Source organism: Melanotaenia boesemani, chromosome 23 (genome assembly GCF_017639745.1).
Source record: "Melanotaenia boesemani isolate fMelBoe1 chromosome 23, fMelBoe1.pri, whole genome shotgun sequence".
NCBI lineage: Eukaryota > Metazoa > Chordata > Actinopteri > Atheriniformes > Melanotaeniidae > Melanotaenia > Melanotaenia boesemani.
The window spans coordinates 16,871,236-16,943,324 of record NC_055704.1 but is presented as its reverse complement, the minus strand read 5'-3'; the positions used below and the strand labels follow the sequence as shown (position 1 = coordinate 16,943,324).

Genomic DNA, 72,089 nt, shown 5'->3' with positions numbered 1-72,089 from the left:
AAGTAAATAAATAAATGATTCAGATTATCAAGAGGAGCCTTACCCATAGGCATCCCCTTGGCAGAGCAAATTTGTTCAGCACGATACAGCAACCAGATTATCATTTTGCTTGCTATGATGCTGGACAGGACAAGTCAAAAAAAAAAGGGGGAATGCATGAAAAATAAATTCTTTACAATGAATGTTCATTCGTGAGATTGCTGTTTTGCTACAGTAACCTATTCTGAGCTGTCAAGAGAAATTGTATGGCCATAAAAAGATAAGCAATAGTTGATTTAAGATAGTAATAGCATTGTTTTATACAGGCTAGGTTTTTGGTGAACCATGGAACCACTGAAAATTGGAATTCTCCTCGATAACGGAGATGGCGAGCCACCCTTGAGCTACTACGTCTTACACAGAGGAGAGGAAGCAAGTTGACCCACCTCTTCCAGAGGAGGAAATTCCACAGCTCTGGTCCATCTGGTGGTAGGATGGACCTACATTCCACAACTTGACCTTGACTTGACATTTATATACTGACTGAATTATTGAATTGACTTTTGATGGATCACACTTGGATTTAACGGATACAATCCTGAGCCTGCTGGAACAATTTGACAAACTCAAAAGGGACAAACACCCAGTACTTCCTAAATACTCCAGGGACATTTATAGACATTTTAAACATAGCAGAGTTTGGTATTTTGTTTTTCTTTTGGTTTATTCTTGGGTTGTTTAAACTGTATGGCCATCTCTTTAATTTGTGTGAACATATTGTTCTAACCTCTTCACATTTGACATATGAAAGTTGAGTTTTGGGGCACTATATTCATTTGAAATTTGAAATGTCACGATCAACGGATACGTGACCTTACTTGCTTGCTGAGACAGAAAGACAGTCGACGACCTATTTAAAATTAAATGCAACATTTCATAAAGATACTGGCATGTCCACCGTGGTGTTTGAAGGACGGAGATTTAACGTTTGTGGACCCTGACCACTGCTGGTTGGGACGTTGCGGGACGACAGAATGTTGCTTCGTTCTCGTCTCTCCTGGACTGACAGAGCCCAATAAGCCTGCAAGCTGCTTTCACAACGATGCGCCGTCACAGACGTGATCTGCAGCCCGGCGAGTTTCTGTTGCCACAGTTACTAACTAGCGTTAAAACAACAATTTACAACAATAAGGCGATTTGACCGGAACTTCTTTTATAGGTGTCCATATGGACACCCTACAGCCAAATAAGAATCGAGTATTCACCCAGACCATTCATGTTTTAATCACACAAAACAATTAAATGATGTCCCAAATACAAAACGGACTTAATCTTCCAAGGTTGCGCCCTCCTCTGGCATATGAAGGTCGCAGAAAGAAGTACAATGAAGGGGCTTGATCTTCAGCCTACATGATGGTTATTGCATTGATTATTTAATATCAAAATGGAACAGATCTGGAAAGTTATTATATATATATATACACACACACACATACACATATATATGTAGTATATTTTATGTGTTAACAATAAACGTGTCATTATTTTTTTTTTTTTTATCAATAAGCGATATTACTAAAATGTTTCCAAACCAATGCAAAAAAGAGCTGGCCCGTTATAGCTTACATGGTGTATGTACGTCACTTGAGGTGCAGATTAATCTGTGCAAACCTATGCATATTTTTCTTGTATTAGGAGTTACCACTAATGTGAAAAGTCTGCAACCAGCCCACAGTGGCAAACCGCTGAGACCGTTGAGGAAACGGTAACTACCGCTACAGAAACGGCAAGTGCCATTGCAGGAACAGTAACTGCCGTTGTAGCGAGTGGCTGGCCTGGATCTTAGCGTTTCTCCATTTCTCTCTCTCTCCCCGCCGCCACCCTCCCCTCGCCCTCCCTCTGCTTGTAGCTGTTGAGAACAACTGCACAAAACTGACGTTACTCCATCTGCGATCGACTAGTTTTGCCTCACGTCAGGTCCCGGATGTGTGGCACAAAAGTTTGAATTTCAGATCTGAATTTGAATTTCAGATCTGAATTTGTATTTCAGATCTGAATTTGTATTTCAGATCTGAATTTGAATTTCAGATCTGAATTTGTATTTCAGATCTGAATTTGAATTTCAGATCGGAATTTTTCAAATACAAAAGTTTCAACTTTACCACAATACACATTAAAAAAACCAAAGATTCAATATCAAATATGGTCATTTGGATTCAGTTTTTTAAAGCAATTATTCAAACAGGCATATTCAGGTTCAAATTGAATGATTCAAATTCAAATATAAAGAATTCAGATTCGCTCCCCAGTGGCACAAAGCTTATCCCATAGAGGGGTTAGTTATAAAAACAATTGGCAAATACTGAAGAACTGGAGCCATAAGGTACTTTAAAACAACTATATTAAAAAGGTTTCTGTCGAATGAATATAGTGCCCCAAAACTCAACTTTCATATATCAAATGTGAAGAGGTTAGAACAATATGTTCACACAAATTAAAGAGATGGCCATACAGTTTAAACAACCCAAGAATAAACCAAAAGAAAAACAAAATACCAAACTCTGCTATGTTTAAAATGTCTATAAATGTCCCTGGAGTATTTAGGAAGTACTGGGTGTTTGTCCCTTTTGAGTTTGTCAAATTGTTCCAGCAGGCTCAGGATTGTATCCGTTAAATCCAAGTGTGATCCGTCAAAAGTCAATTCAATAATTCAGTCAGTATAAATGTCAAGTCAAGGTCAAGTTGTGTAATGTAGGTCCATCCTACCACCAGATGGACCAGAGCTGTGGAATTTCCTCCTCTGGAAGAGGTGGGTCAACTTGCTTCCTCTCCTCTGTGTAAGACGTAGTAGCTCAAGGGTGGCTCGCCATCTCCGTTATCGAGGAGAATTCCAATTTTCAGTGGTTCCATGGGTCACCAAAAACCTAGCCTGTATATAACAATGCTATTACTATCTTAAATCAACTATTGCATATCTTTTTATGGCCATACAATTTCTCTTGACAGCTCAGAATAGGTTACTGTAGCAAAACAGCAATCTCACGAATAAACATTCATTGTAAAGAATTTATTTTTCATGCATTCCCCCTTTTTTTTTTGACTTGTCCTGTCCAGCATCATAGCAAGCAAAATGATAATCTGGTTGCTGTATCGTGCTGAACAAATTTGCTCTGCCAAGGGGAGGCCTATGGGTGAGGCTCCTCTTGATAATCTGAATCATTTATTTATTTACTTTGAATCACAGTATCTATGTAATCTTGCTGGACCTGACCGGAGGGGACAGAAAAGGATGGAAAATAGCAAAAAGATGCAAAAGGGAAAGAAAAAAGGTGACAAAAACATCACAGACAGAAGGAAACGACCCTTCAATCCACACCATCACCAGACAACAAAGTGTTAAAAAACAAAAAACAGAAACAAACACACAAAACAAACAAACAAAAAGAAACAGAGCTGCTAGTCATTAAGAGTTTTTAAATAATAACCAAATCAAAAAGACATATCATGAAAGTAGCATAAAAGCGACCAGATACTAACTCACAGGAAAAATAAAAAAAAAGAATTTTCACTTAGTATATAAACCCACTGGACAACTCAGTGACTGTGTCAGCATGCAGGGCATGAGGAATAAGGAGTGATCAGTGATGAAGAGTAGTGAGTGAGATCATGCAAATGCGACCACGCCTCTACGGAGGTCAGCGGCAGACCAGGGCAGTCCAATCCTCTGTTTTACCAGTGATGTTTGCCTGGGAAAGTGTGGGGGACAGGTCGGTGTCATTATGAATCTGAGGAGGACATATCCCACCCATCCCTAGTGCCATCTGCGCCAATGGCTCTGCCTCTCCCTGTGAAAATTCTGTTGTGTCTGTTGCATTTAAAATATGTTCAGTTCTCATTCACATTGCTGTGTGGCACCACGAAAAAGACAATTAAGATGACAGCTACTTTACAAAGTCGTTTGCATAAGGTCTGTACTTAAGTGGTCTGTACTTATTTACCACTTTAATCAAAAGCGCTTTACATGTACATTACATTCACCCATTCACACACTGATGGTGGAAGCTGCCATGCAAGGCGCTCAACCACGACCCATCAGGAGCAATTAGTGGTTCGGTGTCATGCGCAGGGACACCTCGATATGAGCTCTCTGGGCCGGGATCAAACCCTTGAGCTACAGGACGACCACTCTACCCACTGAGCCATGCTGCCCCTAAGGTGTCACACATCTTCTCCACCTTTCTTCTATTCCAGCCCATGATATGGACAGTCAGCATGTCTGTTGCATGTCAATTGCTTTCACAGCCCAACATGACGGCGAATGAGAAACAAAGCTTCAAAGTACGTTTTTCGTTTACTTAGAAATGTGACAACATTATCTATTAAAAATGTTAAGTTATGTATTGCAAATATATATGGTCCAAATGTTGATGATCCCTCCTTTTTTCACTCCCTCTTCGCCTCACTCTATGGTCACTCGGATAACACACTAATTATGGGAGGTGATTTTAACATTATACTGGACAAACATAGTACCACAGGAGCTCATCGAGTCTGGAAATCCTCAGAAACTGTTAAACAGTACATGAAGGATTTTGGTCTCTGTGATGCTTGGCGCTCTCACCATCCCACACTAAGAGAATACACCTTCTTCTATTCAGTTCACCATTCCTATTCTAGATTAGATTATTTCTTAACTAGCAGCTCGCTGATGAATGACATGTCAGAAATCAGAATCCATCCTATTAGCATTAGTGATCACGCACCAGTATCATTCAAATAATTCAGTATTTGCTGACTGTTTTATAACTAACCCCTCCCACTGAACCTAGAGACTAACTGGTCCAATATTATGAAACCTTTGTTAACCGTAACTTGGATTACATTTTCTTAAAAAAAAATGTAACTACACTTTAGTAGAGATGTTACAAAACCAAGTAGATTAAAAGCATGTTTAATAAATGGTGACATTAATATTCAGTAATATTTGATATTCGTGGATTTTTAAGGGGTTAATGACGTATGTACTGGCTGGAAACCAACCACGTATTCTTCTTTTGTTTGTTTGTTTTTTCTTTTTTTTTTGTGTTTTGTTGTTGTTGTTTTTTTTTCTTTCTTTTCTTTACTGTTGATGTTACTGGTCGGTGTTAACGTCCTCTGAAGTGTCCTATGAGTAATTTCAGAGGTTTAAGTGATTCAACGTCCTGTGTTGTTGCTATGAGAAATTCTTGTTGGCTAGATAGGCTGTCCTATTTCACAAACATTAAGCGGACTTCAAAGTGTGTAGACTATGGATGACACCCTGTAGCCTACCTAGTCTGCACACTTCGAAGATTGGAACACACCTTCTCATTCTCCAGGGTCCTAAATAGAGTTCAATCTGCGCGTGTGCCTGTCGTGGCCATTGTATTCTACTATGATAGAGCGGGGATTTCACATCAGTCATAAAATGCAAAAACAAAAAAGAATCACATTATTATTTTTTTGTTTGTTTGTTTGTTTTTAAAACAAACAATGTATGTAGGCTATCCTGTTGACTTTCCCAGATGTAGGCTCTAGTCTCTGTAATCTCGGGTAGCCTAGCTGGTCTGACATTTTAAAAAAACGACATTAGCTCTCACCTAAAGGCGGCTAAATGTAAAATAAAAGCCTTTTTAGGCTGTAGGTGATTAGCTTTAAAGTTTTTTTTATGTATAATGTTAATTAAATAAGCAACTGTTAAGTGAAAATTAATTTGAGAACTACAGAGCGCAGCATGATGACATGGTACCTATTTGCTGAGGAATGCTTGGAAAATTAAATCTTAAATGTTCTTTTCTTTATCATTTTAATGAAGTTACAAAATGAGCAGTCTTGGATAAGAAAAGGACTATGAAGTTTGTATTATTTATTATTCAATTTATTTGTGAGTTTAAAAATGCAGCTATATTCTGAAAATAAAAAAGCATTTCTGTTTATCCATTTTAATTTGAATTGAGGTACAGAATCCCTTCCATACCTATGCCTTTGCATGAATTCTGCATGGTAACGTTTTAACTTATCTTGCTTTTAATCATTTTAATGTAATTTATGATTTTATTGTGATTCTTGCTATTTGATGCTGCCTTTTACTATTACTTTTACTATTACTTTTACTATTCCTTCATATCTGTAAAGCTTTTGTTTTTATGTAAAGCACCTTAAATTGCCCTGTACATGAACTGTGCTATAAAAATAAACTGTCTTGCCTTACCTTCGGCATGAAAAGCACTTTATAAAGTTTTATCTGATTTCGGAATGATTTGGGAATTCTCTATCTTCTCCTGCAAGCTCCACATGTTTCTTCTCTGTTGCACTGAATGGTTTTTCTCTTTGATGACTTGAATGGCTTCTGGATAGTAGCTTACCTCAGATTTTTTAATGATCTGCTTCATCAGGGCCTGGATGAGCAGGCTAATGGGTGCTCTGCAGCCATCCTCCTCTACACCTCCACATCCGTCTTTGTCCCCACATCTGTGGGCATCTCCTGAGCCGATCACATGAGGCACAGCATCCTCCGGAGATTGCTGATGATGCTCCAAATCTTCTGCCTGTGTGATTTCTGCTGATTTCTCCTCAGGAACCAATACATTCGTGGTTCCTGGTTCGTCCCCAAATTTTATTTTAATTTTAATTTTCCCAAATAGTTTATCTCATCTGGTTCGTCCTCAGGATTAAATTTCTCCACATAGGTACGTCCTCAGGATTAAATTCCTCCACATAGGTTACTTATTCATCCTCTTTGGTATCAGAGGTCTCTGTGATAGCTTCTAACTGAAATGGCATCACTTTGAACCTATTTTTCTTAAAAAAATTCTTGATCCTTCTCCATGGTCCTTTGCTCTTAGATTTTTTGGTTCCTGGAGCAGCTCTCTCTTCCAGGTTCCTTATGTAAGGGTGTCCATTTTGCAGAGATGTGACATATTTCTGTTGGTCAACTTCTGTTTTTTTAACATGTCCTTGACATCTTCGGGGTCTGTCACCCAATTGTTTTTAAACTTAAGGTGGCCTTCAAACTGTACATTTCCTTTATCACTGCAGGTAAACCCAGCTGTTTGTTCGATCTTCTCTTGAACTTTCTTGTTCGTCTTCTCTATAAGTTCATTGATCAGTTCAAATAACAGGTCGACCAGTTTATCTGTGTTTTTGTTATTATACATGACCTCCAAAATGACACTTTTTAAAAATTACCAGAGCCAGTCAATAAGTCTTTTTCTAAGTTAAATGATTTAGAGACTAAATGTTTCATCAACAATTATCATGGATGTTCTCTGAGACCCCGATGGCCCCTCAAAAAGGTGCAAAATGGTTAAGTACACACATGCGCGGTTGATTACAGAAAAAAACTTTATCTCAGTAGCCAAAAACTATCTCATTAGAATATTATCTGGACACAGTGGTGGACCTCTTCCAAGGCGTCCATGTCCTGTAATCCTGCCCTCTCAGACCCTTCTCCTCCAGGGGAAGGGTCTGAGAAGTGGCAGTTGGCTTGGGGAGTCAATGCCAGCCCGGCGTGGTGAGCACCAAGGCAGCCGTCGCATTTCCTGTGGAGCTTGGCGTTGAGAACAGGTCTGGCAGACCAGGCACTGGCAGACACTGACGTCTCCTGGTGCGGGTCTTAAGCTCACATGCTAGCACTGATTCTGAAGAAAAATAGGAGCCGATTGTCCGGTCTCATCCTAATTTATACTCAAGGCCGAGGTGGCCAAGGTCCCTCATCTGCTAGGGGCTGGCTCCAAAACAGAGTCAATCCCCGTAGAATCCCATGTTAAAAAGACCAACTTCACAGCAGAAATAAACATGTTTAAAGCCTGGTACAAAAAACATTTTAGGATTAATAGGTCAGGTTTACCTTCATGACAACTGTGAGGGGGTGAATTTTTTTCTAACTCATCCATTTGGATGTTATATAATCTTGAAATTCGGCATAATTAGGGGCGTGTTCTTTTGTTTGACAGGTATCCAATATCTGTGGCAAGAAGGGAGAGTGCAGCACAACCAAAGTTTTAGCCGGCTAACAGTGCGCCTTACCTTCAGCCCGCCTACCTACGTTAGCTGGTTAGCTACCATTAGCTTCAGGTTAGCTTGGCTAGCTCTTAGCTACAGGATAGCGACGGTGAGAACCGCCTAATGAGCTTTGGAGTGATCACTGAGCAGAGAGTGGGCTGGTCGGGATACACAGGCAGAAGTGATTGACAGACAGCAGCTCAGCCTACTGGCAAGATGCAAAGCAAGATTCAAAAAGCACCTACGCCACAGAACAGTCTTTGAGGTGGAAGACTTTTCCCCTCCTGAATCTCCTCAGCTACACAAGAACAAGATTCTCCTGAACCATATCAGTCTGAGCTGTCAGCGCTGTTAGGCTGGCCTGTCAGCAGTTCCAGCAGACTCTGGAAAGCTGTGGTGACTCGTGGCAGGTTGTGGCAGCTACAGGAAGTGCCGCTATGAGTTGCCGTTGCCAAAATTTGAGCTGCTGTCTGTCGCCAGATGAGGATCAGCAGGTAAAGAATTAAGTCCAGTTTTACTTTTACACCCCTCAAAAGCACTAATCTGTCCCATTGCAGGAAATTTTCATCAGAAGCTCTTTGAAAGAATAAAAGTCTGAAACTAGCAAATCTACACCATCTAAGTAAACATTCCTTTATATCTGTTGGTGGGTGTGGTTTTGCCCTCAATATACTCAGAGTTGACTCCGTTGACTTTGTTGTAAGAGCGGTCATGTGGGTCATGGAGCCTCCAATAGTTTCAAACAGTCTGCTAGACTCTACTATGGAACAGACAGCAGCGATCGGATTACTGAGGGTGAATACTAAATAAACACATACACGTTTGTCACTAAATGCATTATTATGTTAATGTTGATTTAAGTGATGATCAAGTCATGTTTGACAATAGATTAAATAAGTGTAAAAGCGTCCATTAATTTATGATAATAGACATCTCCTTGGGCAATATCACTTACATAATTATGTGTAAATAAATACATGAAAATATATTATTGGAACATGCTGTGAACTCACCTTTAGAGCAGTTCTATGAACCCTGACCTAAAGCCTATTGAGCATCTTTGGAAGGAGCTGAAACATGCTGTCTGGAAAAGGCACCCCTCAAACCTGAGACAAGGTAAGTAGTTTGCTTATGAGGAGTGGGCCAAAATACCTGCTGAGAGGTGCAGAAGTCTCGTTGACAGTTACAGGAATCGTTTGATTGCAGTGATTGCCTCAAAAGGTTGTGCAACAAATTATTAAGTTAAGGGTACCATAATTTTTGTCCAGGCCTGTTTCATGAGTTGTTTTTAAATAATTCTGTTGATGCATGGTTGAAAAGCAGTGTCTGACTTTCATTGGTTAAATTTCATAGAATTTTTATTTATTATTACTTTTGGCAGATTCAAGTTATTTCTGTGACCATTGTGTGTTTTTCTTTCATTAATTGAAGGGTACCAACAATTTTATCCACGTCTGTAATGTTAGAGAATCAGTGAGCATGCTGTAATGAATCCCTCTGCTGTCCACTAAAACCTGCCTCTTGGCCACTGGTTGGCTCTATTTCTTAAACTCAAAGAACACAAACAGCAACGGTATTGATTAGCTTTTCTGTGCTTCTTTTTTGTTTCTTTCTCCTTGAGACTGATTAAGGATTTGGGGAAATATCGATTTTAGGCATTTACTTACAGGATTTATTACACTTTTTTTTGCCTATAATAAGACAAGTTTCATTTTTATTTATTTTTTATTTATTTTTTTTACATTGATCTTTCACATTTATTGTATTTTTTCATGTTTTTTTTTTGGATAAGAAACAATGAAAGTAAACATTTATTTTCTTCTTCCAAAGTCAGTTGCACAAGGAAACATTAAAAATATTTCTTTTTGACTTCATATGTCATCTTTTTTCTTATACAAAATGTACATCTCACATACACAAACAGCGACTGAGGGTAGCATAATGGTCACTTAAAAACAATCCCCAATCAACCTTCAAATGTCTTCTTTACTACGGATAAAACTTCCAGCTCTACAGGTTTTCCCATATCCAGCTTTGTAATCTATGGTTGAAAAAACCCCAGCAGTGACAAGGTTCACAATACTGAACAAGAAACCAATGTCAGGCTGAAAGGACTAATAAAACGTTCATTTAGCTTTCTATGAGCTATCAAATTAAGGGGAACTAATAAACCATCATGGTGGACTCACTGCCTTAAGAAACATAACAGGTCATTAACTAGACACTAGTTGAACCTGAGTTGATGAGCAGCAGTTGGGTGGCACAATGGGATTAGAAGATAAATCATCTATTAGCAACTTTTCTCACATTCATCTAAGAGAAAAAAAGGCTCAATCACATTACAATGATTCTGAAGCAAAGGTAGAAATACCAACATTCAACACAAATTGATCAGATGTTGCTTTAACATGTTAAAATCATTCCCTTTTGATATAATTAAATAGGGATGCATGCAAAGCAACGCTCAAAGCATCAGAAATATTTCAACACGAAAAGCAAAAACAAATATGAGAAAATACTAAACAGACATGCAAGCAAGTTTGAACAGTGAAAAAAGACAAAATGAAAAAAACATCACTGTTAAATAAAAAAAGTCAAGGAGTGTAACAGAGGAACACTGCCTGGAATGGGCTTTTGGAGACATAAATACCGCTTGAAGAAATATAGCTAATTGTAATTTGCTAAAAGTTCAAACTTATAAGATAAATAGCCAATGCAGCACAATGGCACATTATGTGGCTAAAAGCAAAGGTTTGACATTTTGGTAAATATGCTTACTCATATAAGAATCCAGTGTAAGATGATACCACATTCAAGTCTGTTGAAGCAATATGAAGGTACAGCTAGAAGTTGGTTAGCCCAGTGTTTGCCAGTCCTGATTCTCAGGACCCACTGCCCTGCATGTCTTAGACCTGTTCCTATCCAACACACCTGATTCAGATTAATGAGCTTCCTCATTAAGCTCTTTGCAGCCTGTTAACGATCCATTCATTTAAGTCAGGTGTGTTAAAGTAGGTTTACCGCTAAAACATTTAGGACAGTGAGTCTTGAGGATCAGGAATGGGTAACAACAACTAGTCGGATCTGTAGTCATGCGCTGTAATGTCTCTTGACTCTTAAAAAAAGCAAGTAATTTTTCCACTCTTTAGTTTTGAACAGATTTAGCTAAGATAAGCTAAGCTAAGGTGGCTGCTAGCTGTAACTCCCAGGATCGGACTGAAAGGTACTGGTTTTTTTTTATATATATATTCTTACTGGGAAAAAGTTCTATGAATTTTGGTGACATATTAACATTTCACAGTCCAGCAAAAAAAAGTGAACCTGTAACTCCAAAACTACTTTCACAACAGGAAATGAATGATAAAATATAAATGTTCACTTTCAGTATTCTGCTATTACATGCATTTGCTTAACTGGACACTCTTAATTTTGATCACATATTTAGAGTAGCGCTAATTGAGCATCCTTTTAAATACTGTAATTAATTTAGCTTTTTATTCCAGTTCAACAGCTTCTGCCTGAGACCGTCAACATTAGCTTAACTTCTTTTAAACCCATTTTCTTCTGAATGGCTGGCTTTGCAGAAGCCTTTGCTTGAAAACTACCTGATCCTCTTTCATGCAGAGGTGCCCATTTTTACAAAGAGTTTCAGCAAGTCTTTCCACTTTACTATGCAAATCACACATTTTAACATTATGAATGTGGAAAAGCACAATATGCCCCCTTTAATTTTAAGCTCCCAATCCTTGGTTTGAGCTTGAAATTTATCAAATCAAAAGTGAATTTTATTGCCTGCATGTCAGTTTTAATTACGTAGTTATGTAATAAACTGAAATCTCATACTCATTTTACTTTCTAAATGTCCAGTGAAAAAAAAACTACAAAATAATAAGAAAAAAAAGGTATAAACATCATATGATTTGGTTTTGTACACATCTATTATCACTGATATTTCATTTCATTCCCCTCTTAGTTCTTATGCAAAATGCCATGGGTTATTATAACTTTTAAATAAAAATAAATATATACATGATTTTTTTTTCTCACATTTACAAACAAATAACATTGTCACCAATCGTTTGATACATTACATAAATACAAATCCAGTCCATATAAAACAAACCTCCCTGGCCCACAATAAGTCACTGCATGTTATAAAACGCTACATCCAAACATAGTATTTCACTGCATCTGAAGCTTATGAAACATGCAAAACTGAAGAAAGCTTCCAGGCATTTTAGTTTGGCTTGATTGTATTCCTTATCGTATTCCTTTCCTAATTATTTGATCTTCCCTTCTGCAGGGAGTATTTCCCTCCTTTATCTTTCCAAACATCATGACATTCCAAGTGCAACTACACTATGGTACAAGTCATTTGATTTAATGCTGTGTTTTAATGGTTTGAGAAAAATACTTGTAAATTTTGAATTCCCAAACTTTGCTCTACTCAAAATAGGCTTACAGATTAAATACCTTTTTTAGATATGAAATAATGAGCAACTTTACAGGTTTTTCAGAGCCAGGTTAACCTTTTCTTTCTGCTTAAGCTAAGCTAAGCTAGGCTAGGCTAAGCTAGCTAGAAAGTTTTTACATGGAAAAAAAAACACTATAAAAATAATTTTTTTTTTTAGAAAGCATTTTTAAGTTTGATCAAATGACTTGTACTGTAACAGTGAACTTTCTTCTTTCTATTTCGATGTTTTCAAGATTTTTTTTTAATAAACTTTGTTTAAATACTATATCAAACCATGTCCCACATGGGGTCCATGTGTGTCTTCAAAGAGAAAAATTCTTTCTATGGTGGAAAACTTGTCTTCTGCGCCCATATTGTCACTTCTTTCATTTGTTCAGCAAACTGGAAGCTGGTAATCAGAAAATGAATATTTTCAAAGCCACATTGTGGCAAAACAGAAAAAGCAGCTGACCTGTCAGCTTGGTCCATGTTCACAAGACAAAGGAGGTATTTCTGTTAAACAGACAAGTTGACTGTACAGTATAAGTAAGGGAATAAAAGACGGAAGAAAGAGGGAGAATACAGTACAACAAGCGAGGTAAAGAGAAAGATGGAAAAAGAGAACATTTTCTTCACTTCAAAAGAACATTTCCTTATATTAGTTTTCACATTTCTGCAGGAAAAGTCATGCTCATTAGCTGGGGAACTGCTGTGGGTAACAACATTTTCCTATAACAGAGAAGTGAAGCACCAACAGAACTCAGGTTCTCCAAGACCTCCATCTGAAGAAGCCCCCCCCCAAAAAAAAGAAAAGCTAAAAAGGGCTTTTGAAGTCAAGGACTTAGAAAAAAGCCTGTTAAGTCAAGCCGTGTTCATCAGGGCTGCCGGTTGCCATACATTAAGGGTATGATGAAGACTGAAATGTCATCTCCAGAGCCCAGACGCTCATTGGTAATCCTCCAGCCTCTGTCTCTTAACACACCACGTGCTCGCATCACCAGGTCCTGTGCTGCCATTGTGTACCTGAGTAATGGAAGAAACAAAAATGAAATTCTTGGATTGACACTGTTAAAACGTCTGGCTCAAAATTAAAAAACAGTAGTAGCTTTGTCATAAATTACAACCTGTAACAAGAGCGTTTATACAGTCTGAATAACATAGCACGACATAAGAGAAATTTCATTATCAAACCTTTGATCAAGCAGAACAATAGGAACAAAAGTAAATAGTCCACCTGTGCAAGTCATCAGGATCACAGTTGGCGAGAAAGGTGGTGACAGCTTCGGCTACTTCCTCGTTAGAGAGGACGTCCCACAGGCCATCAGTTCCCATCACCAGAACATCATCTGTCCCGTGCTCATACTGCATCAGATTATACACCTTCACCTGCATGATAAAGCATCTTTGTAAAAAACTTTTTAACAGTTAACCTCAAGGAAGTAATGCTTCTGGAGTTCAGCATCTCCACCTTTTAATTTAATCAGCTTATACTAAATTCAATACTGAAATACAGTAAATAATAATAAAGTAAGAATGTCATTTTAAAGCTGTGACTCAATACGTTTGATCTACTGTATCCATTGATCCACATGTTCAAGATACAGAAATCTATAATGTCCTGCCCTTCACACCACATAATTTTAATATTTCCATAACTTAATAAATTAATTTCCTTTACAAACAGCATCTTGTAAACCACTTGAGACTTTCTGGGGGAGAGTTGTGTTAGTGAGAGGAAAAGAGTAAGGTAGAGTGCTGGAAGAAGTCTTTACATGAACCTGCTATGAACCCTGGCAATAATGAATTAAAGATCAAAAGGAGAGTTCTGGGAGAAAAATAAGACAAACTACATCAGGAGATGAAAGCGCTTTGAAACTAGTGCCAGACTGTGAGACGGGTGAGTCCAAGTTCTCTATCAGCAGTGTAGCTTGTTCAGACAGAAAAGAAGCACAGTGACTGGTGCACATATGACAGGGGTTGAGGTTGGATAAATCAACTTACACTTTCTTTTTGACATGGGAATGTAGAATATTAAATGCATTTTTACGTAGAAAAACATCCTCTAAAAGCAGATGCACTCTCTTAAAAAGAGCCAATAAGCTGACTTTTCAAATCACTAATGAGCCAAACTTTCTTTATTGCATCATCAAGCAAGCAGAAGTGCTTGTTCTTACCTCAGGGCAACAGGACAGGAACGGCTTTATGTAAATGTTGGAATCATGAACTTTGAGGTCATGGTCGCCAAGCCCACGGGTCACACCGATTGTGGCCAGAACCCGTGCCTGAACAACATAAAAGATGTACTTTAGGCATCTAAAATACTTTATATATGCGCTCTCACAGTTAAACAAACTTACCTTTTTTCCCTTCACTGTATATCAGACCAAATATTAGACTGCACCTATTTTATTTCTGTGGAAATTTGTGTGTCCTCACAATACTTCTGCACATGAAAAAACTGGACTTCACACTGAGACGGCTGTCAGTATTAAATGACATGTTTTTTTCACTCAAGATAAGCCAGAAAAAAACAGAAAAAGAAATCCGCATCTGCTGAAATCTCTGCATCCTCTTGTTTTGACGGAACTTCACCTTTGTGTTTAGCAGTTGGGGCCACAGACACTTTAAAAATACAATTTGGCTTAAGATGGTTTTTGCAACTGTTCCCTGAATTTGTGCATTATAATACAACTGTGTTGCTTTGAATTAGAAGTTCAGGTAAAGGCTGTAGTATGTAATACATGCCTTTTCCTTCTTATCTAATACACAGGCGCGCCGTCAGTGGCTGCGGCCTCAGTATGCCTGATCCTGTTTGTGCCTACATGTTGTTGCTGTCTAGTCTTGGACGGGTTGTACTGGAACAATTTTCGTTGTACCTGTGTTCTGCACTGTGTATAATGACAAATAAATCTCTTGAATGGAAAGCTGAGGATGTGTGTATGAAGTGTTGGATAGATAAACTGCCTCCCCTTTACTTTAGCAAGGGTGCATACTGACACAAATACACACATTTTACAACTCGGAGACCAAATTTTGCCTTATTCTCTGAGAGGCTGACTGGTGTACAGCGAATATCGGCATTCGTCAAACTAACAAGTTTAGAACAAGTGATTTTTTTCAGAGCAGTTTTGAATTGCAGGGCAGACATTCAAACACACTCACCTTTTTCCCTTCACCATATATCAGAGGGAACTTAAGATCTTCATCCTCAATTGTCTTATATGCCCTATGTGTGAGAACAAATCAGAGACGACAAGACAGTAAAATTTCCTCATATTTACTTTGGTAAATACAAAGTTTCAGATCAGCTTAAAAATATTCTGGCTCCTCAGCAAATTACACAATGACAGTTACTAAGTACAACCTTTTTTTCCTTTTCCCTTTCTTTTTTTTTAAAAAGCATATTCAAGGGTTAATTTTGTCCAGCAGAGGGCAGCATAGTTGTCGCAGTAACTCTATGCTCCCTGGTTAGTGGGGGAGAGAAGAAAAATATTTTACACACACCTACAGACTGTAGCTGAGGCAGAAAACTATTTAGCATGCCAAGTTGATAGACAAAGACACATTAATGTACAAGGATATTTATGTATTTAAATTAAAAGTTAAACTTAAATAGGCCATAAAACTTTGTTCTACAAGTTTATCCAGTGAGTTATTCCATAAATTTGCTGCAAAGTGCTAGCTACCCTAGCTGAGACTTAGCTGTTTTGACTGGGAATTTTCTTCACACATGAGTGAGGTTTAGCTTTGTTCACAGTCTGACAAATTTGATGCATCGACAGCAACAAACCAGAGTAAAAAAGTAGAGTTAGTATGGATGAATTAATCTAATTTAGAAAGAAAAGAAAAATAGCTGGTCATACAGCTGTTTCATATATTTTGACAGTCTGTCTGTGGCAATATAAAAAAGAAGTGTATCAAAATCATGAAAACATATAAGTTGATATGAAATTTGAGTATTTTGACTGTTGGCTCCAGATCTGCAACTAAATGTTCTAATTGTTTGTGTTCTTCATGAGGTATGAGAAAGAATTGAAGGACAAGGCACTGGTGGCTGGAAAATGTATAAGAAGACACGTCTTTCCACCACTATGTAAAGATAAGTACTAAAATCTCTGCACACTCACATTCATAAAGAGAAAAAACACACACTACCTGGCTAGATGGGCCATAACTTTATTTAATTTGATTTATTTTGCCAGAGCTTAATTTTGTATTTATTTTCCTCAACCCAAGTTTGACTGCAGGTCAAAGTATAAAGAAACTGAACTGAAATGACTGAACCATCCTACATTTTGAGGCTATTGGAGATTTTGTTGTACCAGTTTGAGAATAAATTAGGCTTATATTAATGTGGTTGTTAAACAAATGCTGGCCATTTATTCTGAGTAAGCTGAGCAGGCTTTGTACAGCCTCTACTCTTCAATGAAAGCAACCTAAAGTGGTTACATCTGCATAAATCTCTGAGTTGTAAGGCAGGTGCAATAATTAAATTGGCTAATGTAAACAAACTATGATCAGTGTCATTCCCAGACTTTTAGATTTAAGCATCTTTGACTGTTTTGGTTTTTCTGCCCGATCTTTACAGTTTTGGTTCATTCTTAACCTTGTTTCTAGAGGCAGCAACTGGATTTATGTGTCTAATGTTATTATAAAACTACCTGCATAGATATTAAATCTTGACAGACAAAGCATAGTGGAGCATATCGTGGAGCTAGCAGGAAAAGGTGTCAGGTGGAGTGAAATGACAGCTAATGTTGCTCCATCTGCTACAGGTGTTAAGAGGTAAATCTTAGTTGTTGTAAAGATTGTGGAGGGGTATTGTCTGATAACTGCTGAGCTTTTGGAACTTCAGCTGAAGCCAGAAGACAAAAGTGAAAATCAACGCAGATTCAATAGACTCTTGTTTTTGAGATTCTGTTCTGTCTTCTGCCTCTTTTGCTTTTCCCAGGGACATTGACACAGCCACATCCTTTAGAACAAACTCTGGTCCTCAAAGCCCACTTTCCTGCAGACTTGCAATGTCTCCCTGCTTCAACACACACTAATGGCTCATTAGCAGACTTGTGCAGATCTTGTCAGAGAACCATTTAATTTGAATCAGGTGTGTCGCAACAGGGAGGCATCTAATACCTGCAGGATAGTAGGCCTTTAGGACCAGGTTTGGGGACCTCTGCTTTAGAAAACAACTGGTCTGTCCTACCCAAATAATAAAAGGAAGTTATAAACTTCTAATGCAGATACCTACATATTATTGTGCAGATGTCATAGCATCATATAGCATGCATCCATGTTTACTGCTGTATCTGTAGAGTGCAAGAACAAGTGTTTGTGCTGCTGAAAAATTTATCAAGAAAGCAAGAGGGAAAGACTTTCATAATACGGAGGCACACAAGTGAAGGGGGAAAAAAGGAAAATGTTTCTAGAAATAGAGCTTTGATGTCAGACGGGAAGACTTCATCGCTGACGCTCATGTGCTTAAACTAGTTAGATTAGGCTTGGCATCACCAGTCAGTGGAAAATATCAGTGACTTCAAACAGCTTCAAATCTGACCAGAGTTTACGCTTTCTGTCAGGCCATATCTCTGGCTGCACATTTGTCTATTTTAAAAGCAGGTCTTGAACTTTTTATGACCTAAACACAACACCCTCTTCTAATCATGTCAAGCTTCAGCAGCCAAAAACAAATTCACTACATTTCTTACTTTTCAAAAGTATTTGAAAACCTAAGGCAGTGTTTGATGTTTTAAAATTCAACCCCATCATTTCCGTATATGAATAAAAACTATAAAATTAGCTTTCAAGTAATTTTCTTTTATGGGCATGAAGCAAAATGTAAAGGTTGCCTTATTAGTGTCACATCCTGTCTCAGGACACCCTGTAGGGTGATCTCAGTGTAAAATACAACAATAGAAGAATTAATTTAGCATTCATGCTTGTGTGTGTCATTAAAGCAAAAGTCAGAACTGTCATCCAGTGGAGGAACTGTCAAACAACCAGTGCCTGCACATCCACATTACTGTACACATAGCACACCAGCTCTCCTGAATTGTTCTACTGTTTAGAACGAATGATCAAAGCTAATTTCTCGCATTTTCTTTTACTGACTGGTAAATGTTGGCAGCAGACTCTCCACCTCATCATTTCCTTGATTTTATTCTGGCCCGTTGGTGTCACCGTTTCCCGTTTTTCTAGATTTTGTGCGTACAAAAGTGTCAGAATTGCTGCGGAGGTAGGGACATTTTCCCGTCAAGTTTGGTTTTTATAAATCACAAAACTTGACTATAATTGGTGTACGTCTATTTTTGTTTCTACGCCAGCTTTATAAATGAGGCCCCTGGTCTGGCTGCATCAAACTATTCTCAAACAAGAGGAAAATGCATCTCTTCCTTTTGTTTTTATTACTTTAAACCAGCCACAGTCTGGGTGGTGTGAAGCCCAAGATGCCCAAAAAAGAGAGAAAAAATTAAGAAGATGGGGGAAGATGTACCATCCGTTCATTGTGAAGTCTCTGTAGAGCATCCTCTTCCCCACCTCCTTCCTCTGAACTCTCCGGGGGAATTCCAGGTGCGTGAACTCGTTACCCAACAGGTGCGGCTGCATGTAACCCTGAAAAACAAACGGTACTTCGAAAGTCAGCCAAACAGCTAAAAGTGTGGAAACTTTCAAGACTAAAGACTTCACTTCTTTGGAGCTTTTGCTTAATGTTGCTTTGTCCTGGAGGCCAACAAAAGATTAACACAATTTTAACACAATTACAAATCATAACAACAAATTTTCAGTATGTTAGTGTATTTGCCAAGTTCTGCTTTGAAGGAAAAAAGTAAACTCCAACTTTCCTCAGAAAAGTTTGACAGCCAGGAAAGAAGTGTGAAGAAAGATTTCGCCTTTGACCTTTTCATTTAAATTAGTAGCTGTTTGCCGTCTATAAGCTAGTTGAGTCTTTACATTGCTTTCCAATTTCACTGCTCCAGAGGAAACTTGGGAACTTACATGTTTACAGTATTATTAAATACCTTCAAGTCTTTTTAACTTTGCATTAAAATTCACAAATAATTCCAGAGTTTGTGGTAGTAAATTAAGATTTTATTTAATCAAAACAGTGTCGTAAAGCTACACAAACACACACACAGAGAAGGTTGCATTTAAACTCAGAGCTAAATGTAACTGGAGTTTTGAATGTAGTTTTGATCTTGGTTTTATAAGTCAAACTCATAACATGGTGACGGCTTAATCACAATCAATGAAAGGAACAAAGACAAAGAAGATGTCAACCACTGTCATCCACTGCACTGTCTCTTTTTTTCTGCCTCTCTGAGAATGTACATTATCATTATCTCCTCACCACCATGTTTGTTTCTGAAACTGCTGTTAGAAGTGAACTTTGGACTGCCCTCTAGTGGCTGTATTGGCTAACAACAATTCCAACTTCAAGACGCATTACATAACGCTCCAACCTTAAAACTCCGCGTTCCAGTGTCGTTTGATGGCACAGTGACATCTATTGCTGTTGCTGGCAAGCAACATCCTGAGGTGGAGCAATCGCACTAGACAACTTTTTATTCCTGGGCAATGCGTAACGTTACAGCGGAGATTCGCTTTATGCACCGTGTCACATGCTAGCAAGTAGATTTAAACATACCAACAATTTTGAATGCCATTCAAAATGCCATTGAGACTTTCACTAGCTGGAGAGAGCTCACATTACAGGTAGGATGCAAGATGGATGCTGGATTAGCCATCGATCATCACTGAGAAAATCTGCAAAAGTTCTGTAGTGTGTCTTTAAAGCATGCATGCGGGCAATGACATTCGACACAAACGCATATTTACTTTCACGACTTTCAGCAGAGCTGATGCTAATAAAACCATCTGGCCTCTGATTTGACAATTAGATTTGTGATTGAGTTGCCACCATTCAAACAGTTTAAAGTATAAAAACAGGATTGGAATTAATCATCATTTCAGAGTCTCACTCTGTTTGGGAACTTACACAGTTTTCCACAATTTTCATGAAGTTAATTATCATACATACACATGCAGTAACTTTAATTTCTCTGATTTATTTCACAGGATGATAAAGTTCAACTTTCAACTACAAGTTGATGTGGCTGTAGTTGTTGCTGTGAGGAGTTGTTGTGCAGCAGTGTGGGGAGCAGAGATTTTGTGAAAGAAGGAAATCTTCATCTGCCTATCAGGCAGTGCAGTGCAGAGGAATATAAAATTACCAAATGGCAGGGATGCAGTGATGTACGGGCTGGTTTATATACACATATCTTTCTATATGCTATAGCTGAAGGCATCTTGACTTTGTTGTTAATTCTTGAAGATGTTTTGTCTCATATTCAAAAGGCGCTTAGAAATTTAGGAGCTGTTTGATAAGTTCAGGTTTAAAAGTTGTTGTTTGGACTCATCACAGTCACATGTTTGTCACTGACCCACCTACTCAAATGACCTGGTTGCTCCTTTGTTTGTAGATCAGTCCAGTTTTAGGACATCACCCTCAACACTGGACCTTAATGCTCATTTGCATTAATTAGTAAATCCTGCCCTAAACATTGAGCACTGTAAAGCACATAGAGCTGGGAAAAAGTTGTTTAGAGGTACATATAGAATATAAGCTACAAGCACTGACCTCATGTAGGAATGTTTAGGATTTTGGCTAAAATGAGAAAAATCTTCAGAGTCAGAGTTCATGTTTTTTTTTCCATACCTTCCTAAGTTTTACAGTTTTTTTTTTTTTTTTTTTTTAAGAAAAATGAATGTTTTCTTACCAGGAACTGAAGTCTTTGTCGTTCTGACTCTGGTGTGAACTCTGTTGACATGGAAATGATCTCACTGTTTCTAATAATGATAGCCCTGCAAACAAACACAGAATGTTAGAAGAGTGATGTGCATGTAGTCTCAGATCCAATGGAAACTTTGTTCATGCTTCTGTCTGCCCCAGCATGCCTTTGGGTCCTTTTGGTTTAATAGAGTATAATTATTACCCCCCTCTCAAAGATCCTTTAATTTAATAGCGGAAACATAACAAACATACCTGCTGTCACCTGCATTCCCAACATATAGTTTTCCCAGCAGATAAACCACAGTGAGAGCCGTACATCCGCCGCTGATGTTATAGATTTGCTTCTCTCTCTCTATCTGGGCGTCCTGGGAAACAATACGACATGAGAACAATTTGTCCAACTTTAAGACAGAGGAAAAGTGCTTTAAAAACATCCTACATTCAGGACCCAGAAAAGTTTTTAAGTTAAGACTCAATACTATGAGCAGCCCAAGCCAATAGAGGAGGAGTTTAAATGTAAAGTCTAGGACCTTGGTTACAACTACAATAACCTTCACTAACATGACAGAAAAAGCCAAAAGAGTAAGATGGTAAGAAATAATTAAAGCCAGAAAGTGAGCAAGAGTAAGGTTAAAAAAACAGAATTTCTAATTGATATGTCAAGACAAGAACCTGTACTGGGATGAAGGAGTCTGTGATGTGTGAGTTTTTTTTTTTCCTCTCAACTTGGCTTTATGAGGTTGTAGCGGCTATATGCTGCTTGGCACACACTGGAATTTAGGAGTGCATCCTTAGAGGGAATGGATTGTTTTCTATTAAATAATACAAATTAACTGTATTTGGTCTCTAACTTTGCATATCTAAGGAAAAAAATTATTAATTAAAATTTTATTTGACAGGGTCAGAGCATCTAAAAAAAAATTTAAAAGAACACTTCTAAATATGCCGGATTTACCCAAAGGGCTAATTTTCATCTGTTGTCCCTGGCCGCATCTTACAAAGGCTCCCTGGAATAAGGAATAACATAAAGAAAAAAAAAAAAAATCAACTATCCATCAATCTAAAAGATGAGAGAGAGAAAAAAGACCGGAACAGAGATAATGTTTTTTAAAACTAGAAAAAACACTAAATCACATACAAAAACAACTGCATAAAAAAAATGAAAATTTTAATCAATAAGCTAGAACTAATAAGAAAATGATAAATAAGACACAGCTGATTACACACCACTGAGACAAAGCCACCAAACCACAAAGCAAGACAACCTCAAAAAGTAACTTTTGCAGCACAGGCTACTGTTTTAAATAATGCAGAGATGATCTTCACTTAAGGATGTTAAATTAGGTTTAAAAGAGCTTCTTTACACTGGAGAAAAATTAGCAGGATCTTAAAGTTTTCACTGAAAATTTGTATTTCCATCTGGGTACTGCAGGGTTCGGTTAGAACTACCTTCCACTGCCATCTAGTGGTAAAACCTGAAAACACCTTAGCTTATGAAGATTTCTAACTTGAAAGCAGGTAAAAAACAAACAAAACAAAACCTTGTAACAAAGGGCAAAGAGCAATAACAATAAATCACTTAACTTAAGTGTAAAATTATTTAACTTAAGAACAAATGGACTGCAGTTCAAACCTGATAGATAGATAGATAAATAGATAGATAGATAGATAGATAGGTAGATGTTTCTGTTAATCCGATACAGGCTCACGTGAAAAGAGGCATCATTTTACGCATCATCCTCAGAAAATACATTGATTCCCTTTATTTACAATAACAGCAGGTTGTATGAGTAGACATGTGTGAAGAATAGGAAAATCATTACAGCAAAGAACTTTTTAAATCTTTCACTATGAATTTACTGTCAGGAAAACAATCAGTGATTCAGTCCAAAACTAAGTTACCATGGTGATCTAGCTAGGCTAAGAGAAAGCTACCTCCATTCTGAATTTTTTCTTGCTAAGCCATTAATGTTGCCTCTGATCCCAGTTTTTCTAAAGAAGCTGCAAACAAAGATATTAGAGTTTTGATTTTATTAAGTATACTTTGACGTAGAACTATGCTGCTATATGAGGACAATTCAGTTTAGCATTGTCTTGCTGAAATGAGCAGGACCTTCTGTGAAAAAATCTGGTTAGCAGTGCATGTTGCTGCAATACCAGGACCTCACCGTTTAAAGGTGTATTAACAGTGTTGAAGACGCCTTCACAGACGCTTATGCCAAATTCACCAATACAACAACTTTGGCTGGACTTTTATTTCTGTATGAATGTGTCCATGCATGGCAGGTTTAATTGTGTTTACTGACGGTGGTGTTCTTTGAAAAGCCGTGTAACTTCAACTAAGCGTATGAGCTTGTTGTCTGTCACTCACCATCTCTTTAAAAGCATTCTCAATAGCTCCAATCACCAGGCTTTCATGCTGAATCTTTTTCTCAGTGAAGAAGCGTGGTGGAGGTGGGGTGCTGCACGGGGAATTTGGAGCACCTGCGGCTCCACGCAGAGAGGCAGCGCGGGTCAGGGAACGGTGAGGTCCTGGTGTGTTTCCCTGGAGATAGGGGTTGCTGTCGGGCTCCTCTCCCATCACGGTAGGGGGCAGAGAGTGAAGGTTGCGTAGGATCTCTATGACGGCCTGGAGCTGGCAGGCGATGTGGTGCTGTAGCAGGCGGGAGGCGACAACTGCTGCACCTGAGCCTGCGTGGCCATCGAACAAGGCCCAGTAGTGGAAAACTAGCCCTTCGCTGTCCTGCAACGACATGATAGCAGGTTAAACAACTGGAAATAGGAAAATTTTACATATCGTAAGAATAAAATCTACTGACAGGCAGATCCAAGTTCCCATGGACAAGAGTGTGAGGATCAACAGACAGTGATTTATTTAGTGTTTTTATTAACTAAAGTTAATAATGCTTTGCATTCTCTGTACCACAAAAATGATCAGAGATCAGTTTTACATGGATACAAAACAATTTGTCGAGTATTATTAGTCCAAACTCAAAGCAGATTATATCTAATGTATTTCTCTCTGTAACATGATTCTGGACAGTGATGGTGAAAAGTCCTGGTTATGAATAAGAAACACGCACAAGAGCTCAAATGATGGGAAAAGAAACTGAGAAAAATTAAGTATGTCTTACATTACTATATACAATTTACATAATGAAACAAAGAAATGGAGAAATCACTTGTCATCACTCATTTTATATCAACAATATGAGCTGAAAAAATGAATATTCAATCACTAATGCTGCTGGCTGACTGTGTAGTCCGGGTGAGTCATCGATGAGCAGAGGCCCAGGAGAAAACATGACTCATGCTGTCCAGCTGTGTGGGAGCCAGAGGTCAAACCTCCCTGTCTCTCCAATCCCCTTGTTTGGGAGAAACCCTCGTCATGTCTGCTTGGTGTTTCCTGTCTTTGACATTATAATCAAACAAACTGTTTTTAACTCGACAGTTTTAGCTGATAAGAACTTGCTAGAAGAATTCTTGGGTTTTCGAAACATGAGCATAAAGTTTACTTTGGTGTGGTTTGTTTATGTGGAATCAATACAGCCCAGCAACCAGAAATGTCCAAATATTTATCTCTCTGAATATGGACAAATATGTTTTTGTGGATTTTTTTTTAACACAGACCACAGAGGGTGCATCCTTATTATTTATTTTGTCCAACTCAAAACATTAAGATTTATGTGTTTAATCCCAAATTTTTGTTGAATGAAACCCAATTTGTTGACATGTCACTGTGCACACTGTCAGTGTAAATGATGTATTGCCTATTCTAGATGTTAAAATAAAAAAAAAAACACACAATCAGCTGGGATCTACTTTAACATTTTACACAACAATAAAACTTTCTAAATGTCTTAAATATAAACTATATAAACCAGAAAAGTACATAAAAAGGCACCTACAGCCAGAGACAAAGGTGACCAACAAATATTTTTTCTGACATGTTTATAATTATTTTACATCTCTTGGATTATTTTCCAAAATGTGTGGTTTTAGTCTAACCCTAAGTCCCTTAAACCTTTTAAGTTGTTATAACGCTTTAGATCTTTAACACTAAATTGAATGACTTAAACTAAGCAGAGTTAACAAGTTAATTAGAAAGCTGCTTGTGCTGTTATATATCTCTGGACAGAGCCAGGCTAGCTTCTAGTTAGGATTTTATATTTCATTCTTGGCAAAGGACATTTGGCAAGTTTTTAACAGGTGCAACCCACATACTCAACTCTGCTGCTCATCCCACAAATGTATTTTCCTTACAAATGTGGCACAGTTTAAAAGGAAAACAGACTTTCCAGCAGTATAAGATGTATTGCCCAGAAGCATTGTTACAACAAAGAAATACATTTTTATGTTAAGTTTATATCCAAACTCTCCAGTAGGAGACAGCTACAATGCAACAAGTACAATAAGAACTTCTGTAGTAGCTAATAACCATGATCAGGTCACAGACTTTGTTCTTACACTGTTAGGTTAGGCAGCCCTTTCCCACATGGAACTGTTGCATTCATCTATACTTTCTTCAACCAAAACACAGTAGTAGTTGGTCTACATCTGCCAACTGATATATTTTCTGTGTCACTCATTAGCTTGGTCATCTTTAGAGACCATCCTTCAGTTTACACAGTTTAAGCTTCTGATAATGAGCTGGAATATCTACAATAAACAGCAGCCTCCCAAAAACACACCAAACAAATCTGCACATCATGGGCAGGGTATGACGAATGATAATTGAAGTGTGGGTCCAAAAACTCAAATTGGCCTCACAGTGTAGTCATTTCAGCTAGAAAGACTGACCATTCTCTACATCTAGTAGATGAAGTTTTACGACATATTTATGAACTTAAATATGTGAACAATACAACTGAATAGATCTACCTGTTGGGGCAATGCCCTCTGCATGTGCATTTGAGCAAAAAATGTTTATAGATGTAGCATATTTGTGAAGTCAAAATACTGTCTGCATCTGACTGAAGTCCGCTGACTGTGTATTTATTCTTTAGTTCTTACCTCTCCCATCCTGCTGTGCTCGATTCGGAGGCTCAGACCCTCTCCATTGGGCAAAGAATTACGTCTCTTAGCAGTGGGTGTCCTGCTGGGTGTGGAAGGTGGGCAGTAGCTCATTGGTCTTCTCCTTGCCACTACAACCTCACAGCAAGCCTGGTCCTCATTTAGTGCACTCTTTCCAGCATTTATCACCCTAAAAGAGGGACATAAAATATAAATATATATAAATATATATATATATATATATATATATATATATATATATATATATATATATATATATATATATATATATATATATATATATATATATATAAAAATAAAATTAGGGATGTCAAATGATTAAAATTTTTAATCAGATTAATCACAGCTTACAAATTAATCATGATTAATCACCATTAGCAGCTATTCCTGAAATTTGCCCGTCTTTACTGCATTGTATCAACAGAACGAGCCAATGCTACAAATATTTGCTGTTAACTGACCTTCTCTTAGGTAAAAGTCCAAGGGTCAGTAAATGCAGCATTTAATGTACTTCTATATGTTGTTCTGCATCATCTCTACCATGTTCTAGATCACGATGCAGAATTAATATATCAACTCACCAACCGTCTCAATGGTGATAATATCTCCTAAAACCAGCAAATGTGACGACTGAAGTTAAACAGCCAACATTGATGAAGAAACTGATAAAACTGATGATCTAGATAAAAACACGTTTTGTAAGTGTTTGTGCAGTGATAAAAGTCCTACAGTAGCATCACCCAAAGTAAACACCTGTTGATAAACTATGTCATTGTCTGTTTGTTTTACAAGTTTTTTTTTTATAACTTTTTAACATTACATGATCAATTTAGTTGTAATAATCAGTTCAATAATTAATAAAACTAGACCTAAAAAAGGTCTTATTTGTGCCCCCCTTTTCCTGGTCAGTGCTCCTGCCTGGCCCCCCATCAGAACTTTCCTAGACCCACCCCTGCATATTTTATGTATAAACTCTGGCGACCACCAGCCATCTACTGTGTTTGAGAAGGTCCTGCCAAAAACAATATTTTTGGATAAATATGTGACTGTGTGAACCATGAACTGCTATTTCCTCCTTTTTAGCTGAATAAGAAACAAACGCAACAAGAGAGAAAAGCCAATCAGCTGATCCCTGACAGCTGTTATGATTAACGGATCATGAGAGGAGAGGGAGGAAGCAGCTGCACCGCTCAAACACAGAGACAACCATAGGAGCCACTAGGGCAGTGGTTTCCAACCTGGGGTCCGGGACCCCCAAGAGGGTGAGAATCTCACTTTTGAAAGCCTAAAACGAAGCATGGTTCCAGCACAGGGTGGAGCAGGGGGTCCCTGAGGAAAAAAGTTTGGGAACCACTGCACTAGAGAAGACACGCTGGTGCAAAAAGCAGGATAAGTTTAAAAAAGAATGCGGGAAAAGTGCGGTTGTGGCTTGTCTTTTCCATCTGGATGTATGAATGGGGCTTGTCATGCCACGCATGCATTAATTGCGTTATTTTTGACAGCTCTAATATATATATATATATGAAACTGCAGTTCAGTTTTATTTAGCAGCTTTGTGCTTAAACAATGCAATTACAAAATTACTGTATGAGGACAGTCACACAATAATTGTATGGTGGCCATTAAAAAATGATCACTTGGTTCCTCTTGTGTATAATAGCGACATTATTATAAACAATAACTATGCTCAGATTTTATAAATGCAATATTGAATTTATTATGAATTTATGAATTGCATGAATCTGTGATGGTAAGTGTCCATAAGATCAGTCATTTCATTCTTTCTATTTATATTTTAGTAGCATCCCGCTGCTTTTTAAAAGAAGATTCTTACTCATGAGAAGCACCTTGTTTTAGTTCCTACACCAACCATTTATGATCAAAAATGAAGAGGCAGAGAAAGAGACTAAATGCCAATCATATACTGGCATACCCAAAAAGAGGAGCCTTCTAGACAATATCCTGGTATATCTGCCACCCCACCAATACCAAACTTCTCAAAGTATTTTGTTCTGACACCAAAAAATTACTCCCAGATAAGAAAAAGTTGTTAAACCCAAAGAAAGACAGAAACAGTAAGTCAGTGATTCTTACGTTTACTTTTATTTTACTACACAGTATAAACATTAGTCCTGGTTAGACTACTGCAATTCCCTTTTATCATGGCTTATATAATTCATGTTTTTCACCTGCAACTTGTTCAGAACACAGACTGACGGGAGGCAACGTGATCACATCACCCCTGCACTCCTCACGGGCTTCTCTTTAGTTTTAGGACACAGTTTAAGATTTTATTACTTGGTTTCGCAGCCTCCAATGCTATGACTCCATCAAATATGTTAGCGCTGCTGCACCAACATGTTTTTAGTTAGAGCTTTGGATCTTCTACCCAGCTCCTCCTGGAGCGTCCACATTCCAGGCTCAATCCAGGGGTGACAGAGCTTTTTCACTGGCTGCTCCTGAATTTTCCTGAACAGCCTTCTTTTTCACATCAGACCTGCTCAGACACTTTCTGGTAGCAAGCCCTTGTTTAAGACCCACTTTTTTGAGCTGAGTTTTAATAGTTGAGCTGGACACTTATTTTAACCTTTTTTTAGTGTTATGTTTTTATTGTTTTAATTTTCATTGTACAGTACATAAGAAAACCAGGGATGATATAAATGTGCTATATACATAAACTTGAACTTGAACATAAGAATTTAGTTATATCAATATTTGCATTTCAAGTCTGCAACATATATAAAAAAACTAATAGGCATGGGAGTACTTCGGGATAAGCAATGAGGTAAAATTATTATGTTATTTCAAACAGGAGATGCCAACAGGTGCAACATCCAAAAAGGCCTAGTCTGATGAGATCACCTTGCATCTGTCCATAGCGCCCTGAGAAAAACGAATGTTCCTGAAAAAATTGGAAGAGATTCGCAGATTTCTCCCATTACAGTCAGTTCATAATCTCAACAAACCACTGAAGCAATGTGGAGGTATTTTGATGTGTAAAGGTCATAAACTTAAATTAAACCATCACCTGCCATCTTTGCTCCCTCAGACGCGCTGTATCAAAAACCGTCATTGATAGATAGCCACATGGACGAACTATGTCACTGCCATCCGTGTTGTCAAGCAGCACAATGAATTGTTAATGTGTTTTTATAGCTTATTTTCAAATCTGTGATGGCCCCATTAAAAGCAGGAAAGTACCAGAAGATTTTTTGGGCAACATAAGCTGCCTTAAAGAAGACTTATTTTCAAAAGATTACCTTGTGTTTTTTAACAAGACGATGCAAAACCACATTCTGTGCACATAATGAAGGCATGGAAGGTAAAAAGGAGGGCAAAGGTGCTGGGCTGGCCTGCCTGCAGCTCTAAACTGTCCCCAGTGTAAAATGCGAGGCATTTTGTTTTACTTGAGAATTGACAATGATTGGTTTGCTGTCACAAATGGGATAAAATCACATCTGAAAAGCTCCATCACGCGAAACACCAGAACACCTTAACAACCTAGAGAACAGTATGTACTCTATACCAAGGTAAGCTCTTCAGAAGGGTGTGGAGGGTTACTGTTCACAAAGCTTACATGACCACTCCAAGAATTAAGCTTTAAAGGATCAAAGTAATCCCACATCAATTGCTGGTTTGTCAGAACAGAAGATGGGAGTAACCATAGTGACTGTATAAGAATAGACACTTGGTGGTGGGTTAAGGTTAGCTGTATCAGCTGTATAAACGGATATTCATGGTATTATATGGTATATAAACTGGTATAAACTGATATTCATCTTAGCATCAAATAGAAATTATAGTCATTTTGCTGATGAAACACCAAAATTCTTGCCCGTGGAGCTTTTCCAACTCGTCCAACAGATTGAAATATTTATGTTTTTCCTTCCATTTGCTCCTTCGGCTACCTGCAGCTACCAAAATCATCAAAGAAAGACAAAAAATACTACAGCCGTTAAAAAAAAAATAAGTAAGCTGAGAGTTTCTATAAAAGACCCACAGAACCTTTGATTATAGTGGAAGAAACATGTTTAACCTTAAAAAACTGTATCCAGAGCTCTACTGGTTTTAATAAATAAATAAATGCTGAGATAGTTTAAATCATCTTTTACTGGCCATCTCAAAGGTCACCACACTCGCTGGTAACAGCTAAGAATTGCTAATGGAATTGGCTTAACAATGAAGGTTGAAAAAAGTGAGGCTAACAGACACCTCTGGAGGCTGTTTTTGAGTCCGTGTGTGTAATAATTGGCAGGTTTATTTATAGACACAGACTGTGGGTTGTTCACAGCTTGGCAGGATCCTTGTCTGGGCCTCAGCCACAGATACCCATTATCCTCTGACAGATGACATAAACCAGATCATGGAAATTTGATTTACATGCAGGCATTTATGGTATAGTTTATTTTATCCATATGACATGCTGCAGTTATTTATCACAAGGTTAATTCGTTTTTTGGTTAAAGCCTCAGTAAATTTGTCATCATACAGATTGCCTAAAATATTTTAAAAGGTTAAGAGCTCTGTTTTACTGAATTGTGGAGTTAAGACTGTTAAATAGGTTTTAATGGAATTTCATTCCATGATTTTTAGGGCAGGTCTAAAATCACATAATTGTGATGCAGTGGGATTGGGTATCAGAGAAACAAAAGTGATCTCATCCCTCACACTGGAACAATATACTGTAATGAACAGGCCTACTTCACTGCATTAGGCTCATAGTGGCAACTAGCTTGCTAACTGATCTACCTTCCCAGAAATGAAGCTTCCATGGAGGCAAAAACTTGAAAATATTTTGGCTGTCTACTTAAATAGCAAAAGAATAATGAGAAGAAGATAAAAAATGTTAATTGTGTGTATTTGTGCAACACCAAAGACACCAGCAGAGCCAGTAGCACGTCATGATGGCCAGAGGGAATCATACTAGTGTAATTTTGTGCAGATCTGCATGGTGGAGGGCTTAGAATAACATCTTATTCATGAACTCTTGCTCACCTTATTCTTTTCCAATCTTTTATCAAAGACAACTAGGATTAACTGATACATAAATACACTGCTGCCACCATTAGATTGGGTGTCTGTCCTAACAATTGGAAAACAAAACAAAAAGAAAACAAGGAAAAGAAAAAAGACTGGACTAATAATTCGTAAAAGCAGCTAATGTTGAAATAAGGTCTTCAGAAAGTCCTGAGAACTATTACTCGAGAACAAACTAAAAACTAAACAAAAGCCTGACTCCTTGGATGGAACATGTAAATAAATAGGGGCTGAAACTAGACTATTGCAGAGCACTTCCTAAGTTACTCTGTTTCAGTGTTGACTTTTACTCTTTCATTCATTTGTTCATCTGGAAAAGGGTGGAATGTTTTCTCCGGGTCGGGAATGAGGTCCTGTCCCAAATGGAAGAGTTCTCGTATCCCGGGGTCTTGTTCATGATTAAGGGAAGGATGGAGTGGGAGATCGACAGGCGGATCGGTGCAGCGTCTGCAGTGATGCGGACTCTGCATCGGTCTGTCGTAGTGAGGAAGGAGGTGAGCCAAAAGGCAAAGCTCTCGATTTACCGGTCGATCTACGTTCCTTCCCTCACCTATGGTCACTTTCAGTAGTGACTGAAAGAACAAGATCGCGAATACAAGCGGCCGAAATGAGTTATCTCGCAGGGTAAACTTAGAGGTAGGGTGAGAAGCTCGATGATCCTTAGGGGCTCAGAGTAGACTCACTGCTCCTCCACATCCAGAGAAGCCAGATGAGGTGGCTCAGGCATCTGGTCAGGATGCATCCGATTCCTGGATGCCTCCCTGGTGAGGTGTTCTGGGCATGTCCCACCGGAAAGATGTCCCAGGGAGACCCAGGACACGCTGGACAGACTACATCTCTGGGCTGGTCAGGGAACGCCTCTGGATCTCCACCGGATGAGCTGGTGAATGTGGCCGGGGAGAGGGAAGTCTGGGTTTTCCTGCTTAGGCAGCTGCCCCCGCAACCCAACTCCGGATAAGCGGCAGAAAATGAATGGATGGATAATTTGTTGATATCACAGATAAAATATTGAGCTATTTTTAATGAAACCTTTTTTGTCCTTTTAACACTTTTGTGGACCGTGTTGGACCATTTGAAATAATATTGCAACTTTGAGTTGACAATATTTAATCAAGAAAATAACTGGAGAATAATTATGAGGTTTCTTGGTCACCTTATGTAATTATTTTTAAACAACATTCAAACTATTATTAAATCCCATTGAAACAAAGTTAATTAAACTGCAAAGGTTTTTAACATAATGGAAAAATTATGGCATAAAAAAAAATCACAATCAACCAGTCATAAACCTAAATAATAAATTACTTATTAAGCCAAAAATAATTAGAAGAGGAATTTTACCAACTGGGGTTCTATTGCAATGAGCCATTCATCATAGATGCTGAGTTTAAAAATGATTGTATTTCAGGGGTCTGGACTTTACTCCGGTGGCACAGCTTTGCTCTTAAACCTATAATCACGTGGAAAATCGCCTCTTGAGTTATAATGGTCATAAAACATTGAGCGTGTTTGGGCTTGTTTACACACGCAACCCCAGCAAGCTTTTGTCTACTTCATCTAATCTGCTGCCAACAAACAGTAATTTGGTGACCTGTGTGTGCATATGTGAGTGGGAGTAAGTGAATGTGAAAAAAAAAGTCAAACTCAATTTGCACATTTGAACCCTGAAAGCAAAACAATAATCTTCCTCCAGATACTGCAAACAATTCACTAATTCCACTGTGCTGCATGAAAGCTTCAGCTGGCGCTATCGTGTGCATGTTATCAGAAGTACTCCTCCAACTCATTTGTCCTTATTTTGCCATTTGCAATGACTTCATTTCCCTGCCAATCAAATTTCTTTTTCATATAAAACAATTAGCTTTCATCCCATAAGGAAAATAACATTAAATTTTCCCATCCATTGTGAGGCATCTAATGCCCATTTTGTTTCTCAATCATCAGCATTAATTCTGGTCTAGATAGTGGCCCCCAAGGATGTAATAATTATTTTGTTGAGCACAATGGTTCAGTCCTTTGAGGAGCTTTTCTTAATCTGGCTAAATAAAAGAACAAAAACAGCAAACAACTATTTGTTCAATTGTAAAAAAAAAAAAAGTTATTTCAGAAAGCCTGAATTTATGCTCTCTTGGTCCAGAGTGTACAAACACCTGACTAAAAAACATAAGTACAACAAAATTATATTGTTTTGAACAAATGTACTGCATAGTTTCTATAAAACACGCTGGCTAAATCAGCTGTACAAGCTTGCTAGGAAAGCCAAAACCTGCTCACTGTTAGCTGAAACTGCCTCTGGCTTATTGAATTTACTCCTCCAAACTTGCAAAACAGTGTAATAAAATATTTGGCAACTGCAAATTATATTAGGCAAAAAACATACAAGCATAAGAAAACAGAAACACAGCTAAAACTGTGGCATTTGAGTTGAACAAGGCTGCTTTTAAGTGATGAAATAGACGTAGCTCAGTCCCATATTTATTGACATGTTATAGACTTTCCTAGTAATGCATCAGTGTCAACTCGGGTTTATTTATACAGCACATTAAAAAAAAAGCATTAAAGTTGGTCAAAGTGCTTTACAGTCAGAATAAATCAATAAAAATTATGGTTTAATTTATACTACTGATATACAGCAAGTGAAAATAGTGTCATGACCTTGGCACTGTTCGATCATTTCTGAATAAAGTATCTATCTAGTAATAAGATTGGCATCTCTATTAACAACCTATCTTCTTTATTAGGTATTCAGGTAAGTTAGTTTCAGATAAATTAGCTGTTATAAAGCCTTAGCACAATTATGTAAGAGGTCACAGACCAAATGGACCCCTTTACTCACATGCATACACTGCACTTTCATTTATACAGCAGTTTAGAAGAACCAAATCACTAGAGGCCTCAGTTCTCTAGTAGCTGGTTGCAAAATCTTCCAGTTGGATAGTCATTTTGCACCAATTATTGGAAAAAAAAACCTTCATTTTATTTACTTGTAAGCATTAATGTAATTGCATTTAAGATAAAATAGAAAAATGAATCAGAATCATCTTGGAGCTCGTTTACTCTTAGTTTTTTTGGCACTGGGCAGATAATTATTTTTTTAATGGATCCTTTAGGTCCCTGCAGATTACTTTTCTGTTGTGCAACAGATAATGTACTCAAAGTGCTTCTGCATGGTTCTTCTAAAGACTTGGATTATCGTCAACTCTTCTAGTGAAAGGTCCTCAACTCACTGTAGATGCATTGCTTGTATTGCAGAGATGTGCTCATTCTGGGGCCCTACAATCAATAAAAAAGCCAGTGTTTCAGAGGATCAGATCTCACGACAGGACATTGAAAGAGCAGAAATGACCATTTTACTTTGTTGCTTGCGCTTAATGGATCTCCACCCTTAACAGGAATACTGTGCACATGGAGTGGATATCAAATCACCAGCTCAGTTAAGTAAAGCCGACTTGGATTTTTTTTATTCCAAAATTATAAATCCCACTTGTAGATGAAGTAAAATGGCTGCTGTAATGAGAACATAAAAGGCTTTAATTACAGATGAAAGCTGGAATGAACTGAACTCATTACCCATACTGATCCACTAGAGACACTTCATGGCTGCTCTGAGTGTCACTGTGTGATGAGTGTGTGGTATAGAAGGAAGATGTTACCATGAACCACACTGAGACATTTTTTTCTGTTTATATATAGGCGAAAATTATGCTTACATGCTTTAATTCAATTTAATTATTTAGTTTATTTGATTCCATTATTGAGTAACTTGCCTGTAAAGATATCAGTGGCTTGAGAACTTGGTGTTTCTTCATGCATTAAGTATGCAGACATGTAGATACAGTAGCATGTAGTGGTTTGAAAATGCTTAACATAAAACTCTACAAGCAAATCAGTATGCACGCCCTTTAACAACAAAACACTGAAGTACTTTAACAATCATGTAATTTAAGTGTATTTTTTCCATATAAATAATTGTAGGTAATGATTTGCCTTTATTAATTGCTATGACACTACTATAGTCTAAGCCAGCAGTAAATTAGAAGTTAATTAACATAACCCATACAGGGAAAATCCACTTTTTGATAATAGAGTAAAACATATGAAAAATACAGTTTGCCTTTCAGCCTTTTAAACAAAAATTACACATAGTTATATCAGAAGCAATGAGATGAACATTTATAATAAATGGTTTAAAACTCTGCAAAAATATCTGTTTTATACAGGTGAATGAAAGTGATCACAATTATCTCAAATAACTGATTACATGTTTTTTTTTTGTAAACTGAGACAGGGATATTATGCTGAGTGAAACTGTTGTCATAAAGACATAAACAAGACTGATCCAAAGATTGAATCACAATTATAGACAGTGGTTTAACATGATGAGTTATGCAGAAGCTGTAATAAAACATTAATCCCTTCTTTTTATTCAAGACTTGATCTAAGTTAACTGATGAAGGTTTTGATGTGAAATATTAGCCACGTAATTTGCTGCTTTCCTGTTGGGACTGCAATCTAGGAACCGACTTTTGGTGTCACAAAAGTAAATTCCTGGAAGATTCTTTCACAAAAGCATAAAGTGGATGCTACACGGTGAAGCTGTGTGCTTCACGCATTGTTTTTTACTTATTTTTTCCCAAAAATGCACACACACACCAACAGAATTAGATGTGTAATACACCATATTGGTGAGTTAATGAACTCAAACTCACAAACTGACTTGTGCAAACTTCTACCTCAAACACAGCTAAGGTCATTAGCTACTAATTAGCTACTAATCATTATCAGTATTCCCAGGGTGGATGGGTATTCCTGACAGACAGTGATGATTATTTTTTCAAACAGTTCAAGTTTAAATCAGGAGCTATGTGCTGCTGGGTGGCACCACAGGCTTCCATCCAGCAAAATCCACACTCATTTGTAGGTGTTAGCAGTTGATTCTAACTTGAGTCAAACAGCTTCCTCATGGTAAGTCTTTCCTTCAGACACACATCATTTTCTCATACATGTGATTATAATTCTGGAATTACAGTCATGAACTTGATATGCAAAGAAGGAACTACACAGGCTTTCAACAACACACATCGTCAAGAACTAAGTAGAAATGGTTAAAAATGATGAGTATAAGGTTTTTTAATAGACATATTGAAAAAACTTTGTAATTGTGCATATTTTTTAAAATCACAAAGTTTTTTTTTAAATAAAAGCTTTGTGGAGCTGTGCATTTGCACATGTACAGCTGTTGTGAAAAATGTGACATGATTGCATGAGCACAGATGGTCCTCTCACTGATATAGTGTTGATGATGGCAAAAATAGCAAAGCAGAGCTTCAGCTTCCAGTTTGGTGTGTCAAAGGACAGCAGTTCATAGTTTGGGCAGAAGAACCAGACCGAGTTCACATCTGTATGAACTGCAGTGAGTATCAGTTGCTAATTGACACAGCTACTGTAGGGCACTGTTGTTAATTTCACCTTCATCCTTCTACGTTTGAAAAGCAGCGTGTTTATTTTTGTGATCCTTTGGCTCAGTGCTGTTGTGCATTTGTGAAGGCAATGCCAATCAGGCTAAATTCAAAGTGAGAAGCTGCATGCAAAACTGTGCGGGCGGATCAACCTTCTTGGCGATGGATGTAGGTCACAACAGGTGCAGATTGTCCAAGTTAATTTGATTTACAGTGTATGAGAGCGTGCAGGTTTATGTCAACTTAAGAGGTTGTAAATAATAGCTAAGTGCTGGGGTAGGCACCTCCAAGCTCTGGGGCCTAAACATCACCCTGCGCATTTAGTTTATGCACATTAAAAAGAAAACAAGAGCCGCTTTGAGGTCAGCTGCTGTCGAGTTACTTACTCAGCGTATCCGGTGGCCCACGGTAATCTCCTGGTTTCCTTTAGGATGAGGATGGGCCGAGCTATGTGGTCCGCGGAGCACTCAATCTCATCAGAAGACAGTCCGAGGAACTCAGGTCTCATATATGGGAATTTCAGCGGCGTATCGGAACCGTTATTACCCCCTCCACTAGAACTGCCCCCAGCCATTATTCCACCCATGAACCCGGCCACGGCCGACTTGACCCGGGTGAGCATGTTGGTGCCGCGCCTCGGCGGGGTGTCTGTCGGCCGGTGCGCAGCGCCGCGGCTCCCTTTACCCGGATTGCCCCCCAGCTCGCTGGTCGACAAAAGGCTCGGTGGAAATAAAGAGGAGACGATGGAATGAGGAGCCCTCAGGAGCTTAAGGTTTCATTCATTCAGTCTTAAAAAAAAGAAAAAGAAACGAAAAGAAAAATCATCCGCAGAAGCCAAAGAGGAGGAGGATGGTGGCCACAGCAGTGATGCTGCGGATACACCTCCGGAGTCATTGATAACAGCTCGCCAGACGTGAAAGCGGAAACACACTGAAGATTAACGGGTCATGTGACGCATCCATGGACGCACACTGCAAAAAAAAAAAAAAAAAAAAGATCCACAGTATGGAAAAGCTGCAGGTATTAGTCATCAACGTATGTTTCACAGCATAAAATGAGAACTACGCTGCATAAAATGTGATTAACATTTGTCTGTTTTTAGTCTTTGTTGACATTTTTACTCTCGACGGAATTACAGTGCGGAAATTAAATTTCCTATAGGCAATATATTTTTTCAATTATTTATCTATTTTTCAAGAAAACAGCTTAAAATGCTCGTGCAAATCTATGGGTTTTTACAATATGATTCAAAGCATACAGAAGCTGCTTAGACTACCAGACCATTTCTTACAGTGCGAGGTGATCAGCTTAAATCAGCTGAGAGGAGGTTAAAGGTAAACGGGTCTATCACAGTGAGGAGTGTCACAAACAAAACTGAATGAATGAATGAATTATATATATACATATATAAAAGGCTAAGGATATTAATGTAAAAAATACAAGGTGAATTAATGAAAGAATTAACAAAAGAGGAAAAACATGTGAATAATGATAATAAGTGATTACACTGGAACCAAGGAGAGTGAGGTGTCTTGCCCAAGGACACAACGACAGATTGAATGGCATACACTCGCCCAACTCCTCAATGACCATCCTAAGCAAGCAACTGTTAATAGACTAAAAATATCATTGGCTGTTTTTCTTTTTTTGCTAATTTTGTTTTACATTTTACATTAGATGATTACTTTAGTTGTAATAATCAGTTATTTATTTCCCAAAATTTAGACCATTTATATAAAAAAAGAAGTCTAGTTTACATGTGCCACCCATTTCTGTACAGCACATGACATTTTTCATCATTGTTTAAACGAACAGGTCACTTTAGGTACAACTGGCTAGTACCAGGTTGGATCACCCCTCACCTACAGTGCTACCTTCATTTTTAATGGCACTGATTCAGCAAGGTGCTGGAAAACTTTCCTGAGATTTAAGTCTATATTGACATGATAGCATCACACAGTTGCTGCAGATTTATCAGCTGCACATCCATGATGAGAATCTCTTGTTCCACCACATCTTAAAGGTGCTGTATTGGAGTCCATTGAATACAGTGAACTTCATGTCAGGTTGAAGAAACCAGATTGAGATGTTAGTTTTAAGATATGTTGCATTATCCATCAGAAGATGGGTACATTTGGTCATAAAGGGATGTGGTGCTTAAAAAGTGCTTAGTTGTTTCTAAGGGGCTTAAAGTGTGCCAAGAAAACATCCCCCGCACCATTACACCACCACTCTGAACTGCTGATACAATAAGGATGGATCCATGCTTTCATGCTGTTTATGCCAAATTCTGAGCCTACCAGGTGAATGTTGCAGCTGAAATTGAGACTCATTAGACCAGGCAACATTTTTCCAATTTTCTATTATCCAGTTTTGGTGAGTCTGTGAATTACAGCCTGGGTTTCCTGTTTTTAGCTGACAGGAGTTGCACCTGGTGTGGTCGTCTACTATTGTAGCTCATCTGCTCCAGGTTTGGATGTATTGTGCATTCAGAGATGATGTGGCTGTAACGAGCGGTTATTTGAGTTACTGTTGCCTTTTTATCATCTTAAACCAGTTTGCCATTTTCCTCTGACCTCTTTTCTATAAATCCTAGAGATAGTTTTGCATTAAAAACTAAGTAGATCAGCAGTTTCTGAAATACTCAAACTAGCCTTTCAGTCACCTTTCTTCCCGAATCTGATGTTCAGTCTGAACTTTGGCAAGACATCATTTATTTATTTATTTTTTTGTTAGTTTTATTTTTATTTTAAAGTATTTAGTGGCTGTATGTCTCTCTGTGTTGGCCTTCAATGGCCTGGTAACCTGTTCAGGGTGTACTCGCCTCTCACCTGCTAAATTCTGGGTTAGGGTCCAGCTTCCCCGCAACCCTTAATGGATGAAGCGGTACAGATAATTGAAGGATGGATGGATGGTATTTATTTAATTTTTTACTAAACAAAACAAATAAAATATTAAGTAGGATTGGATTTCCAACAGATGCTTAATATTTTACTCTTCATTTATTATCTACACAATGCCACGGACCAAAACAAATTAATTTTCTTATCAAAGGGTCTTAAACATTTTTTAAACACAGTAACTGATTTAGCCTCTTTAGTTTTGTTATCCAGATTGCTCCATAAACTGACTCTATACACTGAAGCACATTGCTCCAACACTGTTTTATACATATCTCACATCCTTTTAAAATATGACTCTGCCTTTTTCCAAATCTTTTTTTGTATATTACTTTGTAAACCTTTCCTATGAACTTCGTACATTAGCTTCAAAATACTGTAATCAACTAAATTATCAAATTTTAATAATTATAACTTAAATAATGGACTGGATGGATTGCTATATCATCTTTGATGAATGATTATTGCTTGTTTTGTATAACGAAAATTGTAATTACGTATGTTTTACATTAAGTTCCCCAAATTTCAATAAAGTTAGACATGGAACAATGAAAGAATTATATATTAGATACAGCACATTATTGTCCAATTAATCTTTTGCTTTATTTAACGTAGAAAAAGGTTTTGCTATTTTTCTTTTTATATCATTAATATGTGACTATGTGACATGTTTGACAGTTTATATGAGCTGTTTGTGCTGATGTACTGTGGTTGATTTCCACTAAACATGGTGTTGTGCATTATGACCACATATCTTCACTCTGGTCTCATCTGTTGAAAGGATATGTTCCATAAATTTTGTTGTTTGCAAACCTAAACCACTATACCATGTTTTTTCTTGAGAGAAGAGGCTTTCATGGTCCCTGTCATTACTGTCAAAAACCTCAACATTTGGCATCCAAACTGTGGCCAGTAGTGTTCAAGCTCTTGGGGTTTTAGCAATTTATCTCAACATTGACGGTGAACTTGCCAGAATTTTCACTCCTGAATGAATTTGCAGATGTCTTAAATGTTTTCCTTTGTGAGGAACCTTCCTTGCTTTATATTGATGTATTACAGATTTTTTGGAAATAGTCTTGTAACCCCTCCTAGATTGTTGGTCAGCAGCAGTTACTTCTCTAAGATCATTGCTGATTCTTCTTTGGTGTGATGTTAACACATTTGAATGTTATTCTTCATCTGTTTTTTTAATAAATCTTCTAATGCTCCAACTTACACAAATCATCAGTGTTTTTTCCTGGTATCTACGTGTGTTTTGGGTCTTACAACATACACCCTCCGCCAGGTGACTCAACCGACTCTGATCAAGCCTCGGCCTGTGTCCAAGTGACATACTGCTGCTGACCCCACTGGTCTCCCTTCTCAGCCAAAGCCATCTAGACGCCTTCTCTGCCCCCTCAACATTGTGGTTAATGGCACTTCTCCTTCCATCACCAGTTTATTATTGCGATATTTAGGTTTTGCACAATTCTTCCACATGTCCTGCCAGGTGACTTTTTCTGCTCCATTGCCTTCTCTCATTTCATCAAGGCTCCTTGTTGGCACATTGCCACAGTCTTGATAGCATGTCTTTCTCCACTGAGGTGTGTACCTCCATCTGCACCAGTTTCTATTTCTCCTTCCCACTGGCGGTTCCATATTGGATAGGTGTTGAACTGCTGAGTCCAACTTTGCACTGCACCACTGTCCCAGTGACGGCCTTGTGCTGAAGTCGAGCTTCTGCTTGCTGGACAGCCCCACTTGTGCTCCACTTCCTCCCTGTCCTCACAACAATCCCTGCACCAGACACTTTGGTGTTTCTTTATCTGGTGTACTGCAGGTATTGTCATGCCCATGCCACCATGAATTCCTCCTTCCTCCAAGGCTCTTCACTGGTTTTTCTGTGACTGATGGTATCTGGTCTTTAACCAGCCTGAAGTGAAACTTGTCAGTGACCCTCCCATTTTTTAGAATCAAGGACCAGGACTTTGCAGGTTTAAAACTTGTATGTGTCCATGTCATGAGTTTCTACAGTCTCTGGAAGATCTGCATGGCTCCTGGCACTGTAGTCATTGTCACAGTTGGTCATCCATGAAGGCTCTGATGGGTGGTTTCCATACTCCTGACTTGCTTAGAGGCTCTCGGCCCTCGGCCTCTGCTGACTTGATTAGCATGTTCATAGCAAGTAAAAGGGGGTAACAGAGATGGTTCAGCCAGTGATTATCCCTACCTCCAGCCGGTGCCAGTCCAATGTTATTTTGCCAGAAGAGACTCTTAATTGTAATTTCCTGTAGTAGTCTTAAGGATGTATTTAACTAATTTTAAGACTCGGTAAAGGCTATATGATTTTAGATTATAATTATGTCCTGATAGGTAAAATCTTTAAATTAAATGTAACAGTAACTGTATAAAGTTTGTATCTAAATAACCTAACCAATCGCATGGTAAATTAAGCTGCTTGAAACTTACTTTTGTTAAGGGAACTCTGGCTTAGTAAGGGTAACTAGATGTGATCAAGTTTTTGGTGTTAATATCTGGGCCAGAATTTTTATTTAACATTTATTTGATCAGGAAAAACATTAAGAACAAATTATTATTTACAATGTTGACCTGGCAAGTGCCAGAAAGCACTTGTAGGACAGAAAGGAAAAAAAAAAAAGAAAAGAAAAAAGAAACAAAAAAAAGGGCACATTTAGGGCATTTAGGAGAATTATTTGGACAGACAGCACTAATGACCCCACCAATGAATGAGTAAGTTGATGCTGGGTTAGTGCTCAGCTATCTTGGACCATTGTTTTTCCTTCAAGATTTAGTTAATAAACTCATTGTTATGACTTGCAGTGCTGTAGGTTGATAAAGTTTACATACCTGAGTGTTCAACTGCCAAGCTGGGAATGATGCGCCCTCCAGCAGCTCTTCAGGGTTTGTCTTGTGGTAGATAGTTTTTCTATCAAAAGCTGGCGTAGGTACAAAAACCGGCGTATGCCAAATATAGTCAACGTTTGGGATTTATAAAAACCAAACTTGACGGGAAAATGTTTCTACTGCCACGGCAACTCTGACCCAGGTGCACAAAATTTGTGAAAACGGAAAACTGCGACATCAATGGTACAAAATAAAACTGAGGAAATGCTGTGAAATGTGAGACATTTGTGCACAATCCACTATTAGCTTTCCCACCACGTGTTAGATACTAAAGCTGTTTGCAGAAATGAATAAAGACGCACATTCCATATTAATTTTCCTAAGGGCGCACGCTCTGGGAAACAAAACAGGATTTTCAGGAAAAACTGAGATGATATTAATAAGAACCTCAAACACTAAAATATGTTCTGTCGTTGTGAAACAAAACTTACATGTTATAAAATCCATCCAGCCAAATCGGGTGACAGTCTGCTGCCAACATGTACCAGTCAGTAAAGAAAATGTGAAAAGTAGCTTCAGCATTCATTCTAGAGTAGGACGCAGACTGGAAGCTGGAGGTCTAGAAGTGATGCAACGCTAATGAAACACAAGAGGTGGATTTCCTTTTATTTAGTTATTCCTACACAATATTTTTAGTTGTCCCAATTTCTGTCAAGACGGTCTCTATTTCCCGCAACTCCTTGTCCACCTGGATAATAGCGGTGATTGTGTCTCTCTCTGCACCGCCCACCCAGCTGGAGCACCCAGCAACTAGAAAGAAATATTATTTAACACTAAATAAACTGCTACCAATCTCAGATGTCTCTGTACATATTTATTTTATAAATCAAAACAAATGACTTAATTAGCAGCATCCTTTCTGTCATTTAGCAGACACTTTTCTCCAAAGCAATTCACCACTCGAGGAATCGAATTTCGGTCTCCTCAGGATGGCAGTCGGATGCTCTACCCACTGAGATATCCAGCCAAATGGGCTGACTCCTCTGGCATGTCTTGACAATGTGATGACAGGATCAGCCACTTGCTACCATTATCCTGCCTTTCTGACACAAGTAATGCCCACGCTGTGCCCACCAATTAAACATTTTTACCTTTGTCAACATGGTCCATCAGGATCTCAGTCTGACACCCCGAAAAATGCCATTTTTTAACTCTTTTTCCCTCCCGAGCAATCATGCAAAATAATGCAAATAATGTGATGTATGTATCACAGGCGTCTACATGACTATTTATAGCCACCATGTGGGCGTGGGAAGGCGGTCCTTCACATGCTCCCGCTTTAGAGTTGATTCTAATTTATGAACAGAAACAGGTGTAGGACGTGCATGCGCAGGTTTTTATAAATCTGAAAGTGGAAGTGGAAGTGTGCAGCGTTTGCTTTTTGCGCAGCAGATGCCACCTGTAGTTTGCTTTGCTACGCCCAGTTTTATAAATAAGGCCCCTGGTCTGTGGATTCACTCCTCTGCCTTTCCTCTTAACCAAGCCACACCTTGGTTACATGTTTTTTGTTATTTTGGCCTTGGCCCACCCTGAGGTAAATTATTAAATTATCTCCTTCCAGCTCCTTTTATCAATGTTTAGTGTCAATAAAACTTTAAACTTTAAATAAAATGATAAGACATTTTAATGTTGTGTCTTGCCCACCCCACAGGACTATACCCTATAAGTTACAGAACTGTTAGGCCAAACTACATGGATAAAAACAATTATTCCAGTTTTTATATTCCATATTCATAAATCATAATCCAAATTTAACATTGGCTACAAAATAATCTATATTGTCTAAATTGTTGGAAACATAATGCTTCAGTTCAAACAGAAACTCATGAATAATAATTTATTTCTTCATTTTACCTAGCTTAATTATTGTTTTGTAGAACTCTATGAGCTTTAAGATTTAAGGTGATTTAAGCAGACAAGCAGAAAAAACTGGGCCTAATGTAATGTAATACACACTGAACTCCAGTAGATGGAGCTATTACACCAAGGTGGGTGTGCAAATGATATTGTGAAGACACTAAGGGGTATTTTCTGTTTTTTCTAGGACATTTACAGGAAATGCCTGAAGCCTCCTGTAATATTCTGTGAAATAGTGCTGTAAACTGTTAGTACAATGAATAAATTGCAGATGATAGGTCATATAAGCAGACTGCCATGAGAGAGACTGGTATGTTGGTATGTGCTTTGGTGCAGATATGCACACTAGTTATATGCCAGTTATTTGTTTAGGTTTTTCTTAAAAAACCTAAACAATCTGGGATTGTGTGTGGGAACTTATGTCCTTGGCTTAGTTTTTTTTTTTTTTTTTTTTTTTTTATTTACTTTTTTTAAAGCATATCCTTGAGGGAAAATAATTTAGACAGCTACTACTATTATTCTGTTTACATAAAGAAAATACTAATAATAAAGGCTTTGAATCATATGTCTTTTGTTTGGACTGGTGGTAATCAGTTTTATTTCTTCAGATGTTTTCTACATTTTATGATCTTGCACTTTGAAGTCATTGCACAATATGGCTTTTTTAAAAAAAAAAAAAAAAAAAAAAAAGCTGTGGCTTCCTGTAAAAAAAACAAGTGGATCTTCTACTTTGGCAATTACTCATCTTGACCTAAGTGTAGTTGCACTGTGATTAAGTGTAATTTAGATAGCCAACAGCAAGGTGTTAGTACGTCTCCTTCCCAGCATTAGGGCTGTAGGAAGTGCTGTAAATTATTTCTCTTATTTTGTGGTGACTCCTCACTGAAACAGTTCATCCTACTTCTAGTACTACAAGTTGTGACTAAGAAGCCATGTGTAAATCACGAGGGGTGGAAAATGACAATGTCATAATGGGGGAAGAAGATAAGCAATCATTATGTGCCTTTTGTTTTTAAAAATGGATGTCATATAGCTGTGTTACTTGTAGTTCCAAGCCCAACACAGTGGTCTCACTCAGCTTCTATTTTCATTTTCATTTAGCACTAAATCTTGGAAATTTTTTCCTTAGTGAACATTAAAAAAATCTCTTCACATACCTGTTGATGTTGTGCATTCTACATCTGCAAACACAACACTGTATTAAAACATTTTTTTTCATATAAATTTGAAAGGAGGTAATATGCTAAAATGAAATTAGGTGAAAATAACTCCCCGGGGTAATTGTCAGGCTTCCAGACCTTTTTTCCCCCCTTGTAACAGAACACTGTAGTAAAGCATAATCTAGAGGAAACTGACTTCATGCTGTTATTGGGGACTTAAATGTCAGGGAAATATGATTAATAGACTCCAATGAAAGTGTTATGAGATAAGTTTCTGAAAAAGATGCATCATAAGTGCCACTTAAATAAATGGAGGAAAGAGGAGAGGATGTGTGATTTGAATTATTGGAAAATTTCAACCTTATTAGAAAGTCTTCTGTGGAGAAAAAGCAGTGTCACAAAGCCCCGCCTCCCCTTATATATATTTGTTCTATCAGCATGACTCACTCATTCTGTGTCCTCTCTCCATAGAGATCACCATCATCACCATCCCTCCCCCTCTTAGTATCTTAGTCAAACCTCGTCTGGTTTGGTGCTCATCAGAACTGAAAAGCAAAACTAAAAGAAAGAAAAGCTGGAAACCTGAAGCAACAGAAGTTTTTTTTTTTTTTTCCAGCACTGACTTGTTGAAAATGCTTCCTTGGCTTGCCTTGCTGATGTCTCACTTATTCTTGAATGGAGCTGCAGCAGACAGCACAACCCTGGAGAGGATTGAGGATTGTCACACAAGCTGTTCTCAGGTAAAACTTCATTCTCAGCTAAACTAAAATTACTTTAAAAACTGCACTTACTACAGACTTGTTATAATAGACACTGCTTCTAAACACAACTGTTCCTCATAATTAGCTCCTATTATTCACTGATGCTGCTACAAAACATCTGCTACTACTACTAACATTTCTACATCTACTATTGTTTTCACTGTGGCTGTACATGAAGTGATTTGCTTCAGTGATCTTCAAGCTGAGTCTAATAACATGGATAAAAGTTCAGTCTCTGACACTATAACTCACCTGTTTGCTCAGTTACACAATTTCTATAGTCACATGTCCTGCAAAGAATCTTCTGATGAGGTTATGTTATGAGGATTTGTATGTAGTCCTCTTGTACCTGTGTATTTATAGACAAGGAACTGTTTCATAATACTTTAAGAAGGAAAAGTCTGCAGATGTGTTTGTGTAGAGTTGTGCATGCTTCAAAGTGATAACTTTCATTATGTTTGCAAGTTTATTTAAGTATTTAGTGTGCAATATCCTGTGTTATGTAGTAGCTAACAAGACCTTCAAAATAATCAAAAAAATAATACGAGAGGTCCCGGGTTCAGCTCCCGGACGAGCCCCCATTTTGTTACAAACCCTTATTGTAAATAAATTAGATAAAAATAAATAAATAGATTTGTTCATGTGATATGTGATCTTAGTTGTTCAGTCTTTTAAAGAAAAGAAAAACATAAATATAAAACATGGGCAGCTGCATGCATACCATATAACTACCAACTATACAGTAGTAGGTATAGTACAAGCAACTATACCACTACCACAGTGGTAGTGGTATAGTTGCTTGTACTGTTTCACATCATCAGTTGCTGCAGAAGAACTAATGTAAACATCAGAAATACTTTTTGCACAAGAAGGTGGTCTGGATGTGTGCCTATGGAAATGTAATATCAGCAGTGATGCAAAAATCACGTGGTATTTGCGTCTGTTAAAAAACATAAACAAGCTTTGATGGCCTACCTGGTTCTTCTATGGCAGATTGAACATTTTAGTATTAAGCTGACACAGAAAGTTGAGCTATAAGCAAAAATACATACATACAGACTTTGTCTGAAGAAGCAATGAGGATGCAGAAAAATGATTGTCTGGGAATCCCCTGTCCCAGACAGGATGTAGTGTAGCTATCTTTGTTCTCATATTTCTTTATCAATGAAAGTCCTAGTAAAACTGTTCATAAACAAAGTGTTTGAAATAACTGCCTCTTTTTTTTTTTCCTGCAGGGACTGAACTGCAAGACCAAGCCAGATTGTGAGTTTGGACTGTTGTGCACATCTGCAGACATGCATGAAACATACAGTACAATTTTCACACAATAAGTCCCCTGATACCACGTTTTCTTCACAAATACATTTTTATTTCACTGCTATGTAGCCAAGGAAGAGCATTCAGCATGTCGAACTACATTTAGTCGATTATAAGACTCTAGGTTCAGATGTCATGAAGCATGAGTCATTTTTAAGATGTGCACTATATTGCCAGAATATTAGGATGTCTGCCTTTTTAAACACAAATGACAATGAAATAATACCATCACATTCTTCAGCTATAGGTTCTAATGTGGAGTTGACCCACCTTTTGCAGCTATGACAACATCAAATCTTCTGGAAAGGTTTTTCAGATGGTTTAGGAATGTCTTCATAGGACAGGGCAGTCTTTGTACTGATTTTTTTTTTTTTTTTTAACAAACTTAATAGTGTACAGTCATTTAAACCCCTGCATCTGGGTAACTTTACTGGAAGAATGAGTAAAAACATCTGCATGATGCACAGCAAAAATATTTGCAGAACCCACTAGTGTTTTTCCTCCCTTCCTTAAAAGTGTGAAACATATTTTCTTTGTCCTATCTCATGTAGACTGGTTCCACCCTGCATGTCAGGATCCTGTGGAAGGCTTCAACAACACTTCTGTGTTCCATAACATCAGCCTCTCAACAGTTATGAAGTGTGAGCGGAAACAGAAGTGTGCGCTACACCTCCGAATCAAGACATCTCTACAACTTGCTGGTATAAAAAAAATGTGATAGCTTGTAATATGCAGGTGTTTTGTGTTAGGAGAAGCGACACTGCTGAAGAACTAAGGAATACATGAATACCTGTACAAAGTTTAATGAAATTCAAAACTCTTAAAAATATAATCTTTCCACCTTGACTAAAAATCCACTGATTATTTGAATCATTAACAGGTTGACCTTGAACTGAGTCATGAAAACCAGGAAATATCATTGAAATCAGTTTCTGGGATGTAGTTATAAAATGAGATTCTGCCCAGCAACGTGACAATGCTTTGATCAGCTGAGAACTTACTGACTTCCCACTCAAGATGCCAAATGACTAAATGTATCAGTGCATTGTCTGTCTGATGGTGTAAAAGGTCACAGCAGACTAATGATATTAGACAACAGGCAGGCTTTGAGTTCCACTTCCTTCACTTGGTGTCTTTCATGTAAAGTCCTCTAACATGACTTTTGTTGTGAGTTTATACAGTTATGTATAAATAAAATTCAATTAAATCTCAGGGCTAACACAAAAACAGGCAAAAAATGCACGATTTTATCAAAATCTTCCACATCTCCCTGATGCCAAAGACGTGCCTTAGCTTACATTGCTGTAGTCTCTTGCCTTTTAGCAGCTGGATGTGAAATGTAAAGAAGTAAGGAATGATTCAGGGTTTTTAGACAAGATTATAGTATAAAAGCTATAACTCTGGATTCTATTGGATTTCTGCTGGATTCTGCTGGATTTCTCAGTAATCTCTAAAGTGGATGGCATTCTCCTGTAAGGACAGGTATGGAAGTTTCTTCTTAGCTGGCTCAATAATAACATTTAGAAGACTCCCTTCAGGAATCACATAAAAGGAGGGGCATTCAATCTATTGTGTGGCAGCTTGTTAAACTGCAATGTCTTGTTTTTTATTTTCCTCCATGCTCAATAAAGACGTAGGCGTGGTGGGATTGAAACAGTCTTAAAGGCAGTGCTCGCACATTTAATAGGTGATGTTTTGAGAGAAAACCAGTAGTCCTGTAGCAATGCCCGACTTCACTCGTCATCAGAATAACTTAAAAAGTAAATATATTCAAATAAATATAATCTGCATTATGAAAGAACTGTTAACTTCTTTATGTTGTAGGATTAGAGCATGTGTGACTGGACTTTGAAGAGGAAGTTTCAAAAATAATGTTGTGGGTGTTTTTTCAGCAAACATAGACACCAATCTGTTTTTAGAAAGCTGTTACTGATGATGCATTCAAAGGCATTTGTAGATTAACCAGAGAAGGAAGTCATTTATAAAACCAGACACTTTACATGACTGAACTTCTGCTTTTTGCATTTTAGACGTGCCTGTTGACATTTCACTTTTATGATTCTGCAGATATAATAAGATGAAGGCTAATATAATAATATTAAGATAAAAATGGTATGTTTGCAGACAGCCTTATTTCCATATCAGCGATGACTTCATGTTCCTTACTCTTTGGGTTGGAAAGGGGGAAGTCCCTTTTATCCTGACTGAGCCTGTAGTCCACTCATTCAGCATGTTATTATAGACTGTTCTTCCTGTAAAACGCCCAGCTGACTGCCAACTCCCACTAAAGCCCAATAACATTATTTAAATAGTTAACTATCTGGTGAACAGTTACTGTTTGACAACCACACTCTTTGATTTGAAGCCATTTGCTTTGCCTCTGACTTGGATGCATTTTATTTAATTAATTAATTCATTAAATTTTCTTTTTTGCAGAGCCCATCCATGGCGTGTCTTTTTGCACCAGCACTGCAGGGATGATAACAAATTGTCGAAACTTACACTTCACCAAAGCATCAAGAAGTAAAATGTCAGGAAAGCTGGTAATTGCATAACAAAAACTATTTTCATCTGTGAACTAGAACAGTGACTAATGTGACACCAAAAGTTTCACAGTTGAACTTTCCTGTGCAACATGATGTCAGCTTAAAATGCCTCCAGCTGTGTAGTCATGATGACACTGTTGAGCCATGACAGACATGTAATAGCCTGTATGTGTGGTGTTTGGATTTTTAAAAAATATCTCAGTGTGAGACTGAGATCCTGGATTGTTGTTAAAATATGGCTTTTTACTGTAGGTGACCGTGGAGAATGACTGCACAGAAGTTGCTCCAAACCAGCGAATGCAAATAACCGTGAGAACAATTCCAAGCTACTGTGGCATAACCATGGCTGGCACTTATAATACTCCAGGTAAGTACATGTTTGTTTGCACGATTACAGTAACAAACACACACTGTAGCTAAAGACTAACTAAAGGTAGTTAATGGTGTTATGTAACCTATCAAATATGTCCATAATAGTAGTGATGGGAACAGGAAACACTGTGATCTACAGATATGTAATAAAAAAAAAAAAAGCCACATGCACTCAGTTTTCCTCATGTGTATTCAAAGTTTTTTTATTTCCTTTTTTTCTACATTTTATTTTTCTCCTTAGGATGCATTAATGAAGATCTGAGAGAAAATGTCCCTGAATGCATCAGTGAGTACACATTATTGTATCTGTGACATTTTTTCTGCAGCTGCTTGCACTTGTCACAGTTTCATTAAGGCTCATTGAACAGAAAAGGTTCAATGTGCAGAATACAGTGACATCTAGTGCCTCAAACAGCATATTGCAACCAAATAAATACTGTCCACCTATCACTAAACTTACAGTGGAATGAATTAAAAATTCAAAGACCTACTCTACAGCCAGTTTTTACTTTACCTCTTGTGAGCTATTGTAATAAATGGGAACGCTGAGAATCAAGCCAGTAAAACAGTGGAAGCAGTGCATTAGGCTGATTTTGCCCTGGTGTTACAATGTGTTTTGTGGATTCTCTTTTGACTTTATGACTGTTTCTCTGTCTTACCTCGAATGGATAAATTGGTTAGCTGGCAGCGGGGTATAGGTATCTTTAAACAAATATTTATTAAAAGCTTTGCAAAAGAATCAGACAAACACAGATTGCCATGAAGTCTGTCTGATGCAGATGAGTAGGGTCAGTCAGTATTTATGTTCTTCAGGTCAAGAAATGTCAGTTTTTACAACATGTAGCTACTTAACAGAGGATTAGCCCCATCCATTAGTGTGGAGTTGTAAAACACAAAATAGCTGAACAAATATTCCTGCAAATACTATTCCAGTTACCTCCCTTTCTCTTAATGTACTCTGCTATCACATTTACACCACAGTTATTATGGTAAAAGGTCTGTATTTATATTGCGCTTCACTGTACCTGGGATGATAGCCAAAGCGCTTTACATTATACGTCACATTCACCCATGTATGGCGGAAGCTGCAATGTAAGGCGCTCAACTACGACCGATCAGGAGCAATTTGGGGTTCGGTGTCTTGTTCAGGGACACCTTAACATGAGCTAGACAGACGGAGGATCGAACCAGCAACCCTCAGGCTACAAGATGGCCACTCTACCCACTGAGCCACAACAACAACACACTTAAGACTTTAAACATTTTGCATTTCAGGGTTAGCAAGTTAAGCCATTTTACTATTTTTGCTGTGATAAAATCTTCAGAGTGATCGAATCAGAGGAGGATAAAGGTTAGATCAGCTGTGACCTTGACAGCTAATTCTAGTTCCCTTCATCGGTATGTAGGGAACAAATACAGCCTCCAGACAAACTTCCGTCTCCCTTGTGAAAATCAGACCTGATGTGATGACAGATCTCCATGGTTTCATGTCAACATTTTGTAGGCTGCAGCAACAGTTGCAGAATGAAATAATGCAGTTCTTGAGGAGATGCAAACATTAACAGCAAGGCTAAATAAAATTTATAGTTTTTGCACCACTTGTAAAACATGGACACATTTGTGGAAGTACCAAAGGGCAAACAATGATGAATTAAAAACCCTCCAAAAAATAGGCAAGATAATATAACAAGGTTTATATTTCCACTGTGCATATGTCTCTATATAAGCATCTGACAGTATGAAGACAAACAAATTAAGACACCACTTGGGAACTTCTCATCCTAACCACAAAGAAAAGCTCTTTGATTATTATAAAAATAAACAACTCAACTGTCATGCACAGCAGAGTTGTTTTCTTAAAACAACATTTATCTTGCCAAATGCTCAGCTTATCTGATATAAAGTAGTGTACAGAGTTTTCAGGTCTAACAAGCCTCACACTATAGTAGAGCAAAAAATAATTCCTTCTGCCACTGAAAAAAAAGAAGCCAATAAACTACAGAGTACTTCTCTGCCAAACAATCCTATTTGGGGGCACATTTCTTCATACGCTTCATTGTAAGTGTTGGGGTACACGTGGTAGTGGGATGGGGGAGCTTGGCATTATTGTTGCAGAAAGAAAGGGGGCCCTGTAGGAATAGTTTGGAACCATTGCCTTAGGGTGATGGTGGGGTTTGTTATAGACCACTGCCACTCAACACTAACTGGCTTTGGATGGCACTCAATGTGGTGGATCTTCCACATAAACTGTGTGGCAGTGGGTAAGGGGATCAATTACTAGTTTCTTTCAGAAAAGCCCTGTATGGCTATTCACTGCTTCACTGCACAGCATTTAGTGATGATGGAAACCAGGGCAACACTGGCCGCTAGTATGATGGAGTGTCATTTGATAGCTCAACTATCAAACTACCACCCCTATAAGCAAGAGGGAAATATGACTCATATGAGCAATCCCACACTGACACCAACATAATTCCCAAAAAGTTTCCTTTAACAAGCCCCAAAGTCTTCATGAGGAAGTGGTATGGATGCTGTGATGCCAGGAAGTCGGTCATGGAGCACAAGTTATAACCTGGTATATGACAACAGGGTTTTGTTTGTCTTGTTTTTTTTCACTTTACTATAACAGTTGTGGCACTTTTTGGTTGAGTTTAAACAATTACATTGCATGATTGTGGTTAGACAATAAACACCATTTGGAAAAAAATACTTTCTATAGTCAAAATTTTGGTGCCAATTATTCACTTTACTTGTAGTTACTCTTAAAGCCACTATACGTTGCATATTCTGCATATTCTTGCATATGCAAGAATTTTAACTTGCCTCTCGACCACACAACTAGAGCTAACTCACACAGTGAAAGCAATACTAACTACTACATGTAAATCAAAAGGTAACCTTCTCTTCTCAACAGTATGATTGTCTGATTGTTTCAGTTGTGTCTTTCAGCTGGCAGGCTGTCGTATGATATAAACCCAGAGAAGAAGGAGCTGAAGATCAATGTCTCGGACATGCTTGAAGACCACGACTACCACCTCCGTCTGTGCCATAAGAATTTCATTTGCACCGGCACAGGGGCCAGTACACTGGTTAGACCCTCAATTTATTGGAATTATAATGTCTTGTTATGTTGAAAAGTGATTAACTGAGCTATAGAGACTGTAATTTAATAGTCAGCTGGTGTCCCATGTAGTGTGTATTCTACCTCTTCCCCCTTGGGATTTGATCATTCTTCCTTGTTTTGCAACAACTTCAGTCAAAAAAATAAAACAGCCTTCTTCAAAGGTAGTAACTCTATCTTTAGCCTCTCAAGTATGTTCACATCCTCGGTGTAACCTCTTACCTCCAAGTGACTCATCATATAACACAGTTGTCATTCAATGACTCACTTCAGTTCAATGTAATTATAAGGCGACAAAGGTGAACACCAGTCTTGCTACCCTGTCATCTTATGCGCAACTAGTAACCAGGAATATATGAAATCCACTTTATCATAAACACCATCTATGGTGCAGTTTGAAAACCCCCCAAAAACTAGCTGTTTTATCTATAATCATTTATAAAAAAAAAAAAACATGTATAAGAAATGTAGATAAACCTTAAAAAGTTTTGCTTATTCTCCAGATAAAGAAGGAGCAGCCCATAAAGAGTGCCGTCCTTTCATATTTACAACCTTTGCCCTGCCTCTGTATCGAGGTAAAGTTCTTTCCAAATCCTAATCTTTATGATGTCTCAGTAATTAATTCCACGAGAGTGGAATAAATCATCGATACCCATTATTGCTCACAGGGTTGGTCAGCTGTGATGGATGCGCCCAGAGTCCAAGTCTGCCCATTCAAAGACCGTAAGTCAAACTAAATAAGTCACTAAGTTTACCCTATATGGTTACCTTTTCATGTTAATCAAGAAGACTGTGACTTCATGTCCTCGCAGGTCTTGAGGAGCTGTGGTCTGGAATAAGTTTTGACCCAGTGAAAGAGACATTATTATGGACTCCTGCTTGTTCAGTAACAGCGGTGGCTGGGTTATGTGACAAAAGAGAGGATGACGTCTGTGTGGATCTACCTCATTCCTCGCAGAATGTTAGCAGGGAAAAGGTAAAATTGTTAAAAGCCACACATAGCTACACCCACAATAGGTGTGTCATAATGATAACAATAATAATACATTTTATTTGCTGGCACCTTTAAGTCACCTTACAGAGCACAAAATAGCATTAGCATCACACCTCAGACAAAAAACATCAGTCATAACTGCTGCACTTTATTATTTCATTAATCTTAGTCTTTTTAATTAAAAAAAACTAGATTTTCTGGTAATTTGTGATGTCTCACAGATTAGTTACTGCTCCTGAACGTTACTGCTCTTGTGGCTGTAAATGTGGCTTATGATGTTGGCAAAGCAGGTGAATTCTGAAATGACAGAATCCAACATCTTCCTGCTTGACCAAGTGTTCTTCATCCCTTATACAGATTTTCTTCTTTTAAGTTGACTTTTTTCTAATATGTCAGTAAAACTGCATATGTTTTGTCTTGCAAAAATAATGTTATGAAACATTTTACACATGAAAGTGAACTGTGTAATTTTCCATTGTACTGGGCTTCTAGACTCTGTGGGTTTATTATCTTTCTCATGTGTAGAGTATGAAAAAAAAAAAATCTATAACAGTCCATTTTGGAGCCCCAGTGCTGCATTCCAGTATCCCAGAAACACATCTCCCACCTTTAACTTATAAATCTTCATTGTAAGTAAAGTCAAACTTATGTAATGTTGTACAAACAGGTAATATTAAAACTGTGGCAATAGAGCAAAAGTAGAGCCTGGTCAGCTGAGAACTCTTAGATGAAACTGTGTGCACTTTAAAAATACTTCCTCCTTGGCCTTAAGCCGAGGTTGGGCGATTAAATAGGGAATTCTCTGTTATAAAAATAGCACATGATGCAGAAACTCTTAGACTTGAAAGCTGAGTAAAGCTGACCTAATACAACACAATAACCCAAACAGAACATAGGCACTGTCATCCATTTGATCTAAAATACAGTAAGCGTCTATTTAAATAGCCAAGTTGCACTAATTTGTGGATGGGAACTCATTTTCCAATGTTTTTCTCAGATAACATTTGCCAAAGTGGATCCACACCCCCAACTGTGTATAAGGGTAAGTATAACTGTCATCAGACAGCATGGCTGCAATTAATGTCATAGTTTGAAGAGTGCCACCATCAGCAGTATGTAACAATACAGGTTATTACTTAGTTTACTACAGACCCTATGAAACAAGGAAAAATAGTCATGTGTTATGTGAATAGGCAGTGGCTGTATCAGGTGCTTCACAACTAAAGTACAGCAAACTTGCATAAAAGCAGAGAGAGCTGGAGCTCACTAATGGATTCCCAGCTTTGTAGTGCAATCTTCAAAGGAATAACGTTTCAGTACCTTCTGTGTCTTCATCAGAATCACTCTGTCATCAGTGAGCAAAACAAAGTCTTTTTTGTGATTCTTGGCCATGATGTCATTATGCCTGCCAGATTTGATTTCCACAGGCTGGCAAAAAAAAAAAACAAACAAACAAAAAAACCCAACAACAACAAAACTGTCGTGCCAGTTCAAATTACTTACTAATGTGTTATGGAGATTTTGACATTTTGAAAATAACGAATGTACTACTTTGGTTTCTTGCTGAGAGTTAAATGAGAAGACAGGTCACAAAGCTATTCCTTGCCAGAGGCCAGGCAGCTTAGCTTAGTACTCTGGAAATGGGTCAACAGCTAGCTACGCTTGACCAAGACTAATAGAATCTCCACGGGCATTTTTACAGCTCTTTAAATAACATGTGATTTAAAAAAAAAAAGTTAGAAATATGACATGGATTTATTGGCGTTTATCCTCAACGGCCTGCTTATTGCCTTTTTAGCTTTGGATTTGCTGGTCAGTGGATTTTGTTACTTTCTTTAACAAAGCTGGTGTCAGTGATGAGAATCAGTAAGTGTGAGGTCATGATCCTCTTTAAAGTCTAAAATCAAAGGAGCTGGAGGGAAAAATTTCTATAAGAATCTAAATAACCATCAAAATCCAAGAGCATGTGGTTACTGCAAATGTTCAGTAAGACATCAAATGGTTTGGGCTGCAGTACCAAAAGTACATGCCATCAAATGACAATTACAACAAAGAAATACTTGCAAAAGAGATGTGGCTAGCTCTTATTTATACACCCAACAACAGGAAGCTGAGCTAAATAATGAATCCTTTCCTTGTAATGGCCGTTAGAGTTGAAGGAAAACAAACATAAAACAGAGGTATTGTTAGCTTTAAATGATGGTGAAGCTCTTCATTGCAACAGGTCTCTGCATGTGGCATAACGATTTTAATAAGAAGCTTGATGACATTTCTTTATGAATGTGCTCTGAATAACTGCTGTATTTCGAAAGTAATAACATTGATATCTTCATCAGTTTACATCAGGATCTCAGTCCTGGACCCGGTGCCCATTTGCTGATGGGATCAAAGGTGCTACTTTTACTCATATTATAATCACTATGAAAGCACATACGTATTTCCTGCTAAGCCATTTCTTGGTACACAGTCCACCTTGTAGTAATTTTAGAGCCACTCATGCAGTGGATTATATAATAAAGATCATTACATATATAATGTGGTGTTTGACAGTTGCTCATTGTAATGTGTGGTATTTTCCAGTGTGGGGTGTGGATGTGACAACACGAAAGGGGCATGAAGTGCAGATTTTCTCACAGATCACGGCAAAGTTTTCTGTGGGGTGGTGTATGACATCTGAAGGGTCACCAGCGTGTAAGACCAGTGAAACACGCACTGTTCATGTGGTAGGTATTACACACATGTCAGAGAAACTTCAGCTACTGTAAATCACCATCAACAATGCCAGGCCAGTTATTCCCATAGTTTGGTGCCTCATAAGTCCTACAAGCCTAAAAGCTGCTTGGATATGTGCTCTTCACTCTGTGGAGGAACATATTTGTGCCAGATAACAACATTTTGCCCCCAGTGATTGTTGTGTATTTCCTTTTTGTTGCTGGGAAAGGACACATTTTCTCTAAAGGGTTGTAACTTTAAGTCCCTGATTTGATATCAGCAGCGCAATAAACATAATTACACGATAAAAACGTGTTTTACAGTTGCCTGTTATCAGACATTTATCTCTTTCAAGAATTTTGTAATCATGGAAAAAGGGATGATTAAAAAAGATAAAAACATCTAACAAAACAAGCATTGCAGCTGCAGGAAGTTCAAATGCTTTATTTATTTATCTTTTTCAGGAGAAACTCAAAGCTGTTGATTTAATGCTGGCTGGAGAATCATGCAACTCTTGTCTCCAGGTATGCTTATGTATTTCAAAAGAGCCTTTGAAATAACTTGTGTTCCAGGACTTTTCTAAAGACTGCGTCACTCATGTGTTTGTGCAGGTGAAGAGGCTTGACGTGAAATATGCTGCTACAGTTGTTCACTGTTTTAAGCAGTGTTGTAAGTGTGGATTTTTTTCTTCATCCACTTCATGTAGCTCCATTGAATTTTTATATCTCTAAAAATGATCTAAACCAGAAGAAGTGTCACGATTTGAAAAGCAAATTGTTTCCAGCTCTTCTTTTTGAACTGTAATAGCTCTCATGTTTACTGTTGAGCAAGTTCTGATACATGATCACAGAGGCATGCGCCTCTGAAGTTTGCTTTAAGCTTGTTTCTTGACATTTCTTGGTATTTTACTAGAAAACAAATGGATTTAATATTTCTAAAACATGAAGATTCTGAAGCAAAATCTAAATTCCATCTAAATTATCTCCACAGCTCAGACCACTTGGGACCTGACCTGGGTTGTTCTACCAGCTGCTGTTTGCCTCTCTGGCATCATAATTGTCACTCTGGTGGTCCACATAATGTTGAATGGTAGGTAGAAAATCACGTGGTCCTTCACATTAATATCGCAGTGTCAAACTTGTAATAAACAACTCATTTAGGCCCAATACCAGATTCCACCCTACAGATTTTGGCACTGGCTCCTGTAAAAGCTTGCTTGTTGTGTAACTTATTTAGGTTACATTCCCTCCCATTGACGTAATTTATTTGCATAGACATAGCTGATCTCCTCTGTGAATAGATGTGAATAGAACATTCCTGGTATTTGTGCCATAAATCATTTGATTATACATGAGATACATGTCATCATATTTGTTACCTTCCTCATCTCCTCCCCCTTTCTGTTCTTATTTAGTGTATCAAAGGCGGAAACAAAAAAATGAAGTCTCTGTAAAACAGAAAGGTATGACAGTCTACCTGATTTGTTTAATTTGCAGCAAATACAGTAAATGTAAAAAAACCAAAACATCTCACCTGAAATTTGTCATATATCCTCTTTGTTGCCGCAGATTCTGCTCTGGACTCTGTGGTCTCTGCATTGCACACTCAGCCCGTTTTCGTGCATGATTTACAGCAGTGTGGAAGCAACGAGAAGGCCAACTTAATCTCCTAATGACCAAAGAGGGGTGCTCTGTCTTGTAGCATCACTTGTATTGTGATGTAAAGATGTTACGAAAACAAAGTTCTCTGTTGAATATATTTGTGTTATTCTTACAGATGTTACGAATTGTATGTGTCTCCCTGTATATGCTGGCTTGTAGGCTTATTATAGTCAAAACTGGGTAAAAGTTAGTGAAATGTTTTTGTTTTGTGTTAAGATATTTAATCATCCTGCAGCTACCACTTACATCATTATGTAAAAATCTATTTTCAATAAAAAAAGTAAACAACCAACAAAGACCTTCATGTTTTAAATAACTTTTGCATAGTTGTGCAGTGCACCTCCACATAGTATTCCCAAGTTTGTTTTCCTCAAAGTTCAACACATTCATATACACCTCTGCAAAAGCCTGGAGCCACACCTAATATCTCTACATGTTTTCAGGAAATGGGCTAAAAAGAGTGCAGCAACTTGTTGAAACATGTACACACATTACTAGAAATACTGTATACATGATTCTAACAAGCTGAAAAGACAGTGTTTACTATAACCAGTGTTATACTTCAATTCAGCCTCAACCCGCAATGACAAGCTTTCTTGTATAGCTTCTTTAAGAAATGGTTCTGCAGGCTTCTCGAAGGACATTCAAAGCTCTTCTTTGGATGTTGTTGTCTTTTGTTCCTGTTCTCTGATGATCCAACTGCTTCAATATATTTATGGCTCTGGAGCTGGAGAGGATTCATTAATACAAAAGACCCACTCCCACTAATTTTCATTCCATTGTCTGTCATTTTCACATACCTCAGCTTTTTCTGGGTGTTTTCTTTAAGTGAGGCCTGTTGACAGCCACCTGTTCATGCCTCGAGTTGGATGTTTTTCTATATGCTTAAATAAACACACTCCAACCAACCCATATTGCAAGACAATTTTGAATGATTACAAAAATGTTTTCACTCCTTGGAAGAAAAATATAAAGAAATAAGGATAAGCTTAAATATTGAGCAAATGATTCATAGAATGTCATCAAATATTTTGTCATATATTCTTATATTGACAATTTAATGTGTTTTTTGTATACCCTGTTTTTGTGATAATATGGAATAGAAATAACCAGACTTCTTCACTTTCAACAAGTGTGTCTCAGTCAGAAAGGCACTGTATAAAAAGCTTACCAAACTGGTATTTACTGCTGTAGTACCTTGATTAATGGAAAGTGAGTATTTTTGCCCTTTTGGACAAAGAGTTCCTTTCTCAGTCAAACGCGACAGTTTCCCAGCAGCTCGTTCCCACACTACTTTGCATGCACACTTTAGACTAGATTTTACTGTTTGCTATGTTTTCTTTAGACACAACTTCATTCATCCCTTACATTTTCAACATCTTTTGTATTTGGACATTAACTCACATTACTGATCAGTGTCACTACACTGAAATACTTTCCCATTTTCAGGGAAAACAATGTTTTTTTTTTGTTTAGCTAGTTAACGCTAATCTTTGAATCATTTAAGCATAGCCACGGCATGTTTTTTTTTATGAGTACCCTCTCACAAAGAGAGATATCTATTCCTATCTCACAACAGGTAATGATCATTATGGAGAGATAAAAGAGTATCTTTGCATAAACAAAGTGATTCCTGGAAAAAAAAAAAAACTAAAACTGTTAGCTAAACACTTTGAATTGAGGAAACTGTCAAAAGAAGCAAATGGCCTAGAGAATTGACGGCATATATATATATATATATATATATATATATATATATATATATATACACTGTTTATCTTCTGTACTTAAGAAAAAGGTCAAATTAAAACCAAATGGACAAACATAAACTACATCTAGAAATGGTAGGAAGGCTGTCAAAACCCTTACATATGAAATTATACACAGTCTGTCACGATCATGGGCTGATCATGTTAGTTTTCTAGTTATGGTTTTGGGTTATAGTTCTGGTTTTTGTCATTAGTTTCTGCTTTAAGATCATTGTTTGGGGTTTTGGTTTTGTCATGTTAAGTTAGTTTTTCCCTTGTGTGCTCTGTGGTTTCTGTTTCTGCCTCGTTAGAACACCTGGTCCAATTACTCATCCACTTCACCTGTTTCTCATTACTCCCTCCGTGTATATATGTCCTTGGTTTTCAGTCACTCCTGATCAGATCCTCGTACGTCCTCTTATGTGGTCATATGCGGTACATGTTATGGTTTATCCCTTGTCTTGTGTGGTTCCCTGTCTTGCGTTTTGGGAAATAAACCCTGTTATTTGCACCGAGTTCTGTCTCCTGCCCTGACTGCCTGCACTTGGGTCCTCACCTCCACCGCAGACCGTGACACGGACAGGACCAAAAATCGGTTGCAACAGATTTTATGGTGTGATGAATCTTCCCCAGAGCCCTGACCTCTACCGGACTGATGAAGGAACATCTTGTCATAGAACAGAAGAAAAAGCAGCTTTGACGTCCCAACATTAACTGGTTTAAGAATTCAAATTTAAAGATTCTTGGTTGGAGGACAGAGAAAGACCATTACAGCAGAATAATGACCAAAAACACAACTTATGGTTCTATAAGGACTGAAGAAATATGACCAAGAAACAGAGTGATGTAGGCATGCATTAGATTAAAAAAATATCTTGATTATTTCAGTAGTGATACCCTCTGTATTTTATTTATTCATAGTCCTAGTCTATTTCTTCATCAAAGTCTTTAGTTTGTCAAGTGTTTCTGGTCATGTTTGTCTTATATTATGCCATGGTTGTCTGATAAATATTCTGAATGAGCGGCATGATGCGTGGCTTTGGCTCTGGATGCACGTCTTTCACTAGCACCTAACTGTAGTCCCCACATTCACCTCTGTTTGCAAATAATTCCTGCTTAGTTTACATTCTAGATGGGAATAATGTGACTGAAAGCAGCACTTTTCCTTGTAAAAGCACACATTAGCCTTTCCATGCAAGCACATCGCAGGTATTAAGCAAGCCATCACATGTCTATGCAGGCTTTCCCACACAAGGAATTTTAGAGACTAAAACACATTTCCTTGTTAGATTGTTTTTCAAATACACTCTAAGTCAGCATGTAAAACACTTGGTGAATCAAATAAACACCCAATACAAATAAACAATGTGCTCTTTGAAAATGCGCAGTGGAAGCAAGGAAGTAGATGTCATATGTATTTTGCCAGAGCAGAACGCTTACGTGTGAGGAGCAATTAAATTCAGGTGACAAAGTGACGTGTGTTCACATACCGGTACATACTGGGACTGCTTCCTCTTGCTCTATCATAAAATATTCCAATGTTTGTTTAGGGTAAACAGGATCAACCATTATCTAAAGCAGGGCTACTCATTTTGGTCCTGTAAGGGTTGCAGTCTTGAATGTTTTCAATGTGTCCCTGCTCCAACACACCTGACTCTTTTAGAGTTTAAATGTATAGTAATCAGGAAATATCAATAAAATATAAATGTAAGTTTTTAAACTAAAATATATATTCAGTATTGAATAATGATGTAACCTAAAGTCACTAATACAAACGTTTTTGTATTAGTAAGACATTTCAAAACTTGAAACAATGGATTCATGGTTGTGGTACCCACCTAAGGCATTAATGTGGGGAGAAATGAGTTAACATGAAGCCAGCACATCCTCAGAAAAAGGGAACACAGCTGGAGTTTTTTAAGGAGGAAATTTGCTGAAACAATTCAAAAAGCCTCCACCACATCACCAGAAGCCATGGAGGCTTGATCTACCTTCACTATCACTGAAGCCGAGGTTACACCTGCCACAGATGTAATGTCTGAGACAATGCTGGACAAAAACAAAAACAGAAAAACAATACTCTGTGCCTCTGCCAGACACCACACTTTGTTGCGGGATATATCAAATTTTACATCATAGATCAGTTTGGTCAAACTTGGAGACTCATTTCCACTCCAGCTGGATGAATCACAGATGTGAGTGGAAATCCACAACTTGCTGGTTTTGTTAAACATGTTGAAAATATTTCCGAACATGTTGTGTTAAGTTGAGATTTGGAGGGGAAACAGGAGAGGACATCTTTAGTTTGTTAACATGCTTTTCCATGAAAATAGCCTGAGCTTTTAGGGATGTGAAAAAGCCTGCCATGAAATGATTCACATTCAACAGGTTTGAAATATGTCCTTTAAAAATGTTTGCAATTTGAAAGTAGTTTTTTTTGTCACAAATTATAATAAATAATTTCAGCATTGCATTTGTTAGGGGGTACTTGGCTGAAAAATGATTCTACAGGAGGTGTGTTTCTAAAGAAAATTTGAAAACCACTGCCCTAAAAGAAGAATTGTAGTTACTTTAAAAGGCATCATTACAAGAAGCCTACAGCATTGTTTTATGAGAGTAAAAGGGTCTTTACTGGCATGAGACCCCATCAACAATCTCCTCCCTGTCAAACCTATTTGTGCACAAGAATTTGTCTTAATCTTAAAGAAGAAGAAGAAGGAAAAAAAAAAAAAAAAAAAAAAGAATTGGTTGTTTTCCAACTCTGATGTATTCATACTTCCACATTTCCCCCTTTCAAATATTTCAGAGTAATCGGCCCTAAGACGATACTCTGAAACTTACAATAGGGAAACCTTTTTAAGCACACTTGTCCATACACGCAGGTCTCAAGCATAACATAGGAGCCAATCTGAACCTCCCGTACGAGGGCGAAAAAAACCCCGAAGGGAGAAAAAATTCCCCCGTGCCCCCCCTGTTGGGCGAGCACCGGTAACTTTTGATCTCACTTGACACTCAGGCACGGGTAGGCCAGTGAACCCCTGCATGAGACCTTCTAAGTACTATGACAGAAAGTAACCATACACACACAACAAAGAAACTCCATTACAATCTGTTTTCACAAGGATAACCTATTACAGAAGATTTCTGACTCCAAAAATAATAATAATAAGAATAACACAAGATAGAGTCTTTTTCCAGTCCGGAGGCAAACAGGAGCGTTGGGTCACCAGCCTTTCGTCACAGGCTGCCGACCCTTTGTCCAACCGACTGTAGTTCTATTGAGACGTCACAGGTCCAACTCAGTACGGGCCAATTGGGCAGCCATGATGAAGGAAGTCTGTTTCTTGAGACTCGTACTCCATGCTCTCCTCAGGGCGGGAACGATGCACATGCCAAACAAGAAAAGAAGGATCAGAACCAAAGCTGACCCAACTCCCACCTTTATCAATACATTTTTCCAGTCAGCCATTAACTGGTCCAACCAATCAAGAGACCAGTCGCTCTTCCCAGCATGCTCTCGCACCTCCCTTCCCACCCGTATTATCTCGTCCATGGCAGATGTAAAGGAACCATCTGGCGCTGTGTTAGCTGGAATAAAGGTACAACAGTCTTCCCCGAACATTTGACATATTCCACCCTTATCTGCCAGAAGCCAATCCAGTGCTCGCCGGTTCTGTAGTGCGAGTCTGCTAGTCTCATGCAGCTGTTCTCCTAGCGCACTCAGTCCCTCGATGGTGTGGTTAAACAACCGCTGTTGATTATAATAGATATAATTTATCCAGTTAACATTTTTATTCACAGTTATCCATGGTAGTATAGATTCTATGCCGGCCACTACTTCATTCCTGGCCGAAAATTCCACAGGAATTCCTCTAGCAATTCCAATTGCATCCCGATATACCTTATGAGAACCCGAGACCTGACGCCTACTCCTACGCAGCGCGCCCTTGTCTTGTTTTAAGTTAAGAATGTTATTTACACCATTATATACCACCATAGCTGGCACCTTTAAGCGAACAGTAGCACACAACCCCACCCAAGAGGGGGGTAGGGTGCTTCGTAGCAGATTATTTCCACATAACCAGAAGCTATCAGCGACCGCATGTGATTGGTCTCCGAACCAAAATAGGGTTGGAACCGTGATAGACATATTCTGACAGTCCTGATGTGGGGGCTCCGGGTTTTCAAACCATACTGCTTTAGTTATGAAGAGAGGAGACACACCAGACTCTGGGAACCATGATAATACCCATGTGACATTACATCTTACCGACGTGTTCCCCACCATTATCCCATTTTGCTGGAGAAATCCTCCGCTGGCAAAACACTCGTATGCGGCGTTATAGTCCACCTCGTAAACCGTGGGAGGGGCCATGGCGGTATTTGCCACCTGGTATGGTTCACACAATTCCTGGATTTTGTAACCCCTATATTTATTCAAATAACCATGCATCCTCTGGGCCCCATAAAGTAATCTACACTTCATACCACACATCGGGAGCCCGAAGAAAGCATTCGTCGTTGTAGACTTGAACGCTTCCTCTTCACACACCCGGCGTTGTTCCTGGGCACACTCCCAAGAGCTGTACTTATCTGGGACAACTACCGGAGGGGCCCCAGGCGCCTTTGAGCACCATATGCATTCCTCCGATGTCATTTCCTTTACTGACAGCCAAGCCCAGCGATACCAAGTATTGGCCATCGCTTCCTTCCATAAGTAATCTTCACTAGGTCTAAACCCTCGTACTTCCGGTTGCCCCTTTACATTCTTGACCTCCCCCCCCTTTAATGTTTTATCATGATAACTATTTACCAAAGTATCTAACCCTTGATGGGGAAGGGTGAATGACTCAACCACCCCATTGTCTGGTTGGCCATCAGTAACCACGGTGGGCTGCGGTTCAGGTGTAAAATCAACTTTATTCACAACAGGGGTGTTAACTGTGGTCTGGTAAGAACTTACAACCTTCCCAATCTCCAATAGACCTTCCAGTGTGTTCCATGCAGCAGCCCATACCTGGTCAACCATTAAGGATGTTATACGTGCTAAGTGTTCATACCCCAGTCCCCCTGGTACTGACTGATGGTTACCTATTCCGGCCTGTGGGCGTGGAGTAGTGATTGTTACAAGACCAACCTTATCCGGCTCCTGGGCTGGAACCACAGCTAGAGGGGGAGTGGACTCCTCCTCTACAAAGTGAACACCCCATTGTCTGGTCGGTGCAGCTGTAGGAACATACACACTTAAGTCTGAGTCCAGAGGTTCTAGTCTGGACCCCAAAGCCTCTCCTCCCTGAGCACCGTTTTTATCATCCATCCCAGGATTCACTGGAATGTTATGCCCCTCTACATCTTGTTCCTTAATTGATCTTACTTTCCACCTATGTTGTGCCAAAAGGGCAACATCTGTCTGAAATACTGAGCCACGGGTAGTGTGTAGATGTGTGCGGGTGCATGCCGGCAAGAGACCTGACTGATAACGGCATTTGGCATGTGAGTCGTACTCCCCTTGGTCACCGAGGTCGGCGCTCCCTCGTTGCGCTGTTGCCCTTCTGTTTCCTTGAGAAGGCCCTGGTGATGGGACGACGTGGTGGCTGCTGCTTCGGGTCCGGATTGGTTGAATTGTCCCTGCCGAGATCCCTGTCCCGCCCAGAAGAAGAAACCAAAGGAATGTCAAACTCAACATCATCGGGCGGCAACTCTGAATCTGTCCTGACAGGACTATCTTCGTCAGCTGCATGCGAAGCGATACTTCCCCTTTTGGGGGACTGGTCATTTGAGAACGCTGCACAATCCGACCAGTCCCCAGGGCCCGTTTTGCAGTTGTTGGTCGTAGGTGCCAACAAACAATGGTTCAGATGATGCCAAGCGACGCTCCCTTCGACCTGGACCGCAGTCGGTGTGGCACGGACCACCGTGTAAGGACCCCGGCGTCTAGGAGTGTTCCACTTTCTTCGAAACTCCTTAATGTACACCTTATCCCCGGGCACCACTGGACCAGATGTCACAGAGACAGGTTTTGGCTCGTTCGCTTTTTCCTGAAAATAAATTGCTTTATGGATAGCAGACAACTGTTTCATATAACTGTGCAGCTCCTCCTCCAACTGCTCCAGCGGGGGCCCCTTAAAAGGACCCCGAAACTGCGGGCCCGGCATGGGACGACCTGTTAACATTTCATGAGGAGACAAATGTGTGACCCGATGAGCCTGCATGCGATAACTCATAAGGGCCAGCGGTAATGCGTCATGCCACCGCAAACCAGTACATGCACAAATCTTATTAATTTTTGCTTTAAGTGTGCCATTCACTCGTTCCACCCCTCCCTGGCTGGAGGGAGTGTAGATACTTCCGTGACGGACTTTGATTCCGAGCTGGCGTAGAACGCCTTTGTAGACCTTGTTGATAAATGCTGGTCCCGAGTCTGATGAAAGGATGGACGGCAAGCCAAACCTAGGGATCACCTCACGGACCAGGAACTTTATGACTGTTCCTGCCCCCATGTCCTTTGATGGAGTGGCCTCCACCCAACGACTGAAATGATCAAAAACCACCAAAAGGTAGCGCTTACCGTGTACCGGGACCAACATGTCCACAAAATCTAAAATCAGATGACGAAACGGGCCTTCCGGGACAGGTATTCGCGCTGTGGGGGTGACAATACCTTTTCGAATGTTATTTTGCGAGCATATCTCGCACCGATTAAGCGCATCCGTCACCAATGCCTGCAAGTACGGCGCCCAATAACCCTGTTGTTGTATTCGGTGTATCACCTCATCTCGCCCACAGTGGTCTGGTTTGTGACACTCTGGAATTAAAAGAGACAAAAGTGAGATTGGAGCGACAATCAGGCCGGTATGTGACCGCCATAACCCTCGCCCATCTTTTGTAGCACCCCTTTTTTCCCACATGTTTTGTTCACTCGCGCTGGCACGCGCTTGCATTAGTGTGATATCGTCGGGTGTGACAGATGGTTCCAACTCCACAGCTGGGGCCAAGACGGCGACCTTGCAACCTGAAGCGTGCTTTGCAGCTTCGTCTGCCGCATTGTTTCCCATTGTGGTGATGGAGTTGTCTTTTCGATGAGCAGGACACTTGATAATGGCCAATCGATGTGGAAGCATCATGGCCGAGATCAACTTCATAATCTGTTTCCCATGCCGAACAGGTTTACCATCTGATTTTTGAAAGCCGCGCAGTTTCCAAACTGCTCCGAACAGGTGACATACTCCGTGAGCGTATGCTGAATCTGTGTAGATATTAGCAGAGGAGTCTTTAGCAAGTTCACAAGCTGCAGTAAGTCCATACAATTCAGCTAATTGTGCAGAGCAAGGTTGTAAACACTTTTCAGCTTTTATTGTTACAAACGTCCCTTCCTTTTGTTGCACCACGGCGTAGCCTGCGTGAGTTCCCATGTGGTCTCGAAAGCATGACCCATCTACATAGTACGTGACCTGTGCATCGTCCAACGGCTCAGATTCCAAGTCCGGTCTCAGTTTTGTGTACCTCGTGGTCTCAGCGACGCACTCGTGTGTATCACCTTCAAATTCAAAAGGTAACATATTAGCAGGATTTGTGGTCTCACATCTCTTAATTGTTACATCTGGATAGGTGAGCAATGGTAGATACTGAAGGCAACGTGCTGTTGTCAGAACAAGTTTGCTGTGATTGATCAACTCTGTGATTTTATGATGGGTGTAAATAACCACAGGATATGACTTAGTTATTGCAGACGCCTTTTCATACGCCATGTGAACAGCTGCGAGGCCCTGGTAGCAGGGGGGCCACCCTCGTGCTACGTCGTCCAGCCTTGCACTGTAGTAAGCGATGGGTTGTTTCCTTCCACCAGCACATGAGTCTTGTGCCAATACAGCCGCTGCATACATGTTACATCTGTTTGAAACATAAAGATGAAAAGTTTTATCATAGTCTGGCATTTTCAACGCTGGGGCATTTTGCAGTTCCTGCTTGAGCACATCAAAAGCCAACAATGCCTCTGTGGTCCACTCCAAAGACTTCTTTAAAGTCTTGGCTTCAGAGGACTTCAGGAGATCCCTAAGCGGCGCCGTCTTTACTGCGTAGTCCTCCAACCACTCCGCGCTGAATCCTGTGATACCTAAAAAGGTCATTAGTTGCGCGCATGTCTGTGGACGCGGTGCTCGACTTATGCCTTTGAGGTGGTCAGGAGACAGAGCTATTGTTCCATGGGAGATTACTCTACCAAGGAATTCCACCTGAGGCTGGCAGAATTGCAGTTTCGTCCGAGAAGCTTTGTGTCCACATTCTGCCAGTCTCTGCAGTACTTTGATCGAGTCGCGCTGACAATCTTCAATGGTGTCTGAACAAATCAATATATCGTCTACATACCGGATTAGGACGCCGCTCAAATCCAGCTCCTGTAGATCCTGACTCACCACGCGTTCAAACCACGCTGGGCTGCTTGTCAGTCCCTGGGGCATTCTGGCGTAGCTGTATTGTCGACCTCTAAAGGTAAACGAAAACAGATATCGTGACTCTTCTGCCAGAGGGATACTGAAAAATGCTGAACAAAGATCCACTACTGTAAAAAACTTAGCTTTAGTGGGGATGGCATTCAACAGTGTGTGAGGATTAGCGAAGTCTGCAGCGACATCTTCAAGAATGGCATTGATCGCCCTTAGATCATGGACCAGTCGATACTTTGATTTATCTGCTTTTAGAACTGCAAGAATTGGGGTGTTACAAGGACTAGAAATCTCAATCAGCACTCCTACTTTTAAAAACCCATCAATTAGGATTCCAATCCCTTCTTCATCTGCGGGATTAAGTTTATATTGTGGCCGCCAAGGTAAAACTGCACCTGGTTTTAATTTGACAGTAACTGGGCTGGCTGAAACTGCCAGTCCCACATCCGTCTCATGTCTGGACCACAGTTGGTCCGGAACCTGTGTTAAAATATCAGTTTCCAGATCACTGTTAAATCCAAGGGGGTTGGTTTTGCATGTCATCATAATGTTTTTTCCTGGTAGCACCACCATCTGAGGTGTTGCTTGTAATGACAGATCACACCTAATCCTTAACATTGATCCATCATCTGAAAGAGAGATTAATGGGTTGTCTGTACTTCTCCATGTTAAATGCTCTGCAGTTCTTACCATCGGACCGAGGTCCCTTGAATGGTATCCTGGGTTTACCAACAGTGTAAGGTGTGGTAAGGATTGAGTAACACAGTACCATTTATCAATAAAGGTATTGTGGTTTACCTTTAATGCTGCGCCTTGGCCTCCAATCAGGATATATGGAGCCTGTATTTTAACCATCACTCCATCCGTCTCCTTTTCCCACCTATCCTGAAAGGTTGGGCTGGCTGATGGATCAAAGAACATTGTACAGTGAGGAGGTAAGGTTGGTGGAGAACCTTCCGGGGCCCAGGCCTTTATGCATGCCTTCCATTTTTCCAACTCCGAACCCAGAAGCCCCTCTATGTTCCCCAGCCAATAAACATTTGCTGGTTCTGCTTGGGCATTCATTTGTAGGTTTAATCCACAACTTTCCACATATATTCCCAAAGGGGAACATAAAATTTTGAGGCCCAATTTACAAAGTGCATCTCTTCCTAACAGATTGACAGGAGTTTGGTCCGAGACCAAAATGGGTATTTTAATTTCATCATTACCTACTTTCATTTTTATGGGAGCAGTAATAGGAACCAATTGACTTTTTCCCGAGAATCCTACTGTCTTCACAAAGTTGTTTGACATGGGAAGGTTCTTGGCAAGGGATCCCTGTATGCATGAATGGGTCGCCCCCGTGTCAATCATCATTTGGACCTGTCGATCCTCAATTTTTACATTTATCATGGGGTCGGTGCGTGTATGCATAATCAATGGGTACGAACCTTTACCCGCAGGATCCTCGGGACCCCCCTAAAACTGAGAGGGTCTTGGTCGTGGGCCACCCAGGGCTCCACCTCTTCTAGGGACGCCTCCGTTTCTTCCAGGACCACCTGCTGGGAGGGGCATAAAACGTGGGCAAGCCTTTGCAAAATGTCCAAACATTCCACAATACCAGCAGCGGAGGGATCCCTGCCACGCCCCAGACGAGGGAGTACCAAGCCTTGGGTATGAAGGGCGGAACGGCTGGGGACCCCTAGCGGCCTGTGTTGACTCAGGAACTCCAGCAGTCTGACCCGCACCTGGATCTGAAAACACAACAGCTTGAACCTTTTCTTTCAGCTTGCCTTGCAAATCATTTAGTTGCATCTGTGCCAGCTTCCTTTGAATCTGGAGGTCCTGTTCAGAAGTCTTAGTTAGGTCTTTCCTGTATCGGGTTACTGCATGAACCACATGATCACGGAACTGTTGCGCTGGCATAGATGTTAGACCAACGACATCCTCCAAACGTCTGCTGACATCCTTTGGCATTGAATCGATGACTGCATTTCTGAAAAGAGTGAGCAAAATAGGATCATTTTCCACATCTTTCTGAGACTCTTGACGCCACCTTTTTAACTGTGTATCGATGTATGCTGCTGGGTTCTGGTCGTCCTTCAGAGGTTCCCCTTTCAAAGCATCAACATCAATTTTATTAGGGTACTGTTTGCGTATTCCTTGCCAAATCACCCCCTTATAGGCTGCTAATTCTGTTCCATCTGCCCTTTCACTCAAAATCCAGTCCAGTTCATTGTCTCTGAAAAACTGCTGCATTTTAGACAACCCCAACACCTGAGCGAGGACAGCTTTGATGTCACCCAGTGAGAGAAATGTTCCAGCCGTGTTTGATTCCAAAGCCTTAATCCACTTGCCTCCTCCTGCGGATATTTGAGGGAGCTCTGAGACCAAACCTGTCAGGTCCCGAGCTGAAAAAGGATGATAATCAGCCCTTGTTCCCCTTATCAGAATTGGGAACTCCCCCCCCCTCAATCTGTCAGGAGGTCTGATGTTAGGCCTGTATCTTAAATCATATTCGTCTCTAGGGACCCCTGTGGACGTGCCGGGTTTCTGCAAGCATGCAGGCATGGAAACTCCGCCCCTTGAAGTCGCCCCCTCTTCCACCTCCTCATTTAAATCATCTATTTCCTGTTCCATCTCAACTATCTGGCTACGACCCAACTCACGTTGTAAATCTTGCTGACGTGGTCCTAAGTTCATCCAAAAGCTATCATCTGTCTTACCTTTCCGAGCCAATTCGGTTCGATCCTGTTAACAATTAATGATTCCAGTCTGACGTCGCTGTGTACTACAATATTTTGGAATTGTCATGTGTGGGGGAGTTTCCTGTTTTACTGG

At 39.0% G+C, this 72,089-nt stretch overlaps 2 protein-coding genes across 2 annotated transcripts; one reads left to right on the top strand and one right to left on the bottom strand.

Annotated features, from left to right (window-relative positions):
• Positions 1 to 12,585: 12,585 nt before the first annotated feature.
• Positions 12,586 to 37,695, bottom strand: LOC121635074 (protein phosphatase 1H-like). The gene is made up of 10 exons (XM_041978136.1): positions 37,159 to 37,695; positions 26,256 to 26,445; positions 23,614 to 23,985; positions 21,495 to 21,607; positions 21,229 to 21,313; positions 18,945 to 19,063; positions 15,617 to 15,680; positions 14,629 to 14,736; positions 13,689 to 13,840; positions 12,586 to 13,477 (listed from the first exon to the last, which is right to left on the bottom strand). Exons 1-10 carry the CDS (start codon positions 37,392 to 37,394, stop codon positions 13,330 to 13,332), a joined length of 1,587 nt encoding a protein of 528 aa, XP_041834070.1. The 5' UTR covers positions 37,395 to 37,695; the 3' UTR covers positions 12,586 to 13,329.
• An 8,358-nt stretch (positions 37,696 to 46,053) lies between these two features.
• On the top strand, positions 46,054 to 59,367 carry il17rel (interleukin 17 receptor E-like). The gene is made up of 18 exons (XM_041976930.1): positions 46,054 to 46,333; positions 47,590 to 47,617; positions 48,223 to 48,372; positions 50,108 to 50,214; positions 50,470 to 50,584; positions 50,831 to 50,875; positions 53,539 to 53,678; positions 54,214 to 54,285; positions 54,379 to 54,433; positions 54,523 to 54,686; positions 55,702 to 55,746; positions 57,041 to 57,095; positions 57,285 to 57,427; positions 57,881 to 57,940; positions 58,028 to 58,085; positions 58,407 to 58,505; positions 58,831 to 58,878; positions 58,985 to 59,367. The coding sequence occupies exons 1-18, from the start codon at positions 46,226 to 46,228 to the stop codon at positions 59,086 to 59,088; spliced, it is 1,596 nt and encodes a 531-aa protein (XP_041832864.1). The 5' UTR covers positions 46,054 to 46,225; the 3' UTR covers positions 59,089 to 59,367.
• Positions 59,368 to 72,089: the final 12,722 nt, after the last annotated feature.

What these genes read in the sequence shown, in the direction of transcription:
- LOC121635074 (XM_041978136.1), bottom strand. Translation starts at nt 37,394, where the DNA reads ATGCTCACCCGGGTCAAGTCGGCCGTGGCCGGGTTCATGGGTGGAATA. An exon ending in TGGGCCACCGGATACGCTGA is followed by an intron (nt 26,446 to 37,158) that starts GTAAGTAACTCG and finishes TCCCTCTTTTAG; the next exon opens with GGTGATAAATGCTGGAAAGA. An exon ending in GATCCTGATGACTTGCACAG is followed by an intron (nt 13,478 to 13,688) that starts GTGGACTATTTA and finishes TCCATTACTCAG; the next exon opens with GTACACAATGGCAGCACAGG.
- il17rel (XM_041976930.1), top strand. Translation starts at nt 46,226, where the DNA reads ATGCTTCCTTGGCTTGCCTTGCTGATGTCTCACTTATTCTTGAATGGA. An exon ending in GACATCTCTACAACTTGCTG is followed by an intron (nt 48,373 to 50,107) that starts GTATAAAAAAAA and finishes TCTTTTTTGCAG; the next exon opens with AGCCCATCCATGGCGTGTCT. An exon ending in GCACAGGGGCCAGTACACTG is followed by an intron (nt 53,679 to 54,213) that starts GTTAGACCCTCA and finishes CTTATTCTCCAG; the next exon opens with ATAAAGAAGGAGCAGCCCAT.